This window comes from Rhinolophus hipposideros (assembly GCF_964194185.1).
Source record: "Rhinolophus hipposideros genome assembly, chromosome: 4".
NCBI classification, from domain to species: Eukaryota; Metazoa; Chordata; class Mammalia; order Chiroptera; family Rhinolophidae; genus Rhinolophus; species Rhinolophus hipposideros.
In genome coordinates this window covers 58,395,330-58,467,418 of record NC_138050.1, presented here as the reverse complement: position 1 = coordinate 58,467,418, position 72,089 = coordinate 58,395,330, and positions in this window count along the sequence as shown.

The following is a 72,089-nucleotide window of genomic DNA, read 5'->3' as shown; positions in this document are numbered from 1 at the left end:
TAGATAAAGATCAATGGGTAATTTTACTTTTTTTTCCTTTATTTTTTTCACCCCTTTAATTTATTCCAGTTCCTCATATTGTTAATAATGGTGTGCATTATGTTACGGTAGCATCATATAATTTAATTATATTATTGTTAAAACAAGACATATGTGTGACAACTATTGATTAAGTAACATGTGCTAGGCATGGGGGAGAAAAAATAGATATGGGTTCTCGCCCTCTTGTATTTTACAGTGTTGTGTATAATCAAAAGTTTAACAAAATGTCAGGAATGAAAAAAAAAAAAAAACAACTGTGTGAATGGTACTTAAGAGTGAGCAGGGAGTAGGGAATAAGATAGAAACAGTGAGTTGGTGTTCTGTGAAGTTGGGGAGGGGCCAGAGCAGATCAAACAGGGACTTGTAGGTTTCTAATCATAACTTTGACTTTCACCTAGAAACCAAAAAGAAATCTCTATAAGGTCTGAATAAAAGAATGATGGAGAATGTTTCAGAAGAAATAAACTAACAATGTTATGGTAAGGTCAATTAGGAATTCAGTCTAGCTATACAGGTAATAAGCAAAGTTCAACAAGACTGGTGCCTGAAAGAATATTGCACTTTAGGTTTACAAAAGCTAGAGTTGTCTCTACTTAGCTTTGAGGTGTTATATAACATCGCCCAACCCCACTTACCTCATGTGTAAAATGGAGATGATAATAGTATCTGCTTGATAGGTTTACTGTGAGAATTAGATAACACAGTTCACATAAAGAAATCATTGTGGAGCTTGGCACCTTATAAGCTCTCGATGAGCATTATTTTAACTAATTAGGGAGGGGCCATGGGAACATAGGGAAGGATATGGGTGGAAACAATATTTAGGGGATAAAGCCAACCAGTGATATGTAAACTATGGGAGGTAATAAGTGCTCAGATATATTTATAGCTGAAGGATAAATAGAGCTGGAAGGATTATGATTATGCTTCTTGAAAAATGATACATCGGGTGAGAATCAGTTGAGGGGGCAAAATCATGAACTTGGCTTTTGAATATGCTGAAGTTATGGAGTTATGAAGTTATGGAGGTATAGGGGAAAAGGTTGCATATAAAGGTGTGTCGGAGTTTCCTTATGACATAAAATTATAAATCAGGGAGCTATCAGGCAAAGTTTGAAGTCTTGAGTAGAGCAGGTTACCTAGGGTAAGATCTATAGAGTAAAGGTGAGAGACCTGGGACCAAACGTGAATGCATGCATTATTACGTCGTGGCAAAAGTAAAGTATAAGTGTACACAATGGTGATATTGGTGACATTGTTAACTGGGTTGACGGCAATCTAGTTGGTAGGAAAAGATTTAGGCACAATAGGAGTGAGCTGGAGAAGAGAAAAAGGAGATACCCAGTTATTTACAGTTTGAAGGAGTTTGTCTGTGAAGGGAAGGAAAGACATACAGTGGAAAAGGGAAAGGAAATTTGAGTAGTGGGATAGAGGTCCTCAGTTCAGTGGCCAAAATCCTGGGAACTAGATGTGTTTCTGAATTCAGGAGTATTTGTTTTATAAAAGGAAATGATGCAGAGCATATGCTATATCATGGATCATTCATGCAGTATACCCAAAAGGTACAGCTCTACCTCAGCCAGCCTCTCATCCACACCTGGCCCATTATAATTAAAACAAGTGTGCCTATTTGCTCCACCTCTGAAATCTCTAATTAAACTGGCCACTTCTGTACCAAAAAGTGGGAGTAGCATCACACTGTTGGACTGTTACCCCAGTCTTGCTGCTGACCACCCACTGACCACTGGTGCACAATAAAGACACTGCCCATCATGCCAATTCAGCAGGTTCTGGTGGGTGCTACATATGCCAACATCCCTGCTGCCAAAATCTACTACTTGTTACGGTTTCACATTCCTGTTGGGACAGCTACCTCTTTTGTCTCCTCTCCACAGGACGGTGACCTTGCTAGGACTCCAGGTTACTGACACCTCTATTTTTTTAAACGCAAAGTTTGAATTGGGAATTTAGGCAAATAACATGACCTAATAGGTTACTCTTTCTCATAGATACACAATCTCTAATCTTAAAGTAATGTACTGGCTGATGATTTTGTTTTTTTTTATATCAAGACTCCTATAAATCAGAAAGTAGTAAGACATCGGAAAAAAATAGAGAAATAAACAGATCCATAATCCTTAAAGATGATACGTAGGATATTAGGAATGTGCACAAAGCGCTTTAACAACCTGTGCTTGGGATCTGGGTCAGAATGAAATTTGGCAGGTGAGACAGAGCCTGGTTATGTGCTAAGATGTCAATGTGTAAGGTCTGGGATTCAGAAATGAGATGAGAATCCAATTTTAGAGAAGCATGACTAAACACTGTGGGATTTGTCTAATTTGACACCATAAAATGAACTAAATATTGGTGTACGTGGCTCCTGTGGGCAGGAAATCCATTCATACATGATCCAGAGGAACCCCATTAGCAAGTGAAAGCACCTAGAATGGCAGGAAACTCGTCCTTGAGGGGGAAGCTGCTTGGCGAGTCCTGCCTGTTTGTGCTTACATTTATTTATTATGGAGCTTGACCTTATTCACTAATTAACACCTACTGGTGATTTCAATTGGGAGTATGCACACAGATCATTAGATGAAGTAATTTTAAAGGTATTAATTAAGCTCTAAAGAGAGATTCTCAAAAAATTCAAATGAGCAAACTTTTTAATATTTCTCTGTGTGCATTGGATCACCTGCTTTCTTGTTTTGCCACCTATTTTCACAGCCCTGACATATAGCCATGCATATATTAACATAAAAGAACACATCTGTAACTCTGACATAGTGTATATTTTTTCTTCTATAAAGCATTTTTTTTTCTTTTCTGCTCAGATGATCATATCTGATTTTTTTTTTTGAAACTCAGTGTTTCTTTTAAAGTGTAAGGTTTATTTTCACACTTCTGATTGCCAGAGGAAGAGGAAAGAGAGTGTCACACATCAGACATTCGAATCTAGACATTATGCAATCACAATGACAAGGATTAATAAAGATTAATTTGGTTCCCACTTAAAAAGTCCTAGCACTTCAGCAAAACTGTTGCTGGGCATGTAAGGAAAAGAATAATTATCATCTGTTTCTAAAATATGCTTTCTTTTTATCGTAGAGCATGTTTCTGTCCATATCGGCAGCTTGTTTTTATCAAAGTTTTCTCCAGCTATAACTTTCCCAGAAGGTACAACTAGGTGATTGGACTTATGAGCCAAAGACTTACATGTTATTGGTGGGAATATATGAACATTCTTCAAATAGTTACTCTGCATGGTTTTTATTATTCATTTATTTTTGATGTTAGTTGTATTTTTAAATGGAACATGCTATTTATTTAAAGATAGTTTCATAATACTATTTCTGACTTTTTTTTAATTAAAGTTTGTTGGGGTGACAATGGTTACTAAAGTCACACAGGTTTCAAGTGTACAATTTGGTAATACATCATCTATATATCACATTGTGTGTTCACCACCCAATTAGTTCTCTTTCCATCACCATATATTTGATCCCCTTTACCCTAATCTACCACTCCCCTCCCCCTTACTTTGTTTCTCTTAAGAATTTTATCAAATAAGTTGAGGTCTCAAAGGACTACACAATTATTTTTTTTTTCATTTTTTAAATACTCAGAAGAAAAATCTATCCAAACAAATTCTCATTCCTTTCACCCAAAGTGGCCATTTCAATGAACTGTCCAACTATTTGGGACCGTTTTGTTTGGGTAAACTCAAGGTGATTTTTTTTTGAAAGCTCTAGAGTAAAGAGAATGGTAATAATGTAAGCAAACAAGGAAACATAAACTTGGCAACAGATACATTTTTTTTTCTTTTTCTTTTTTTTGCTTTCATCGTAAAGGAGTTTAATTCAGCACATGCTGGTTGAAACTGTGCCCCTCACTTGGCCTGAATGAACTTTTATTCAGCATTTCAAAAACAGGGAGGAAAGGATTATCATTATGTTCCCAATGATATATGTATTAGTTTCCCAGAGTGACCATAACAAAGTACCACAAACTGGGTGGTTTAAATAATAGAAATGGATGGTCTCACGGACTGGATGCTAGAAGTCCAAAGTCGAAGTCTCAGAAGGGTTGCTCTTTCCAAGGTTTGTGAGGAAAAATGTTTCCACGTTGCTCTCCTAGCTTCTGGTAGCTACAGGAGCTCTTTCACTTGTAGATTGCATTCTCCCTGTGTTTTTACATGATCATCCCTCCGTGAATGTTTGTCTTTGTGTCTATTTTTTCATTTGATAAAGATACCAGTCATATTGGGCTAGGGCCAATTCTAATGACCTTATTTTAATTTCATTACCTCTGTAAACATGCTATTTCTTAATAATGCTATATTCTGAGGTACTAGAGAGGAACCCAATTTAACCCATAATAATATGTTTCCTTTGATATTGTTAGATGTAGATATTTATGGAATACAATCCCAGAATCAGCGTTGACCTTCTTTTTCTTTTTCTCCCTATCTTATCTCTATTAAGTTTTCCTGCTAATATTTGATATAGAGTATTTTCAGAGGCTGAAAGTTATCTTTTTAAAAGATAATTTCCATTCCTGTTATTCTTTTCATCTTACAGAAACAAAGAAAGAATGTATAGGTTTATCTTCATTCTATAAATTTGCACTGATTATCTTCTGTATATAGAAACGTGTGAGGTCATAGTGAGTAAGAGAGATGAATGATCACCCTGTTCGTTGGCAAGGAGAACAGGGTTAGGGGGTGCTCTCTAGGGTCAGACTGCTGGGGTTTATAGTTTGCTTCTACTAGTAGCATATTTGGACAAATTATATGCCTTAGTTTTTATATCTCTAAAATTTTCATGATGAATTGAGAATAGTGATGGTGATGATTCAATAATAATAACTCTATATGTATAACACTTAGAAGAGTCTAATGTATTTTGGATCTTATTTTTTTTTTTAAATGGTGGTGGTGGGGAAGTTCATTAACAAGGCAGTCTTTTCACTGTTATTTGCTTTTTTTTTTTTTTTTTCAATTTGGATCCAAGATTATTTGTGATGTAATATTAGAGGGATGACGGAAAAAGGGCAAGTCTATGTTGGAAAGATACATTGAGGGTCATGACTAAGAATATGGAAAAGGATAGGTAGAAGGAAAAAGAAAGAAAGCCAGAGAGTAGGACAGACTATAAAATTACAGGGAGAGTGATTGGCAAGGAAAAGATTTTGGTGTAGTTATAAAATGAAAACATTTGAGTAGAGAAGAAAGGAGTGTTAAGAAAATTTGCTATTGGATATTATTTACATTCTCTTGAGCTCTGTACTGTGTTTTGATATGAGGATATAGAGATTTCTGTCCTCCTGGTTTCATCAGTCCTGTTTGATGGACATTAGGTAATGGTGGGGAGCTCCAGTTTTGTTGTTAAGTTAAATATTAATAAGAAACCGAGGGATTCAATGAAATACCACAGTAACCTAGGGCAGTATCAATGCATTATAAAGACTGGAAACTAAATGTTCGAAGAGCAAGGGCTTTCTGTTTATTCAAAAGCTCACTTACGATTTTCTGTATTATCAGCTGAGAGAATTAAATGGGCTGGCAAAGCAGCAGTCCCTTAAAAATGAGGCAGTGAAGTCTGCATACTCTGGAAGAAAAAAAATTCTGATAGCGTTGCTGAAATGAGGATTGACTATCCTTGTTGGATAACTTGGATACACCTAATGGAACAGAAGTCATATTCCTTCAGGTAAAAGTAGAAAATCTTATAGAGTGTTGTTTGTTCCAGTTACAGACTACTAGAAAGTGACATTTTCTGTTACCTAAACATCACCTAGACAGGATATATTCTTTATCTCATTAAAGATATAGTGCATGAAATGGAGTTACATAGATATTGTAAATGATGTGCTACCAATTCTTTAACACTGATATAGAGTATTATCATAGACTGAAAATGACATTTTCAAGGGACCTTTACCATTGTGACCTTTTCATCTGAAATCAACAAAGAAAAAGTATGTCTTCAGTCGGTCAATAAAATTTTATTGAATAACTATTCATTTTCATTCTACAACCTGGAACAGGGAATATCAAAGTAAATAAGATGGAGATGGTGATTTTCCTTATGAACCTTATATTTCAAGGGAGTTTACACCGTAAACGGTAAAATTATCCTTTTAGTACACCGCTCATTCATTTAGTTTTATTTTTTAGTTAAATCAGGCAACTGTGGCAGAGTGTTTCTAAGGAAAACAATTCTGAATAAACTGTGTGAATGGCCACCCATCACTATATCTGATCACTTCTATCCCAGTGTACTTATGCCTTTTTCATATTGGCCCTGTTTTCTTTCTGAATCCTCTCCAGTTCACCTTAACTTACATGCTTGGATGTCTTTATATTTTTCACAGCACTTTTAAAAGTGAATGTCTTAGAAACCTCTGATATAGTAAATCCTTATATAATATTCATAGATTAATTCATTATTCCTTCTAAAGGCATTTGCAATAAAAATCAAAAACTGCCTGGGGGTGGGGTTGGGGTGGGGGTTGGAATGCCTCTATACTTAAGACTGAGTCTCTCATCCACAATAATTTTCTCACCATGGTCTGCCCTTAGGAAGTCCCTGTCAAATCCCCTATGTCTCCAAATCTATGTGATTTGAGCCCTTGGTTTATTTTCATGAACCTTATGATTGTTTGCAATTATTTTGATTAAAATTATTGTTGAGATGGGTATAAATTCATATACCAAAAGAAACAGTATATTTGGAATAATTTTCTTAGCAAGTGAACAGATTTAGGCAAATCCTGATTTTATAACTTTCTAAGTTTTCATACTTTCCAATATTATCAGTGACTAAATGATAATTTTTTTCTAAGATGGTTTGAATTGGCCATATTTGTAACTATTTTTTTTTCCTATTAAAGTAGAAGCTACTCAATGAACTGTTACACATTAAACTTCACAAGAACCATCCTTATACCCTGTCATGGGCTTCTTAAGATTTAGTAACTTTTTCAGAGCAAAGATCAATGGTAATTTACACACCTAGTATAAAAAGCATTATAATTATCAAGGATACAGAAAACTCTTTGGGTATAGTGCTTTATTGTCGTGTTGTTTACAGACAAGGTATGATACAGATTTTCATAAACCGTTACAATAATCATTCACCACAGTGAGTGAATTGTGTTGCTATTGATAAACCATTTTCAAAGCTATTTCCAGACAAAGTACCAAAACCAAGTTTACATTAGAAAATCCACAAAAAACTTATTTTCTCCTGGGCTCAACTCTGTTTACTGGAATATGTGATTCTTATTCCTCTTGGTAGTATGATGTAGAATATTTTGAGAATGGTTTGCTATGACATTTTGAAGTTAGGGAAATAATTAATTTTATTTGCTATAGTCAAAATGATATGTATAGAAATTTTAAGTTCACATTTTAAGTAAACAGCTTCTCTGAATCATTTCTTAATGCTCTAAAACCCAAAAAATAACCAACCTTTGGGTTGGTTAAGAGTCCACATATGGTATAACCAATGTGGTATACCATATGTGCACGTGACCCACATTGGTTATACCAATACCATAGTGGTTAAGAGTCTGCTCTTTGAACTCAGGATGCCTGGTTTGGAAAACTGACTCCTCCAATTCACTAGCTATGTGACTTCAGAGAAGTTACATAACTTCTTTGTGACTCAGCTTCCTCCTTTGTAAAATATTTATGGTGATAACAGAACCTCCCATAAACAAGTTAAATATGTTAATTCCTAAAAGGTATACCTCTCAATACAAAAACCTAATATTAAATACGTATTATTATTATTATTTTATTATTATCCTTTAACCAATATGATTATAGTTTTATATTACAGAGCCGCCCGTACCAGTTGGCCTGGGTTTCTGGGTATCACGGGGGAAGGCATGGAAAATTTCAAAATAATCCACGTGAATAAGTGTAATAGACTAAATGTTGTGTCTCCCTCAAATTCATTTGTAGACATCCTAACCTCAAGGTGACAGGGGTTTTGTGGGGTGATTAGGTCAGTGGGATTATTTCCCTTATAAACGAGGTTCTATTAAAGCTCCCTAGTTCCCTTCTGCCATGTGAGATCACAGCAAAAAAAAAAAAAAAAAAAAAATCAGCTCTGAATGAGGAAGCAGGCCCTTACCAACCACCAAATCTGCTGGTGCCTTAATGTTGGCATTCTCAGCCTGTGAGAAATGTGACAGCATTAGGAGCTAGGGGTTTTCATCATATCATGTTTTCATCTCCAACTGCAGGACATCATTAGCGTTGGACTCCAGTTACTGGGTTTTGAAATTCGTCAGTGCATTTGTGCTGAGGCCACAACTCTTGTGGATACCCAACTCAAACACGGAGTATTGCAAGAATAGTAAGGCAGACACATTTCTGGGAGACAGGAGACAACCCTGACATCCAACCTTAGCTCAAGCACTTCATGAAGGCCTTACTGAAACTTCTTTAAATGGCACATGACCCACATTCCCTCCTTCTCTTCTTCATTCAGTTTCTGACCTTACTTCACTAGCCTCGCTGTTTACTCTCTCACAGGCACTTGTCCTAATAAAACCCTAGCTCAGTTAGTCCTGTCTTGACATCTACTTATTGCAAGATTCAGAATAACAGCCACTGAGTGGTTGAGTGGCAGGTAATGGGCACATTACCCAGGGCTTTAAATGTCAGCCTCCACAGTCATATTGCTTGTAGGTTTAGACTCCTGTAGAGTTGTAGTAATTATCATCTTCCCTTATTTCTGCATCACCAATTACTTCTCAGTGTGTCTTCCACATGTGAACTAAGTTGTATAGAGTCTCTGAAAGAGTGTAATTGTGCATTACTTAAATGCTCTGCATTAAGCATCAGAGAACAAACAAACAACAACAAAATGCATGTAAGTAGTCTAGGCTAATCTATTAAATAACAGAGTATGGGGCATGAATATATATTCTAGTTTATCCTATAGTTTTAAACTTTTTAAAGCTCTTTCTATTCAGTAATGGAATCCATAATTATTTTGCATCAATTGACTTAATTTATTAGTAAAACTAACATCTGTTTTTATTAATCTACATGGTCTTGCTATTTCTTAGAAAGAAATTAAATTAGAAAAAAATGCATATCTTCTAACTGCTATTGGACATATAATAAATATAACAAACATAATTAAGTCCAGAAACATGTTTTTGCTTTTTCTCCTCAGACCAGCTTGTCCCACAGTTTTCTACTTGCAAGTGATGCCTCCATTCAACAAACAAGAGCCTTTGGCTTCCTCTTTGACCCCTCTCATTTACTCACTTACCAAAGTCAAACATCAGCAAAAACTGAGTACCGTATCTTCAGATACATACAGTCAGACAAATTCTTAACACCTATATCACTGCCAAACTGGACTCAATTCCCTAATTTCTCCCTTTAGTATTCTAGCTGGTCTGTTTCCAGGCTTCTTATCACAGTCTACTTTTCAAACAATCGCCAGAATAATCCTGAAAATAAAGGCCATTCCTTGGCTAGGACTGGTTTCCTAGCTTTCTTGGGCTGGTTCCTGCCTTCTTTGGAATAAATCTGCAGTCCTTATCAGGACGCCTGGGTTCCACAGTTTGTGCTTGCTTCTGTCTCAGAATTGGCATTTGCTTGCATCTCTTTCTGGCATGCTGTTTCCTACATATCAACGTGATATTTCCCAAATCTTTTTGGTTTCTGCTCAAATGTTACTTTATACCACTGGATCTAAATTTATATTTTCTTTCAGGCACAATCTTCTTATTCTGATTTTTTTGTTTTTCCAATTGTTTCACTCCCTGACAATTTCACCCAATACAGTTTAAGACTCATGAAGGAATATATTTTGTCTGTTTTATTCCTTGCTTTAACCTCAGTTCCTGGAGAGAATACCCTTATACTTAAGTGCTGAATAATTCTTTGTTGAGTAATTAAATAAATGAAAAATGTAAATGTGTTCTGAATCTATCACATAAAAATATTTGATTTATTAAATGGTAGAATCAGTAATGATATGATTTTTAATTACCATTTAATTTAAATGGTTTAGTTTTAATTGTGTTTAATGCATAATAGACCATCTGTTTATGTCAGATTTTGCAAGTCCAATATCAAATCTATATAATGATTTCTATGTACACAATATCGGCGAGGCTCAACAAATGTTGAGTGACTTCAACAAAAATGGGTCATAATAATGAACAACTGTGACTTTGTACTCGGTGTAGATTCCTTTCTTTGTTGGGACATATTTTAGACACTCCTCTGCTTCAGGGAAAGGAATATATCTGGTTCAATTCTCCTTCCCACTCCTATTTTCATAATTCCTACCTTGGCTTCAGATCCAATATGGGTATTGGAACTAAGGAAGGACAGAGAATAGGGGAACAGAAACTTCTTTCTTGGGAGTTTTATGAGTGGGTTTTATGGCCTCTGGACCTATGTGGTAAGCTGGCTTCTTCTATCATTGGTGACTTTGTGGATTCTTTGGAGACGCTCATTGTTTGGAACTTCTCAAATATAGTGTCCCTGGACTTTCCTTGCAACTCCACCTGTGGTGATTTACCACCTTCTCCAGTCCCTATGAATCCAACATTAATCTCCAGCTTCTTCCTGATGTTATTCCTCCCCTTTTCAGATTGCCCTAGTAACAGAACCCTGATGACACTATGTCAGTTCTGTTCTTTGGGGACACAGTATATACTTCATCCTGACAAATTCTAGGAGTTCAGTCCAGTTCCAATACAACAGTAAGTCCCTTGGGTCCTCCACCACAGCAATTGTTCAGCTATCTTTTACCCTCTTGGTTGGTTTTGGGGAAATTAAACCCTTTTCCATCTACCTTGATCACATTTAATCTCTCCAAGTAGCCATGCTTTCCTCTCAATATGGCTTGGGATTCAGAGCAAAGTATTGTAAAACATTGTGTCTCTTTAAAATTGACTATTTCCTTTCCACACAGTGACCTGTGTTTATATCCTGTATCAGACTGAGGAATTCAAATATTATGAAATTGGTTTGCTGACATTTCCTTTGTGAATTCCACTTTCTGATCCATCACTGTTCTTTATTACACAGCATTTATTACTAATAGTTTGCCTTTATGGGAACTCAATTTTTAAAATTGATTTTACAGTTTATTTTTAGTTTGTTGTTGATAATACTTAAAAGATGTATTTTTGTCTTAAATATAAGTTGGCATAGTCCTAAATTTTACGTTTTGTGCAGGCTAATGCCCCTGGAATTCAATATTTATTAAAAAAAAAACACACAAAACTCTAGTATTAGTTAATGTTTAAATAGGAATTTAAAGAAAAGCATGATGTGTGATAATTATTATAACATATATTAGCCTGTAATAATATGACTTCATGTATATTAAATCATATACAAAATAATCATATAAATTATTTTAATAAAAACGTCTACTCTCCTCCTACATCTATTTTGTATTCTATCAAGCAATTTTCATATTTAGAAAATATTCAAGATAAAAGCTATTTGGTGCAGATGTGGAAAAAATGTCAAAGTACTCATATAATTATTTTCCTCTTGAAAATTCAATTTTAATTTTGTAGCTTAGAGGATGTTGGTTGTTATGCTTTTTTTCTCCAAGCATTTTCTTTCATTCATTTAGTTTATTCATTTGCAACTTTAACAATCAATATTTTGTAGCTTGATGGAAGCCTTCTTACTATCTTAGTGTTTCTAGCATACAGTTGCCTTCACTTTTTTAAGATTTACAGACTGATTGGATAAGATGTTGTTTATCCCTAAATATTAGGTTAAGCTATCCACTTAACTTTCAAAATTATGTTAATGTATCCCAAAATAAAATTTTAATCTTCTATTTAACTAATTTCAAACGCTAAGTAACTATCAAGAATTTACGACTTTCTTCTTAATTTCCCATTGTCAGCACTCTCAGGATATTTTAAGGAATTTTTGTGATATCTAATTGGCATCCTTAGTCCCATCTTTGTTTCAATACACCCTTAATCCTATATCTGAAATAGTCTTTCTAAGCACTTCTTTGAATGCCACTCCAAATCCCTAAAACACAAACACAGGCATATCCTAATCAGTTAATGTCCATTTCCATATTTGTAGGCAGAGATATCCAAATTGTCCTGTTTGGAACTCTACGAGAAGAGAGGAGTTGAGAAGTCATGGTACTCTGACCTCCTTATTGCTACTTCCCAAAAGCAGCGTTGATTTTATTTGCTTCGTATACTGGACTACCAGTTATGATTTTATGATTCACTCTCCTCTGAATCCGTTTCTTTCCAAACAAACAAATGAGCAATCAAACACTAAATAACTCAATATTTAATACTGTTACCAAGTCCCCAGAAATATCTCCACATTCTTCATCACTTGTTTAATTCTTATCATAATAGAATGATTGAAATTCTGTATTCTTTCTTGATCACTCAAGCAAATCCTAAATGGAATTCTTGCAGCTCTTTATTTATTATTCCTACTGTTTATTTTTCATTTAATATCATTGCTATTATATATGTAGACATATATATGTGTGTGTTTGTGTGTGTATTGCTATTTATCATTTTATATAGCATTAAGCATCTCAAAGTAATTTCCAAGTCAAAATGTGGAGTGATACAATATTTTGTATCCCATTGCTTATAACGTTACCTTTACCAGGGAGGAGAATATATAGATGTGTATGGTTCAGATGATGGGTATTTTAGAATAATGGTATAAAAGAGAGGAAAAAAAAGATCCTTCACTGAATCGATTTTTATTGATTTTAACAAGAAGTAATTTTTGAAAATGAATTTAATCAAAGTATAAGTCAGACAGAAAAAGTCAAGAACCATATAACTTCATTCATGTGGGATATAAATCTGAAAGCAACAAAGGAACAAGACAAAAAAATAAAGAAACAAAAACCCATAGACACAGACAACAGTTTAGTGGTTACCGGAGGGTAAGGGGGCACAGGAGTCGTAGAAAATGATAAAGGGGATCAAATATATGGTGATGAAAGGAGAACTGATTCTGGGGGGTACACACACAATATGATATATAGATAATGTATTGCAGAATTGTACACTTCAAACCTATGTAATTTTACTAAGCATCATCACCCCAATAAATTTCAATTAAAAAAAGTTAAAAAAGAAAAAAAAATAGACTCTTCAAACAAGAATGACCTCTAGTAACACAGTAAAGTATATATATAATGTGATGGTTCAGTGTGAGGTCGGAGGGATAGTGGATGGGGGGAGGGGGGTTCACAGTATGAGGGATATAAATGATGAACGTCTAAGTATTACCTTGTTTTGTACACCTGAAACTAATAAATAAATTAATTAATAAAAAAAAGAAATCATTATTAAATATAATTAATGATAAAATAAAATTATTGCTAGAAACAAAAAAAAAAAAAAAAAAAAAAGTAACCAAGTAAGGTATATTTTAAAATTATTTGTTCATATTACCTCTTCAGGGAAACTTCTCTAGAGTCACATTGGACTAGGGTATTTCCCTTGCAATGGTTCCTATTTCATCCTGTGCATAAATTCATCAAAAAAGTATCATTCTGTATTAAAATTCCCTTGTTTACTAGAACATACACTCCTTGAGAAAGAAATCTTACTTTTTACCAAATTGGCTCCCAGCATTTCATACAGTGCTGTATGGCATGCAGTATGGATATTGGTTAAATGAATGACCATGAACTAAACTGGAATTTTAAACTTGGAGTTTCTGTGTAAATATTATGCAAATTTAAAGCATCTTCATCCCGAAAGAAATGAAAATCCCTAAAAGAAATCACAAGAACGCAACATTTCTAGTTTTTTGTTCATATTATACAATATTCACGTTTTCTCTACACTATGTCATCTTATATAATCATTGTACTAAGGAATAAAAGATTGTAGCAAATTATTATTAAGAATCACATGCATTCATTTGGAACACTATAAACTGATATTTTCACTTTTACTTTTATATTTCCTAGTATAACAGCATGTTTATATTTAAAATAGTAAAGATAAATTGAATTGTTGTAGGTTTTCTCAAATATATTTCCAATAATGCTTTTAACATTTGCCATTGTTAGACATATAAGTAAAACCAGACTATGTCAATTACACTTCAGAACATCTCTCTATTTGGTATATGCCTCCTGTCATTTTGTATGTCCGTTATTTAGGATATTTGGTGAAATATTATAAATGTTTTATACTCATTAGAATAGTTTCTTATAAAATGATTAAAATACTTGTATTATCAATTATGGGGAAATATATCTATATATGTCAAAATTGAATATGTGAATTTTTGTTTATTACTTTTTTCTATTTAATATATATTTTCAAAACACTTCTCCAAACAATTATATTAAGATCAAGTTGCTTGGTGGTAAAGATAGATTTGATTCTTCTTGTAATCTTTCAACCTTCTGACAAACAAGGGTCAACAAATGTTTAAAAAAATAACAAGTTAAATTAACAAGTTCAGGTTTTTTTTTTTTTTTTTTTTTTTTAAAGCAACTTGAAGAGACTGCAGGGGAACTTTGGAACCACACACTTTGAGGCTTCTTGGTGTCTCAAATGCAGTGTTTACTTTTTTCTTGGCATGAAAATATTTGGAGTCATTATTATTGACAGTTTTCTGCTTGCAGTAGATAGAGGTAATGAGTTTTGGATGGCCAAACTGACACTGTTAACAATTTGCGACAATATATGATCAATTGGCAGCTATGAAATAATGTTCACTGGATAACACAGATGGTTTTCCTTCTTTTACTTTCTATGAGCAGTTTGGCTTATCCAATGCTATTATATCATAAAGTGACGCCCAGTATGTCTTAGTCTGAGAGCTTGACTTCCAGTGGGCATCATGATTGTCCTTAGTAATAAAATATTCAATTTGTTTTCATGTGATTTACTAAGAGAACTAAATATAACTATTAATCAAAAGAGGTATGAATCAGGCTAATTTGCTAAAACTTGAATTTAAATATTACATTAAATAAAATACGGAACTCTGAACAAAACTAAAATTTTAAGAAATAAAAATATGAATAACAAAGAAATCTAACAAAGGAAATCAAATATCAAATCAATTTATGTTCTGAAAAATAATTCTTAAAGAAAAATATTGAAAGCGCAGGATTTTTATGTTTCCAAAAGATGATGTTTTTACCATAATGTGGACTACTAAGTTTGAATTGAGAAATTAAATAATTGCTTTGTTCTGATTTTTATCATATATTTCAAATTTAATTTTAAATAACACTTTGTTCTTTTTATCATTTGAGTATTATTGATTAAGCAACATTTTCCTCTATACATTGTTCCTTTTTTTTTTTTTTTTTTTAAGAAATAAGAGCACTTAGTGGTCCGGGATCTTAAGGGAAAAGATGATGGGAATGGCTTGGGAGATGATCCTTTTAAGAAAAAAATTTTTTTCTTCCATATCTTTTTTCTAAATTTAAGGTTTTGTGTAATTGAACTATTACAAAAATAAATTATGTACTTATATTGAATAACAAAAAATACTGCAATTATAACTTAAATCCATAGAAATGTCTGCCATTCAAATAGACCCTTCATTACTAGAAATTTCACAGATTAAAAATGTTTTCCCTACTGCTGGAAAAATGGGTAAGGGGTTCTTTTCTGAAATTAGTATTCATATGGAGATAAATTAAAACCTACCATGTTATAATCACTTTTGATGACCCACTTGCTGTGTTATTCTGTACTCTATGAGGTGTCATAAAAAATACAGTGAATTTTTAAATTTAAAAAATGTATTACAGTAAAAGACACATTGCCATTAATCCCCCTCAAAACATGCCCCCCTTGCTTCGAATACATTTATCTCATCATTCTTGCCACTTTCTGAAGCAGTTCTGGAAGTCCTCTTTCGTGTCTTTAGTTGTGCTGTTGTGGTTGCCTCAGTGTCCTAGATCAATTTAAAATGGTCATTTTGACTTTGGAGAAGATCCAGAAGTCTCACGGGGCCAGATCCAGTGAATAAGGTGGATGAGAACACACCATAATGTTTTTATTTGACAGAAATTGCCGTACTAGAAGCTATATGTGATATGGAGCGTTGTCACGATGGAGGATAAAGTAAAAACACTCAGGAAACAGGAGTTCCAGAACTGCTTCAGAAAGTGGCAAGAATGATGGGATAAATGTGTTTGAAGTGAGGGGTGGTATTTTGAGGGGTATATTCACAATGTGTCTTTTAGTGTAATATTAAGAAAAAAATCACCATATATTTTGATCATACTTCAAACTTGCTGCCTCTACCTGTTGAGGAAGCAGGAACTCAAACACTTAGAATTATAAGGTCACAGGTTAGTTAGCTTCGGCTGCTATAACAAAGTGCCACAAATTGGGTGGCTTAAACAACAGAAACATATTCTCTTACGGTTCTAGACGCCAGAAGTCTCAGATCAAGGTTTTGAAAGCGTTGAAAAGTTCCTTCTCAGGTCTGTTAGGGAGACTGCCCATGCATCTCTGTCAGCTTCTGGTGATTTGCGGGCACTCTTTGGCTCTCCCTGCCATCTGTTGCATTACCCTAATATCTGCCCTCATTTTCACAGGGCATTCTCCCTTTGTTCTTGACTATCTCCAAATGTCTTCTTTTGTAAGGATACCAGTCATACTGCATTAGTAGGCTCATCCTACTCTGGTGTGACCTCATCTTAAGGAATTATATCTTTAAGACCCTATTTCGAAATAAGATCAGGTTCTGAGGTGTAGGAGTTAGGACATCAACACATAAATTTTGGGGGGGACGCAATTCAACCCATAATGAACACAATTTCATTAATTCATAGATTAGGTAGTCAAAGCTAGAGGACTTAGTTTTCAGATTCAAAGTGGGCAACTGCTTACATGACATTCCTTACATACCCTTTCCAATACAGCAGGTGACCTCCAAAATTTTTAAAAAATGGCACAACACTCCCTGTCATTTTCACTAAAAGCAGCTTGGCAGCTGAATGATTAAATAAAACTAAAATTTGTTTAATTTGCAAGTTTGCAAGTACAGATTAATATGTAATATTGGAATTGTTTTCTTCAGTATTTCCCCAGGATAGAATATATTTTAATAGACATTGCAAATTCCTATGGCAAATACAACCTAAAACCTATCAAGCTCACTTCAAAATATCTATTCATCTACCTTAGGGAAACTTTTCTTCATCACTCTCACTATTTAATTTTAAAATGTATTCATTTTTCTTTCTTTTGAAAGATAGTTCTCAAACTTCTTCTTTAAAAACAACATTTCTTCAAGCTGCTTTTATTCCTTAGATTCAGAATAGTATACCCAACATGTTTAGGGGGAAAAAATGATGGTTGAAAGTGCAATGAAAAGGAGAGTTATACTCAATGTCAAAATATGGGTCTCGAATTTATGTTTTTGAGGGGTCATTAAATTTAAATTACTACTCATCCACCCATACCTTTTGGAATTTGTTTTGGAACTTAAAATAGCAACTATTTTGAGCAATTACTACATATATAAAAACAGTAAATTATTTATAAATCGAATTTGGATTTCTTCCCCTCTAATTTCTGAATAACTCAACTACTGCGTGGTCTTATAATTGGAGTAATACTCATATACATATTAATGTAAGGATAAAAATTTAAAGATGTACATAACAATTAAATATAAATAATTATGCTGGTATGATACTGAGCCCATTAATTGTTCATTTTTCCTTAAACATAATTTTAGAGAGTATTCTTAGAAATGTTTTCAAGCACATTTGAAAGATAGAAACTAGCAATGCTTTGAACCAAATTTTAAAAGTGTAATGATGTATACTTGAGATTTAAAATACATATATGGGTATTGACATTATTTTAGAGAGAAAAAAATTAACAGCCAATAATTACTGCTGCAATTGGATAATTGTTCAGGCAATTGAGCAATTCCAGTTGCAATTGGACACTTTCCACTTATCCCTGAGTTGTAATTAACCAATTTTAGGTATAATTATTTGTACCTGGGCTTTTAGCCTCTTAAATGATTCTACCTCATGCTTCAAAAACATGTTCCTATGTTTATTATTTCTTATTTGGACTACCACTGATTTTTCTGAATATATAAGGCAATACCATCAAAGAGAGTTCCATTAATGTTAGCTATTTTAGACTGGAAATGAAATCCCTGAGCCCACGAAAGCTGTTAGTATACACAAAATTGCTTTAAAAGCATTGACTAAATTGAAAAATTAACTTCATCAAACAACAAGCTATTTTAGTCAAAACAATATTTTGACAGAATTGACTTCTTGACCAATTATTTAGCTGAATTGAGAGTTTGTTTTATTTAATTTGCCTGTCAATTTAATGAAAACTCTCTGAGAATCTAAGAAAGTTACTGCCAAAACTATTCTTGTAGGTAAGTAAAATAAATAACAAATATATATTCCAACATTATGCTGTGTAAAACACATAAGTGATATAATACACCTTTTAAATATGGTGCTATATCTAAACCTAATATTTTGACCATTTATGTTTTTCATAGTAAAATATTCTACTGATGCTTGCTTGATTTTCTATCTCAATGCCTTCATCACCATTACCATGTTTAGATAATTTGATTATATTTATATGCATATAGAATGTGTAAGTTTTCCAGGCAAATATTCCACCTTATTTACCCACACATCCCAAGTGTGTCACATACTTCCCAGCACATATTTGGTGCTAAATAAATATTTGACGATAATCACACTACAAGACAGGGACCAATAATGCTATTTTATTTAACCTCCCTTTAAAAATAGACTTTTTTTGGTCTCATGTGTTTGTCTGCTTTTAACTAAAACTATGGCTTTTAAAAGTAGAACAGACACACAAATAATTAATAGAAGGGCAATGAAGGATACTAGATCTGAGATATAGTGTTAATCAACCCTAAGAGTCTAAGTTCTCCTTGGGAGGTAAATTGAATATTGTAGTAGGGAACCTTTAGATGGTCTGAGTGAGGGCTTGCTTACCAGGCAGAGCTGGAGAAGCCACTTGAGGCAGCTAGGGGTAAAGTATGCTTTCTGTCCTCCCCCTTAGTCCTTAACCCACTCTCCCATGCTTCCCTTTGGCTGAATCCAGCTGGCAAGGACACCTGAGAAATGAATCTTAGGAGGGACAAAGGGTGCAGGATAAGATGGAGAAGAGGAAAAGTCAGAAATCAATTTGAGATTTACAATGGGAAACAAACAGCAGAGTATTCATTGTGACTTTATGTAATGTAGATTTTTCTCCTATATTCATCAACTTTAGAAAACCAAGGCTTCCTCCCACTACGAAAGACGAGCTCATTAGCTAGTAATTCACTAGAACCTTTCCCCACAAACCCTTCACATTTTCTTGATTCTTTCATGATTTTTTTCTCCATCCTAGAGCTTCCTTTAATATCTTATGTCTTATATGTTTATCTGTGTATCTTGATTTAACAGTTTTAAAGAGAACAATTTACTTTTCGTCTTGAAAGGGAATGAAATAGTACTTCCGCTAATGTTACCAGCACGCTGGGTCCTTGCAATATGCCGGTACAGAAATTAAAGATGATCAATAAACACCAGTATAGATAAAGAGAAAACTTTATTAAGCTTGTGTGCAAGGAAAGCAACATCTTGAAAGGGCTTAAACAGGCAGTTTCCCAAGGGAGGCTGGGGCAGGGTTTTTAAAGGGAGCTAGGCAGTAAGAGAACTATGTTTAGAGACATAGAGGTGGAGGTTTCTTGGTACTTGTGTATTGTGGCTACACCTTTCATCATGTGTCATGTGTCTCATCAGCGTGTTAAATTTCTACCCTTGGGCGTAATTTTTAGCATTAAAATTAAGAAAGGCAGGCACCTCTGAGCCTGACTGTGCATGTGGAGCCAAAGGGAAAGTTTTTTGGCCCTTGGAAGCAAATCCTTACAGTTAGGGACCCTGGCTTTTTTAATGCTGATTGGTCTCCCTAAGGCATGTGTCCATGGGGCAACTCGAAGTATTAGCACCTGGTTCCTGTCTGTTCAACCTGACTGACTTAACAGCAGGAAGTTGCCTTCCTGTCTCACTGAGTCTCCCTTTCCTCCTCTCTAAAAATATTAGATAATTTTTATTTTGTGAAAAGATCATTTTACGTGTGAAAAATAAATCCTATTATTCAATAACTTTAAGTATGTGTTCTATGCTGTCTGTTGACATTTTATTAACTTGAAAAACTCACAGAATTTATATGACTGAAAATGTTCTACTATTTTTTATAGCACCAAGTAATGTGGGTTCAGCCTTATGGAAATAAATATATCACGTAAGCTCACGCCTCTATTTGAAGTATATAAGTACTAAGGGCACTAAGATTTGTTTCTCATTTTAGTTTAATTTTGTTTTTTCTGGATTATATGTTATTGTGATAGGCTGAATAATGGTCCCCCAAAGATGTCTGTGTTCTGATCCTTGGAACCTGTGATCGTTACCATTTATGGCAAGAGGGATTTTTCACATGTGATTAAGTTAAGGAACTTGAGATGGGGAGATTGTCCTGGATTATCTCATTGGGTTTAAAAGTAATCACAAGGGTTCTAGTGAGAGAGAAAAAAGAAGGAAGGTCAAGGGTGATGAGGGGAGACAATATGAGAATAAAAGCAGAGAATGTAGTAAGCAGTCAGTAGCCAAGGCTGTAGCCTCAAGAAGCTGGAAGAGAAAGGAACAAATTCTATCCTGGATCCTCCACAACCTCCCAGCACTGCAGATAGCTTTATTTTAGCCCCGTAATATTTATGCCCTCCAGAATGATAAGAGAATACATTTGTGTTGTTTTAAGGACCTAAATTTGTGGCAATTTGTTATAGTAGCAACAGGGTTGGGGGGAGAGGGTCAAAAGCAATGATTAATATTTATTTTATCTCACGTCTACCTATAATTTACTTTTTCCTAGAGTACAACTCATTGAATAGTATCTTCCATGAGTGTTACGCAGATGAGAAACCTTCAGAATTCAGAATTCCAAAAATATATTTTGCACCTGTGTTTGATTATTATTTAAGTGGTTAAAAATTAAAAAATAATAATAAAAAACTGAAGTACAAATTATTTGAATACATAATGTGATATATCTGTCCAGTAATATTGTAGGCAAACTGTCTGGAGCTACCTATTTTGATCAAATAAATAATCTATTCAAAAACGATGTCGGAGGGATAGTGGATGGGGGGATGGGGGAGGGGAGTCCACAGTGTGAGGGATATAAATGATGAACGTCTAAGTATTACCTTATCTTGTGCACCTGAAACTAATAAAAAACAAAACAAAACAAAACAAAAACAAGAACAGCAACAACAACAAACCCTCTGAAAAGCAAGCAAGATTTGATAGGATAGCAAAGAATCCATAATCCAGATTATATGTGATTCCAAGAACCCAGAAAAAATAAGAAACTGAAGCTATTTTTGTTCTGCCAAAAGCAGAGAACTTGATATTCATTAAACTGTGGGGTCAACATACAGGATAAATGAGGAGTACATTGATTGTGTTAAAATGTTGCACAGTTTAAAAGAGTAAGAAGACCACACATTAATGTGGAAGTCTTTGACAAACCAAATATTAATCAAGAAAGAAAGAGAAAAAGATGCATAATGTGTGCTCCATCACACATTGTAATGTAATGATATTTTTCATCATTACCTTTTTCATATAATGATGAAAAATAAGTAAAACTAAACAATAGTCACACATACACAAGCGATAACATTTTTAAGAAAAGCCAGAAAATGAATGCCAAAAATGACTACCTCAGTAAGAAATGAGAGGATTTGGGGCTAGGGCTGAGTATGTGGGATAGGTGGGATTTTTCAGGTGCTGATAAAACTCTATTTCTAGCTTAAGTGATTACTGGGGTGTTGCTTCATAATCAGTCCTTAGACCTTACTCATGTATTAAACACTCCATGCTGTGTGTCATATATAACTCACAAGTAAATACAACACACACACACACACACACACACACACACACACACACACACACGAGTTATCCTAATATGAGGTTGTTAACTAGTCTAAAGGAAATTTTAATATAACCCCTTTTAAATAACCCCTCTTCCCAGACACACTCAGTTTAAAGGGACTCCCACAGGTCAAATTAGAAAATGTAATTTATTTATTTTCCAGCATCCCTTATAGCTATGTGTGGACAATGAATGAATCCTTGCCAATGAGGTGGGTTGTATTCTTAAAGGAAAGGATTCCATTCCATTTCATTTCCCCATATAATAATAGTATTATTTAAATTCTATCCCCTATGTTCTTTCATAATATTGGTAGAGTCAGCTTCAGTATCATTCCTTGCCCCCCGTTTATTTATTTGTTTATGTTTATATTTACAGTAGTATAGGCTCATGAATCTATTCTTTCTGTTATTGTTATTGGAAGAATGGTGTACTCCCAAAATTCATGTATTGAAGTTCTAACCGCTCAGTATTTCAGAATGTGAATTTTTGGAGCTAGGGCCTTTCAAGAGGTAATTAAGTAAAATGATTCCTATGAGTAGGCTCTAATCAAATATCACTGGTGTCCTGATCAGAAGAGGAGCTTAGGGCATAGACACAAATGGAGGGAAGATCATGTTAAGACACAGGGAGAAACAAGCGATCTACAAGCCAGAGAGGCCTCAGAAAAAAAAACAAAAACTTTGATGTATTGATCTGGGACTTCTAGCTTCCATAACTATGAAGAAATAAATTTCTGTTGTTTAAGCCACTTACTTTATGGCACTTTGTTATGGCAGCCCTAGTAAATTAATATAGTTATAATCTGCAACTATCATTATTATTTTTTTTGATAGTGATTGATGATGATTTTTCTTTGAGATACAAAGACTGGGGAAGGAGATCAGTAAGTGAGGGCAATTGGAGAGATATTAAGGTATTAAGGCGTGACACAAGTGTCAAAGGATTTGAGAGTTTCTTAAAAGTGGGGGAAATTATTTTGATTGGTTGTCTACTTTGTCGATTGCTTCTTTTGCTGTGGAGAATCTTTTTAGTTTGACATGTTTCTTTTGTAAAAACTTGGCTTTCTAAATAATAAAATAAACCAGTTACCCAATTTGGGTCAATTCAATTTAAGGTCTTTATTTATTTAGATTATGGATTATGAATTTAGAACTCCAAACTATGATAGACTAATACTCCGCTGCCCCCCCCCATAATGTCTAAATTGTAATCCTCAGAACCTGTGAATATGTTATCTTATATCACAAAAAATATTTTTAAGATGTTATTAAAGTAAGAGTTTTGAGATCTGGAGAATTGTCTGGATTATTCTTGTGGGTACCATGTAATCACAAGGATCCCTACAAGGGATGGAGGGGGGCATGAGAATTAGAGAAGATATAACAACAGAAGCACAGATTGGAGTGATGGAAGGTCATTAGCTAAGGAAGGTGGGCAGCCTCTGGAAGCTAGAAAAGGCAAGGGCAAGAATTTCCCTAAAGTGTCCAGAAGGAACACAGCCCTGCCAATCCACTTTAAACTCCTAACCTCTGTAACTATAAGATAATAAAGTTTTGTTGGTTTAAGCCACCAAACTTTAGGTTCTTCGTTATGGCAGAGATAGGAAATTCATTCATAGGCATATAAACTGTTAGAACTCCAGGATGCTTATGGGGGCACACTGAGAAAACAACATAAATTCTGGTGTGAGACTGTCTGAGGTCATAGCAAGGATCTCCCATTTTCAGTTGCCTGACTTTTGGTGTGTTGCTTAATCTCTCTTTTGACTTCAATATGTTTCGTCAGTAATATGAGGATAGAGTTTTTATCATAAAAATATCATAAAATAGAAGCAATATTATAGGGACTTGTGATGTTTAAATGATTTAATGTATTTCAACCTTTTAGACTAGGACAAAGTACAAAATAAAAAAAAAAGAAAAAAAAATTAGTAGAGCCAGCAATTGGAATGAAAGAAAACACAAATCAGTTGAAATATCATATCTTTTGAAGTTGGTCTAAGGAACTAATAATTAGAAAAGAAACATGAGGAAGTAGATTTATAGAGATTCTTGCTTCTGCTTTTTGTCATTATATCTCCCCTAACTATAGAAGTCACTTCAGTATTAAAACAATATGGAAAAAAGATGACATTCTTTACTTCTGAAACATTAGACAAAATTTAATAGGCTTCTTTCATAGACATCAGAGAATTTCCTTCTAGCAGTATTTCATAGTATACAATAAATATTTTCAGCAAACAGGATTTTTTTTGTTCTAAAGAAAATTCATATATCAATTTGAAGAAATACTCATAAGAAATACGTTTCAAAAAAATAAAAATTTGAATGCTTTATCCATCATTTGATTTTAATGAATAAGGTAATAGAGAAATAATGTGGGTTGCCAATGAATCCAAGCCTTGAAGATGGTCTATTTTAAGTTATGAAAGAATCAGAATTCATAAAGGATTCTTAATATCTAATTATAACCTGAATACGGCTCTGAATCTAAAGATGAGCTAGAGTTTGCAAGGGAGCGTTTGCGACCACCTGCTTCCTACAAGTCGCTCCCTAACACAACTTAAAGTAGATTATTGAAAAAGGAGGAGGAGGAGAAGGAACAAGAGAAGGAAGAGGAGAGGAAAGACAGAGGAAAATAAAAAAATAAGAATAAGAAGTTCTGCTTAAAAAAAGCATTCCATTTGATTTCTTTCCCTTTTTTGATTCTTGGTATAAGACTTACTCTAGATATCAGTTATTTATACATATTGAATTTCTTATATTGTAATCTCTCTGAATGTTTTCTTTATTATTAAGGGCAAAAGCACATTTTCTAATGGTTTGACTTTAGCTCTGTCTGTATTATTTAAACAAAATCTAATTGAAAAAATATCTGATATTGGTCCACATAAAACTTTGATAGGGTCTGTAAAGATAGGCATTGACTGGCATATTAGTAAAATCAGAGACTACCCAAAATGAACTTAAATACAAAACCAAATAATTGAATTTTGAACTAATTGTTTTACTAATCTGAAAAAAACAGGGCTTGGAAAAAATGTGATTTGCTACGTAAATGTAATATTTCCTCATTATTTCTTTCGACAAAGGAATATATTTATATATTATATTTATATAATAAACATGCAGAAAACATTTGCAAATTGATTTTCTATATATTATAATAATATAGTGTTTTGTTTCTGTAATTCTACATGGAAAACAAAAACTTCCATAGGCAGATTTTTCAAAATGCTTAAAAGCTGTTTGATTCCACATTTTGTATTATGAGTTATTTTTCTAAAATATAAACTTATACGGTATTACAGTTATTGTGACACAATTTCCTACCATATTTTCATGAATTCTAAAACTTATAAACACTTGACATTTAATGAAGATGTGTTTTTCTGTTCCTATAAGAGTATAAGGATAGTAATATATTTCACATTGATGTACAGCTCAAAGACATATTGCTCACTGACAGGGATAAGGTCACTTGTCAAAAAACTGTCTGAAAATTGATATGTAACTCATGAAAAAGTAAAACCATTTAAAAATCTTAGCTGTGTCGTGGAGATATTGACCTTTCTTATCTACCTCTTTACATATATATATATATATATATATATATATATATATATATATAATCGTCTTTTCTCAAACTATGTGTACCATTTGAAAAGGCAATCTGTCATTATGACGGCTACATTGTTTTTTATTCTTACTATAAATGCATTTTAATTTTCAGTTCTAATATTTGAGATATTAAATAAACTTCAGCAAAGTAAATAAACTTTAATCTGGAATTTTTTTTCTGAGAAAGAAATGTACCTTTAGTAATAGACAATAGAAAAAATTTAGAAATTTCATTTATTTTTGAAATCATGCAAAGGAGAATATTGATAATAAAGTAAATTTTCTAAAAACATATGTAATGAAAATTTAGGTTAAAAGACAGATTGAAAAACAGTACGTACAGAATGTTTTAATAATAATTTTCAAATAAAATTTTTATTTTTATATGTATTTACACATATTTAGACACTACAAAGAAAAACAGCTAGGATATGAAAAATAGAAAGAGATAATTCTTATAATCATTATCTCTGAGTTTTGATATATTTGTTATTTTTTCCACATTTGTTTTAATATGTGTACTAAGTTTTCTGTGGTAAACAGTGTGATATTTAAAATTATAAAATAACAGGCCAATACAAATTTTAAACTATCCTACATTTAGATTATAAAATGTTATTTTTGACATTTAATAATTTTTGCACTTATACTTTAAATTGTTTTTTATTTATCTACATCTCCTTGAGTTGTATATTGAACAAGGCAAAGGTAATTGATCTGAGAATTCAAATTCCTAATTGGTATGTTAAGTCCATTGTATTTGGGTGACCTTAAATGATTCTTAAATTTATAGAGATTGGAGTTAAAGCCAGAGATCTCTCTCCAAATTCTCAATGCCTGTGTATTTGTTTAGTATATTTTTAGAACCATTTTTATGAATATAAATAATATGGGTTCATTGTAGATTATATATATGAATATATATATATACAATGAATATATATATATATATATATATATATGTATGTATGTATGTATGTGTGTGTATATATATATATGTAAATGTGGAGAAGAAAAGACAGTCATGATCTCATTACTTATAGATAACTACTGATAATACTCTTTTTGAACTTTCTTCCTTAGTACAGATATATTTTTTCAGAATAAAGTGGGCTTATAAGGGCAGGATTTTTCTTTTTGTTTTTGTTTTTTGCTTTGTTTTGTTTTTTCCAGACATACCTCCAGCACCTACAAACACATCTGACACATTATAGATGGCCAGCAAAATTTGTTGAATTAATGAAATGAAGTTGTGCATGTTCCTTATTTCCCTCAAATTACATTCTAAAGGATTTCCCCAATATTTTCAAATATTCTTCACAACCAGTATTTTTAAGGGAACATACAATTCTCCACTCCTTTCATTCTATATGACAAAGAAAACCGTTATCAATAGTTTAGTGTGCTTCTCATTCACTATGCTTTCGGATGAAAATTCCAGATATTCCTCTAAGATACCCACCGCAATAGAGTCAATTTATTGGTTCATGTATGTGGAAAACCAAGTGCCATAGTTTGGTTTAGTGCATGGTTTTGTCAGGGCCCATCTCTACTGGTTGCAATGTTTGACCCTAGGCTGACCCCCTTCACTATAGAATAAACGCAGCACCATGAACAGGCCTCTGCATGATGGCTACCAGAGCAAGGCAGTGCTCCACCTGCCATCAACACAATTTCAGTCTCTACTTTGAGAATGGAGAGGCCCTGCTTGCACAGAGCTTAACTCTCAGAATTTAGAAGCTGCCTTCCTAGACAGTGTATTCTTTGTTCCAGGAATGTCTTGCCTAGGAAGATGATAAATCTAAACAAATCAATAATATCATTGTTTGCTGACAGATTACTCAAACTGTCCTTTCACGAATTATATATATATACACACATATATGCAATATATATGCAGTATATATGTATATATATATGTATATATACATATATATATTCAAACAGCCTCTTTCTCAGGACAATAAATCAGTTAACTTAGTAAGCAACACACTTATCAAAACATCGTTTATTATCAGGGTTTGTTTCAAGATACTCACCTCACTCTGTGCACTAATCTTAAACTAATATATCATACACTTCATGTTATCCTACTCAGATCTCAAGATTGTAAGGCCTGATTTAAGCTACTCAAACCCAGAGCACGAAACCCTATTCTGATTTAGCTATTCTGAAACTATAAGACTCCGTGAATGTGTTTTTTTCCTTGGTATTGTAAGAATGAACTTAGATTTCCTGGTCAACAGATACTGTAGTGGTCTTTTTGAAAAATCAGCACCTGACAATTTTGATTAAACCTTGGCCAAGAATGCAGTGCACAGATTGACCTACCTTTCTGTCCAGACCTAAATTTGTCATTCTGGCAATGACCATGGTATTACTCTCAACAACCATTTTTTTTTTATTATTTTTTTAACTCTCATATCAGTTATTCCCGCAATCTTATAGTGAAATCTAGGTGAAGGTTGAAAAGAAACATCTGGTGCTAGAACGAATCTAGCTGAACATTCTTAGAAATCACAAAACACAGGAATGTCAAACGTAAATGCATTTTACTGAAATGCTTTTCTAACCCATTTAAAAATAATATCGGAGTGTTTAAATCAAACACTATATTGGTTGATTGATTTATACACAGTCATCAAAATATTATAGTGAAAAAAAGTTTTCCAATAGTCTTTTCTTCAAACCGGAAACTCATCTATTTGCCAGAAAATAAATTGCATTCTATCCTTGAAAGCACTGAATCCATTTGATATATAAAATCCATTAGGTTTGACTAGAGGCCAAACTTAGCAGAGTGTTTTCACTCATCCTTGATGTTTAAGCTGGTGCATATATGACCTAGTATATAATCCATGGTTTTAGAATTGCTGTAAAATGTGTTATGAAGCAAGAAATAAACCTTAATATTTGTATATCCAAATTTGATAGTGTTCTAAATTCATTTTGAAGCATGTAACATTTTTTCTAAATGCCATTTCACATTTTACTGCAATAATCATACAACCATTCGGTTGCTATATATCAAAGAGTAAAAAAAAAATAAAAATGTCAAAACTTCGATTTAACTCCCTTGACATACTCTTCTTGGAAACATCTTGAGAATATGTCTATTTGTTTATGTACTCGTGATGGATTGATCACACTGTTTGATCTTCTCTTTGCCTTTAAATATGAGAGAAAAATATATAGATGCAGAAATTGTTGGAATAACATTCAATTTAACAGTAGACATTTATTTAAAATATATCGTCTTGTATCACTGGGAAAAGACCCAGCCTCTGCCCTCAATGAACTCACATTAATCTTTGGGGGAAAAAAAAAATCCCAGAATGTTCTAATATGAGATAAATAATAAAGAAATATACAGGGTACCTTTTTAGATGGCACAAAAGGGTGTTTAATCTGGAAGAAAAATAAAATATTAAAATGTGGAAGCAGAAACAAATTTTAGACACTCTCCAACAAAACTACTGTAATACTATATTGCATAAAGAGAAAGGGAATAAAGCAAGTGAGGTATTTGCCTGAGATGATCAAATTAGTTCATTGGAGATAGTGAATAGTGGCAAAAATCCAGGTGTCATTACACCTGGCCAATGACTTTTCCATTTACTTTCACCCCTATGTGAACATATTAGGTTGGATTCTTTATAAATCTTTGCCTTCTGTCTTCAACATTGTCTTCTGCAAGCATTTAGTTTGTTAAGATGTCATTTATTTCCTTTGTCCATGGGATGTTGTGAAGAGAATTCAACATACCTGATTCCTAAGTGAGGTTCACTCCTGTCATGCCCAGAAGGAACATTAAGACAGAAAGAATCACAAAATTTTAAGATATTTATATCTGTCACTCTAGGGTGAGATGCTTTCCTCACATATGGAGGGGAGAAGAACATCCATTTAAATGAGGGTGAATTTATTATTTTAATAAATCACTAGCTGTATGGTCTCTTTCTCTCTTATCAGGAGCAAAAACATCTAAAAGAAAAAAGACAAAAAGCAACCTGCATCAATAGTCAGCAAAAATAATTTTAACCATGCCTTTTTTTATGTCGTACAAAATATCATTAATTTCAAATACAGTGTTTTGGCAATTATGTCAAAAGAATTATGTTTTACCAATCCAACTACACTGAGAAGCTCTGCTTACACTTGAAGTTCTATGCACCATCAAATGAACTTTACATATGTATTACAGAAGAAGACTGCTAATGTTAACTAAATTTTAAAGTAAAAGATGACAAATAATTGGAAAACTATGCTAAGACTATCTACTCAAAATCTTCCTAGAACAGTATTATCACTAATACAAATTTGTGGAATTTCTTTTAACTCACATATGCCAATTATGAAAGTCATTTAAAGAAAGATGTAAGTTTATAAATGACCAGAAATGGCACACATTATGGAAAATGTTTGTAAAATGAGAATCACAATTTGAACATTTAATATACTTTCTGAATGATATATATGTGTGTGTGTGTGTGTGTGTGTGTGTGTGCGCGCACAAAAGGTGTGACAATTAATTTTGTCAACTTGTTGCAATGCTGTTGCTAACCTTTTTTGATATCAGAGGGATTATTCATTATGAAGTTGTACCAACTGGATAAATAGTTAACCAAGTTTACTATTCGGAAGTGCTGAAAATGCTACATAAAAAAGTTAGATGACCTGAACTTTTCTCCAATTCATGGATGTTGTATGACGACAATGCACCAGCTCACACGGCACTGTCTGTGAGGGAGTTTTTAGCCAGTAAACAAATAACTGTATTAGAACACCCTCCCTACTCACCTGTTCTGGCCCCCAATGACTCCTTTCTTTAGCCGAAGATAAAGGAAATATTGAAAGGAAGACATTTTGATGACATTCAGGATATCAAGGACAATACAATGACAGCTCTGATGGCCATTCCAGAAAAAAAGTTCCAAAATTGCTTTGAAAGGTGGACTAGGTACTAGCATGTGTGCATATCTTCCGAAGGGGAATATCTTAAAGGTGACCATAGTGATATTCAGCAATGAGGTATATATAGCACTCTTTCTAGGATGAGTGCAAGAACTTGTCAGACCTCGTGTGTATGTGTGTGTTTTGAAGTATCATTGTAAAAAAAAAAAAATATATATATATATATATATATATATATATATGTGTGTGTGTGTGTGTGTGTATGTATATATGTTTTGTTATGAGTAGAAAAAGCATGTGTTACTATGTAGTGTATAGTACACACACAAACATGAAAATGAACACAAGTGCATTCACATTTATTTAGAAAGTATATGTTTTGTGCATATGAGGACTCTGTACATCTACAAAATATATTGATTGAGTTGGTATACTAATTACTAATTACAGGAGATGGTAAATTATTCACATTAAAATAAAACAATTATAATTCAAATTCAATTTGATAAATATATATTTTTGTTTCATGATAATTTTGTGCTGTATTATTTAGTACAAATATTTCCCCTTCATCTATTGCAAAAATAATATGAAAAGTGACTAAGATAGATGACTTCCTGATAAGAATCAGATGCCATTGGACATTTATTAACTGAACCTTCATCATCATCATCATCATCACCATGACTATAGATTTAACAAAGATTTCTTGATCTCTTGTCATGAACTAGGCAAGATTCTAGCAATGGGTATACAGTAGTGAATAAAATAGCTTCTTTACCTAAAACAACTGATAATAAATGCATAGCTCAACTAAATTTTTAACATGGGGAAGGTGTTATATAGATGCTAGCATTTCAGAAACTGTAAACTTGAAGTTCTTATGATGAAGCCCAAATCAAGGCTTCAAACAAAGATCTTTTGGCCCTGACTTGATTACATGAAAAACTACTTACTATATGGTTAAGTAAAGAAATAAATAGCCATGTGATGCTGGAGATGCTGTTTTTTAGGTCAATTATCCCTAATTGTCCTAGCAGCGAGTCTAAAAATAGAAAAATGTTATAGTTGAAGTAGAGTTTTTCATAGACAAAAACGCAAAGACTAATTTAAAAGTAAATGTACTACTAAAATAAATTACACTGTAGTTTTGCAATATGTTACCATTGGGAAAAACAGGGTAAAGCATACATAGGTTTTCATCGTATTATTTCTATAACTAGGTGAATCGAAAATTATCTCAAAACGAATAGTTTAATTTAAAAACTTAGTAAGACTTACGGTCTTCAATTCTGCATGTAAGAGTGTGGAAATTGCCACTATATCCTAACAAGTAAAAAGCTGGACACACTGAAAAATCAACAGCTCTTTTTGGATCTGTAAGAGATTTGAGGATACAAGGCAAACACTGGCCCTCAAGATTGGAGAGATAGGCAAGTTCAGGGAGCCATGGCTTACCTGAACAGAGGTGCATAAGGTGAAACTGCCATGGGAATCAGGGCTGGGGTGAACTCCACTTGAAAAATTGTTGGAGGCTCAGCATGGACAAGTCTTAGAGTCAAAAATTCCGAGGGGACCCAGTCATCGGGTCCCCACAATATTGTGAAGTTTTCTTCCAAGAACATGACCAATTCCCCTAGTAAATATCAGAGAAAAATCCCCTCTGGCTTCTAACTGCAGGAGAGAAAACTAAACCATTATGAAATATATCACAGCATTCTTCTTCACTGGACCTGCCCTCGGTGGAAACTACTTTACTAGAGCTTAACCTGATAGGGTATTCAACATCACATCGGAAATCCTAGATAATGAATTAGGACAACAAAAGGTAGTAAAAGATATACAGGTAGAGAAGGAAGAAATAAGACTATCTTTGTCTGCAGAAGACATGATCAACTATGCAGAAAATCCAAAATAATTGACAAAAAACCTCCTGGAACTAATAAATAATTATAGCAAGTTTGCAGGATACAATGTTAATATACAAAAGTAATTTGCTTTTCTATAAAAGTGTAATGAACAAATATAATTTGAAAATAAAATGCAATAGCATTTATATTAATAACCCCTCAAGAAAAATTAGTATCTAGGTATAAATCTAATAAAATATTTACAAGGTTGATTTGAGGAAAACAACAAAATTCTGATAAACAAATTAAAACATATTAAATAGAGAGATATTTCATATTCATGGAAAGGAAGACAAAATTTTGTCAAGATATCAGTCCTTCCCAAGTTAACCTATAGATTCAGTACAATCCCAATCAGAACCTCAGCAAGTTAATTTATGAATATTGACAAACTGATTCTAAAGTCTATAAAGAATGGCAAAAGACCCAGAATAAGCAACACAACATTGAAGGAGAAGAACAAAGTTGGAAGACTGATGCTACCTTATTTCAAGATGTACTATGGATATAAAGCTATGGTAAACAAGATAGTGTAGTATTGGTAAAAGAATAAGCAAATAGATCCATGGGATAGAATTAAGAGCACAGAAATAGACCCACATAAATATAGTCAATTGAACTTTGACGAGGAAGCAAAGGTATTATAATGGAGTAAAGGCAGTTTTTCTAACAAATGATGCTGGAACAATTGGATATCCATCTGCAAGGAAATGAATCTAGACATGGACTTCATACACTTCAAAAAATTAACTGAAAATGGATTGTAGACCTAAATGTAAAATGCAAAACTATAAAATCCTAGAAGATAGCACAGGAAAAAACCTAGATGACCTTAACTATGGTGATAACATTTTAGATATACCAAAAAAATAATGCCTGCTCCATGAAAGATATAGTTCATAATCAAGAGTTTATTAAAATTAAAAAGGTCTGTCCAGTGACAGAAAATGCCAAAAGAATGAAAAAAGTAGCCATAGACTAGGAGAACATATTTGCAAAAGACACACCTGTAAAGGTTTGGTACTCAAAACATACAAATAAATTCTAAAAGTCAACAACAAGAAAGCAAACAGTCCAATTAAAAAATGGACCAAAGACCTTAATGGATAACTCAACAAAGAAGATATACAGATGGAAGTTAAACATATGGAAAGATGCTCCACATCACATATCATTAATAAAATACAAATTAAAACAACAAATACCATGACACACCTATTAGAGTGACTAAAATCTGGAACATTGATGACACCAAATGCTGGTGATGATGTAGAGTAACAGGAATTCTCATTCTTTGCTAGTGGGAATGCAAAATGGTACAGCCATTCTGAAAGACAATTTGGCATTTTCTTACCAAACTAAACATACTCTTACCATCTAATCCAGCAATCACTCTCCTTTAAAGCTATCCGAAGAAGTTCAAAACTTATGTCCACACAAAGAACTGCACACAGATATTTATAGCAGTATTATTCATAATTTCAAAAGCTTGGAGTGAACTAAAATATCCTTCAGTTGGAGAGTGGATAAATAAACTATAGTACATCCAGATGGTGGAATATTCATCAGTGCTAAAAAGAAATGAACTGTCATGCCATAAAAAGACATTGAGGAAATTTAAACGCATATTACTAAAGGAAACTAGCCAATCTGAAAAACCTACACACTGTAGAACACTATTAGGTTGTTGCAAAAGTAATTGCTGTTTAAAAGGCTAAAATAATTGCAAAAACTGCAATTACTTTTGCACCATCTTAACATATGCCATTCTGGAAAACAAGAAATTATGGAGACAGTAAAAAAAAAAAAATTATATATATATATAATAATTTTAATAAAATTTTATATTATTTAAAATTTATATAAATAATTTTAAATAATTTTAATAAAATATAAAATTATAATATATATAATTTTATATTTTTATATAAATTTTTATATAATATATAAAATATAAATATTTTATATAATATATTTATATATAAAATATAAATATATTTTATATAAATTTTTATATAATATATAAAATATAAATATTTTATATTTTTATATTTTTTATATTTTATATTTATTTATGTATGTATATATTTTATAATATATATTATATATATTATAATATATATATATATATATGTAATCAGTTATTGCCAGAGTTCAGGGGGCATGATCATCTGGTATGATCTTTAGAAAATAGAGTTTATCAAAGGTCATTCCTCCTAGAGAACTAAGTCTCACGTGTGTAAATGTGTTGGCCTGTTTTTGTTCAAGTTCATTGATTCCTTGCCCACCCCCATCTTTACATCCTTTTCTCTTCCCTTTACATTAGCTGGGGAATTCAGTTAATGAAAGGCACTGTTGAAAAATTAAAGTAAGAAAAAAAGAGAACACGGAATCCCTGCCCTTTGCTACTTGCTTTGGTGTCATGTCACAGGTTTGCGGTCAGGTCCACTGTGATTCCATCTTCCATGTTCCAAACTTCCACTGGTGATGGTAGCTTCTGTTCTCCAGGAAGATCACCTGCTCCTTTTGTTTAGTAACATTTTAGAGCAGTCAATGAACTCAGGGTTATTTCACATGCCCATGATTGTTCTTTTGTTTTTTCTTTCTTAGTAGAACCCTGACTGATAGAATAGGGCAGCAAAGGCCAATGAAGTGAAGAAAACCAGTAATGAAAGAGGAATCTTTAAGAAAGTATCCTTGGGAAAGTTCACAGAAATCACAATGTCTAGTATTTCAAAAGAAGCCCTTTTCTTTTTCTGTATTTCCACAATGATCTATATTGTAGCTTTTATTATATACTCTACCTTGCTTTCTTCATGTTTTGTTTTCCCAAAACTAAGATCTTTCACCCTATTTTTTTCTTCCGTATATTGCAAGATGCCTATTTAATTTAAGTTTCTCAATAAATATTTGTTGAAAAAGTTAGTATAATTTTAATTTCTCAGAACTGAAATATTCTAGTTAAGTTTTTTGTGGAAATGATAATTTTGCAAGGCAAGTTGTTTAAATGCTCCATGGGCCTCCTAATTTATAATCTGTATAAATTACCTAATAGTTCTATAAATTAAATTTATATAAATCAAGATGTTTACCTAAAGAGCTAATAATATTTTATACAAAAAAATCCCTGCCATTTCATAAGAGATGCACTTTTAATCAATTTTTACTTTTAATATTTAAAAAAATGTTTCCTAGTTCTGAATATATGCAACTTATTTCTTCAAGTGTTTAAGCATTGCATTAAGTAAGCTATAAGTAAGCTGTAAGTAATGAAAATTCTGCTTTTTAAACAATTGTGTTTTAGTTCATTTTTCCTATATGATTATATCAATCAACTATCTAATTGTTTTTCTCCAAATCATTTGACAGTGTCATAAAATGAAAGTTTTTATACATACATGTATTTTTTTTCTATGTTTCTACCAATAGGCAAGTAATAATAAATATTTAATTCCAGATTTAATTCTGGAAATCTCCTTTATTTCTCGGTGGGGTTGTTTGAAATATATGAGTTTATCATCTCTAAATAAGTTTTACTTAAACTTACTAGGGAAATCATATATGAAAGAATGTTGAATAATCTTAGAATAAAAATATGGAAGATCATTACATTTCTCTAAAATAGCTTGCTTACACTGCCTTGCTAAGCTTCTTCTGATTCACTGCCCATGCTACCAATTCATTAAATACTATTAGTATAAAGAAGTCATTAAAGATAATCAGAAAGGGCTTTTTATATGTGTATTAAGAAGGGAAACATTTTGGATTAGATCTTTTTATTCCTTAACTATGTTGTTTTGAAGCAATGATTCAGAGGGAATATTCAACCTCCTATAGATATATCAGTAAACTCCTGAGACATTAAAGCTCAAAATATTCCTATTTTTTTCACTTCTAATTTCAATCACATCATAAAAATATGAAATGGACAATGGGATGGATGAGAGTTTGGCTTACAAAGCCTTCCAAATTGGCTTTATTACTATACACTCAATAAAAAGACTTAAATTAATAAAAATGTGAGAACAAGTGTCAGTATTTGTTTTTGCTGAGTTGAGAAGTAATTCTTCCCATTTATTTTTAAACATATCCAAAATTTAATTTGGGAAGAGCTACCACAGTTGGCATCTGTTAATCATTTCAGAGTTAAATATGACAAGTGAAGGCAAGAAGAAGATTTTCAGGGGAAATTAATTTCGTTTGGATTCCTTGGAAAGGGGATGATTGGAAAGAAAAGCCTCACTTGAAATAATTAAAGACAACATTTCTTATTAAAAGGCCTTAGCAGACGTTTGGAAAATTTCTCAAAAAGGTTTAAGGTTAAAAATAGCCAAACGTTTTTAAAATGTGATAAGAGAAAGATTTTCATAATTTGAAATCATATTGAAAATATTAGCATGGTTTTCTCCTTGGCACAAAAATTCAGATACAGTTTTAGCTGACCGCCTATTGGATATTTGGCATTTCCGAGGCAATCTATTATGTGTAATGTGTAAGCAATGGCAAATGGTAAGTATCATTACCAGGTGGTTATTTGCAATGCAAATTTTAAACACTAACTCATAGCTGGTTGGCTCTGGCAGTTGCCAAACAGCTGGTTTTAAACCCTAAACCCATAGGATAGTCAACGGTATAACTCCACAATGGTATAACTCCTCTAAACATATTAATTTTTTTCCCAATGTCATTTATCATGATTATCCGCAGCACCCAGTAGCCCAATGTAGTGTAGATACCATACAATTGAATTAGAAAGGCATATTCCTTTTTCTTGAAAGATAATTTTCAAAAGAAAACATGTCATATGCAAATTTATTGAGAATGCATTTAATAAATTTACTATTTAAAAATTAATGTTGTCTATATTTTCCATACAAATGCTCCACTATTACTATTGAGCTGGCATTTGACCCCTATAATTCTCCTGGAAGTACCCTCAAACATTACCAATAACCTACTCACAAAAATATTTTCTCCAGTTAGCTCTCATCCTTCTCAATCTATCAGCATATAGTGGTATTGACCATCCTTTCTTTATTGAAATGTGTTTCTTCCTATCTCCTATGATACTGAATTATTCTCAAGTCTGAATTTTTGATTATATGTATCTACTGACAATGTGTTCTCCTTAATCTCTTTGAGATTCTTCCCTAAGTTGTCCTTTGGATCTGCTTACCTAAATTAATTTGTTCAGCACTCCTGTCCATTCCTACTATCAATACAAACTATCAATACAAACTTTGTAGGTGAATAACAAATACTTATCTCCATCACTTAGCCTCTCAATATTTCTTCAACTCAAATTCAATTTGGGTTAAAATAAAACACATTATTTTCTCCAAACCTATTTAATGTCTTCCAGATTACCCCATCTCTGCCTTGGCACCAATACTTGGTCAAGTATGCAAAGACTGAGTTTTAGAGGTCCCTCACTTTCATTTATTTGTCACCCAGTCTATTGCTCTATTTTCAAAAGTCCTTCTCTTAACACTCTATTCCCTGTCACTACCTTCTATGTTTTCCTGAGCTGTTTGTTACATATGCCTCAATAACCTTCCATTCAGTATCCCTATGTCAAAATTCTTACCATCCTACTTCTATAATGCCATGTCAATGCTATAGGTGGATTTAATTGTTCTTTATTTAGTCTATCACATATTTCTAACTCTTTATCAAAATCACCAGCAATTTTAGCTGTCATAGCAGTTTATTAATATATGTATACATACATATATACATATTTTTCCTTAGTAGATTTAAAAAAAAAAACTGCATCCTCATTGTAAAATTTTATGTCCTACATGGTATAAATGCATTGCAAAAGGAAACCATTGGCAAGGTAAAAATTGGGTATGTTAGAGGGAAATAATTGAGAAAAAAAAGGATGACAAAAATAGATGGGAATGTATGAAAGCCAATGCACAGATTTTTATGAGTCAAGTTCTTATGAGTTTAGAGAAGATTGTCATCTTGAATCAGCTTTAGTTAAGAAACTTACATAGCATATTTTTATCAACAGATGGTGCATAAGTTTAATAAGTAAATAATACAATGTACAATAAGACCTTGACTTACTAGAAAACAACAATGAATTAAGTCTGATGGGTCATTTTTTAGAGACAAGCTTGGAAGCTATAACTACAGGGATTTGATGTCACTCTGAGATGAAAATTCTAGCATTGCCATTTTGTTGTTTTGTCACTTTGGGAAAGTTCTTGGACCCTCGAACTTCACTTCTAGCATATATTCAATAGGAACAATAATAATAACACATCTTTGAATGTGTTTTGCTTGTTTCTTTTAAAATAAATTACATTATTTAGCACAACTGTAGCATAAAGTAAGCACATTGTGAATGGTAGTTTGTTATTAGATTGTCAAGAAATTAGTTCTCTGTTAGTACCAATTAAAATAATCCATGCCCCTCCTCTATTAAATAGTCCATAATACTTTACTGGAAACTCACATTTAAAATGTTTTTTTTTTTTGATTTGTTTGTTTACCAAACGATTGTGAGCTTATAGTGATAGAAAGTGTGCCATTAACTTTTTGTTCATCCTGGCAACTTCATCAAGCACAGAGTTTGATATGTAGTTAGCGGTAGAATTTCAAGAAACTAACATAAAGTATTCCCAAATTCCAGATTTTTAAACAGTCTATATTAGTTTTTTCAGAGTTTCACTTAAATTCCAATCAGTACTCCATGACCAAACCAACCATTAGGATGTCATTGAATGTAATATACAATTAGCATTCCAACATTTAAATAAACATTACTGTAGTTTTTTTATTGATATATTATAAAAGGGGGGGTATAAATTTGAAAGTATATTTGATCAGATATACTTTGCTGGTTAAAAATAGTCTTTAAAGTCAGTTGACACATGCGTGCTATTCCCAACTTCATGCTGGATTTTTAAGGCAATGTCTTAGAGTTTTGAGGTAAAAGCTATGAGGGTAGCTTTTCAGGGATTCTCCATCTCTCCTAGTATATCTGCAGGTGTTAGAGCATTCCTACATCCTCCAGCACATCTCTATTTCTGTTTTTAAAAAATCACCACTCCATCTAGAGTTTAAAACTGACTCTTTGGGTACTATAAATATTTGTGAAGTCTCGCAGTCTTTGTAAAGTGTAAAATAATATGTATATATGTATATATACATATACAATATGTATAATATATGTATATATGTATATATGTATATGTATATATGTTATATATATTATAATATATGTATATTATATACGTATACATACACAATACATGTATATATGTATACATACACAATACATATATAATATATGTATACAAATATAATGTATATATACATTATATATACATTACATATGTTTAATATATTATATATACATTATATGTGTAATTTATACGTATATTATACATATTATTATACATATGTATAATATGTATAATATATGTGCATATATATTATTATACGTTTGTATAATATGTATAATATATGTATGATACATATACAATAATATGTATAGTATGTATATATACGTATACATATGTATGTATGTACATATGTGTGTACCTAATATGTATATATGTTTACATATATGTGTATATATGTATATATGTATATATTATAAAATAATGAAATTCTAATGTGTGGATTTTCACATCTGATATCTAATATTAATAAATGTACATATCTTATTTGATTTTCTTGTGATGTCAACTTTTGGGATTTAAAAATAATGTTATCAGCAATTAATCAGTTTAGGGTGATATATTAAAAAGGAAATTATGTTACCTAAGTAAATCCCACAGAAATGTCAGTTGATCTACCTTCACTGATTTTCAGTTACACTCATTTGAAAATAACTCTGCCTTCTTTACAAAGACCTCTATGTCTGATTATAAGGTTTCCAGGCAGGAATTCCTGCCCATTCCCAAGAATTTTTTTTGCTTTCCCTTTCCGGAATCATGAGATATAAACTGTTTTCTGTTCTCCACAATGAATTATTTCCACAAAGTGATGGCCGGTACTACCAACCTCCTGGGGTCAAGGAGCCGATTTTCCTGATTTCCTACCAACTTTTCTTGGTAGGGATTCGGGAATGGGAAAGTGAAAAAATTCCTGAGAATGGGTGGGAATTCCCACCTGGAAACCCTATGTCTGAATATCCATTATTTTATGTTATGTTGGTACATTTTAGTTGCAGTCTAAAGAGACTATCTCAGTATGCACCATCCCAGGCTTTTTCTTTTCTATTTCTATTTCTCAAAAAAACCCACAGAATTTCATTTTTAATTTTTTCCAAATTATGGAATAAAAACACAGTTTTTATACATGAAAGGGCTGAACATATTTGTAGTTGCTTAAAATTAGCAAATATCACCTGTGATGTCTTATTGTGTGCTGAGCACAACTAATGGGAACTTTCCTCTTCTCTACTCATTGTTTTCCAATAACTGACTTTCAGCATTCTAAGGTTAAAATACTTTCAGATTGTTAAATCAATCAATCTATCCCAAATGATTTGTAAAACACACCCTACTACTGAAGACATCACCATCAAGAGGCATCTTTATTTTCTTACAGAGATATTTCCAATCTCTCTTCCAGATGCCTTTGGAGTGGCAGCCAGAAGTAGCTATGAAAAAGAAATATTTGAAAAATATGTAGCAGCACTGATGAGGCTAACAACATTTGAAGGAATAAAGAACTTTAGAAATTCTCATCCAAATACATGTTATAAATTATACATTAATTAACTGCCAAAACTTCAGCTATGATGCTTACTATCTAAGATCTACAAAATTAATTATCTTGCCCCAGTATTTTTACAAAAGACCTCATGCCTTCATTTTTTTTATTTGTTTTTTATTTAAAAATAAAATATACCGAAGTCTTCAGGATGTCCCTGAGGTGATGATATTCTTAGGTTTATTATATAATGATTGTTCTTTTAAATAAAGATAAACTATTAAACACCAATGTCTTAATGATTGAATGATTGATGCAACTTTATTTTAAATGAAAAAATGAATTTATAATTTAAATAGATAATGATTGCACTCTTTAATTTTTGCCTACTTCATTTTTCTTCCACTGGCATTGCATACATATGCACACATACACACACACACACACACACACACACACACACACACACACACATAACCTTTAAAAAACCATCTGAAATTTTAGAAGCAAAGGCAGGTAGAATTATGTAGTCAACCTGATAAAATGTTAGATTTCTTAGCTTGCTGTGGACTTTTTTATATTAAAAAGATACAAAATCTCAAGCCAGGTACCGTCAAAATGATTCTCATATGTTGACAGTCACACTTTTTAAAATCAATATAAATCTCAGCAAATAAATGTCAGCACTCTATATGCATAGAACCTGAAATTTGTATCTTATAGAGAAGAAAGTGATATGAAACAATGATTTATACTGCTAGATATGAAATTCTTTGGTGGAAAAAGGAGGTGCATTCAGTGGAAAATAGAAGAGTTATTCATTTCACTGTTGCCAGGAAAGATTGAGAGGGCATTTTTTTCTTTATCTTTATTATTTTGTTTAATCATACTACATCAATCCGTTTACCTGTCCTCTGAAGGTAATGATGGTATTGCTACGTTATTCACACACACACACACACACAAAATCCGCTACATAATTTTTCCGATTGTAAAGACAATCTATTTATTACATTTGATATGTTGTGTGAAAACTTATATTATAAGCAGTGCTTATCAGAAAAAGAAAAATGACAGTTTACCAATTTTATAAACATATTTCTTAGTTGATTAATTAGTATACTTTTCTTAAAATAAACTTTCCTATACTCTATGTGCCTCCTTAGCAGAAGCATGTCTAATTAAATTATCTTAGTTTCCCTTTATTTCAAAACACATTTAAAACTGAGAAAAATCCCAAATAATTTGAAATATTTGCTAGCCATATTGAATTTATGCAACCTTTTAAAATATGGTGTTGCTGTTTTTATTAAGTCTGAACAGAAATTATATATATGTATAAATTCATACACACAGCACATAAAAACACAAACTCATTGTGTTTTTAACTATATAAACTCTTAATTACCAATCCTAAAATAAGGATATTTGATTTTTATAACCTAAAAAAAATCCTCAATTATATCCAGATTTCACTCTATGAGATGAATTAATTCCTCTGAGCCATATATCCATTTTCCAGGAACATTTAATATATATGGAAAGGAATTTCTCACACTATTTAGGCAATTATCTGTCTTTCCTTCACAGGGGATATAATGGAAAGTTTTTTTCTGACTAGCTAAGTATAATATAATCTACCCAAAATGTAGAGGAATATTCCAGAAAGTGACTCCAGAGAATAAGTTGGTAGATTAAATATTCTAGTGCTCTATTTTACATACTTTTCAAAAATTCTTAGGTACAAACGTTACCACAGAAAATTCTCAAGTCAGATGAAATTTAATGGGTCTTGATGAAAGTGCAGAAACATTCAGAGAATCAAGTGGACATTAGGACACTTTGTTGATCTTTGGGTCGTGCTGACTAACTTTGTGGTATAGAAGAGTGCTATAAGTGTAAGCAGGAAGAAGAAGTGCTAAATGCCATGTTTTCATCTCTCCACTGTCTATTGTTCAAAGATTCCTTGTTTTTCTTTGCTGGGAACAATCAACAGGATGAGTGTTTGATCGCCTTACCTTGGTTTGTGCACACTTTTAACATTTTCCACCCAAAGTAAGAATATAGGAAGGTACAGACTGTTTTGATGCAATGCATTATATCTGTATCCATTGTTTCATTGTCCAACATTAAAAATAACTTTCAGCTACACACTCTAAGAAGATAACTGTATACCAAAGGTGTCCCTGCTCCAATTTCTACCTCTCCGCTTTGTTTGTTTGTTTGTTTTTGCCAAAGATCACTTTTCTCTGTCACTTAGTGAAGCAAGTAACACCAAGCCCTAAAGAAGTTATTCTCAACATGGGGTGATTTTGCCCTCAGCTCCATGGGACATTTACAATATCTGGACACGTTTGGCTGTCCTAACTGGGAATGGGTGCTACTGGTGTCAATAGGTAGAGACAAAAGATGATGTGAAACATCCTGTAAGGCAGTAGACAGACTCCCCTACAACAAACAACTAAATGGCCCAAATTATCTATATCTCCATAGTGCAAGTTTGGGATACCCAGGATAGAAAATGTAAAGAGATTGCAAATGAAGGTAACATGGGGAGGGAAAAAGAAAAAAAAAGAAAAAGAAAAGAAAAAAAAGGGGGAAAAAGCAAGGGAAGGAAGAACAATCACCAGTCATTTGATGAAGACATGATCAAGCGTGTGTGTATGTGTGTGTGTGTGTGTGTGTGTGTGTGCGTGTGTGTGTGCAATAACCAATTTTCAATAGTGGAAGATGATGAGTAATAGAGCCAGTCAGATGAAAATTCTCTCTTCCTCTGTCTTTGACTCTGAGTCTCTCTCCTCCTCAGAGCTAGCATGACAGCACAGCCATAGGTGTTAGTATGAGCAAACTAGTCTGGCAATTTCAGTGGAATCCCTATTCTTCCCTCTTCCACTTCTTTGTTGTACGATACAAAATATGTTCCTTTAAGTGTTTGAGACCCAGTTTATGTTTGTGTAAATGAACCTTAGTATTGCTTTACTTGCATCACAGAAGTAGCTATGGGGCTGGATGAAATGCTATGAAAATATTTTACAAATCTCTAATATACCATTTAAAGGCAAGTCATTATTAATCTTGAGTATTGAATAATTGTTATTACTATCATTGGGCCATGTCAACCCATGGCTGTACTAGGAAACTCAAACAGGTAAGTTAGGTGTCAGAGAGATGAGCATTAGATAAAACAGATAGTTGTTCTAGCAAGTAATTAGTAAAGAGGATCAGAGAACCTTGCAGAAAATAATAGATGGAAGCCCAAGGAGTCAAGCAGTTCAGATAATGTTGTAATGGCAATAGGTGATGGTTCCTTTGTTATGAAGACTGAAGTCCAGGAGAAAGCCTGGATGTACAGAATCCTTTGAAGAAGGACAGCATGTTTCAATATTGAGTATAAGTATGTGCAAGACCCAGAAAGAAGGCAGAGACTCAGACTAAAGAAAATAATCCTTGGAATGAATTGCTAGAACTGAAATATTAAGATGGTCATTTCCAATTGAGATTAAAAAAAAAATGTCTAGTTACTCCTTATTTCAAGCTACTAAATATTTCCACTGTGAATCTAAAATTTATAGGAGCCTATTAACAGTCTAAAGTAAATAATAGCAGTTTTTAAGTGTCAAACTAAATTTACAGGCAAACTTTCTATTTTCTATAACAATGGCTGTTTGTAAGACATTACAGAGAGAACTCTAACACACACACACACACACACACACATACACACACGGCATTATGTGTTGTCACTATCCCATTTGCTTCGGCAAGGAGAAAGCAAGATGGTCATTTAAAAATATGGTTTAATTTTAAAAACACATATTATTTAAAAACAATGCTCAGGAAATGGGTGGGATCAATTATATAAAGTGGTGAATGTATGCAAAATTTCTTCATTTCAATTCAAATAATTTTCACTTTAACTTCAGTTATCTATGTTTAGTGTCAGTGACAGGCTAGAGGAATGGACAGAGTTCTTTTTTAAAAAATGCATTTTATATACCATCTTTTAAAAAAAAAGTAACTGAATTTTTTTTGAATAGTCGTTAAGTCAGAAAGTCAAATTATCTCTTTAGGTAAAATAATCCAAAGTAAAACATTCAGTATTTCTAGGCAAATAAATTCTGTCCTCACAGTAGAGTACTAGAGAAATTTTGGTCACTTCTTTTATAAAATGACTTCAAAGTGTATGGGCATATTTATCAGCAAAGGAGAAGGAAAGAGGAATTTATTTATTGAAACTCTACTAGACTAGACCTAAGCCCCAGAGATGTGAACCTCACATAAAACCTCACATAAAAATCAGACTCAAGTGCTTAATAAAAGTTGTAAATAAAGTAATTCAGAGAAGTTAGGAAAAAGACAATGATTTATACTTTGAAAACCAGGCTTAGCCCAGTATCAAGAATATACATTTAAAAACTTTTCATTCAATTGAAATTAATATATATATATATATGTAAATATGTATACATATATATTATATATATATATATATATATATGTTAAATTTTCTAGAGAGACAATTTTTTGAGTTCTTGCCTGAGCTCTCATGGGAAAAATAAATAAGTAATTTAATAGACCATGAACACATATTACTAACACAGTAAATACATGTTTAAGCCCCATTTCTGGATTGCAAGTAGGAGCCAATAATTTTGTTCTGTATCTAGTACCCAAAGCATAAAAGATATCTTTAGGGTATCTCCTTGGATATATTTTGTCAATAAAGAACAATTCTCAGAGAGGAAAAATGATTACATATTCTATTTTGCCTTGTATGGTAGGTTTTACTGAAATTTAAGACAGATGGTTTTATGATTTAATGTACTCGCTTTGTTTCTTAATCTGATGATAATTTCAATTTAAGGTAAAATGGAAAATATATACCTTAGACCAATGATCTCACTGGATGGAAATGTGAAATCTCCTCTTGTGGGCAGTGTTCAATATCATTGCATAAATGATTATCTTTGGTATTTATCTCAGCTGGTTAGGGCAATATGCAATAAAGTTTAGACCATAGACCATGATACAGGGTTAAAAGAAGTGCAGTATTAATCTCCAAAAGGAATATTTATCTTCGTTATTTTTCTTCCATGAACTTTTTACCTATTTTTTAACTAGTACTTTTATAGGCAAAAGTAGACCAAATACAATGGATTGTTATCTATGAAGATGATCAAACAGTATTCATTTAATGAATGATAGATTGCTGTTTAAACTCCAGTACATGACTAAAGATAATATCAGAGAGAACTAAACTTTTTAAAAATAAAATAATGCTATGAACTAGATGGTACGCAGAAAAAATTTGTACCATAAACTGAATGTATCATTTGACTAGGGCTTCTAGGTGGAGGATCTAAAAGTTAGGACAAATAGTCATTAGTATCTATTTCAGAGTTCTCCTGGCAATGTAATCCAATTGAAGAGTCTTCAAGGGTAAGGCTTACTAACCACTACCACCACCCCCATCACCGCCCCCTGCACACACAGAGATTATGTCTGGGTTTATGCTGTTCTGGAAGAGGTGAAGAGGGTCTAAAAGAGAGCATGTTTTGCAAAACTGAAGATATTTACTATATCCTCCTGTATTGTAAAAGTTGACTGACCACTGATAAAGATTTGAAGATTTCTATAAGAGACTTTCCCTCCTTCTACATGATTGTACATTGTACACTACCCTGCTTTCCCACCAAAAACAAACACAGACTCTCCTATTTCTTTTTCCTCTTTGCTTCCAAAAACTAATAACTTAAATGAGAGACTTGAAAATCAGAAGAAATAAATAACTCAAAAATGGTTGCTAACGTTTTGTCAAGGGATAAGGTAGTCTGTAGTAGACCAATGTTTCCACTGAGAACAACGAAATAGATAATTCACAAAAATCGCAGTTCCTCCCTGCCACTCTTTGTTATCTCTGTAGAATTTTTCTCATAAATGTTTCTATTATAGGAATACTAGAATATATCCTTTATGAATATTGGTGAGCCCCATATTTTATTTGATTGAAATTAAAGTCTTTCAAAAAATAGATAAGAAAGGACAATACAAGTAAATTTTTGGATTTGCAAGATTATACTTACCATATGGATAATTAAGAGCTTTGAAATTGATCAAAAGTCTTAAACTTAGAAAGTGTGTACTTTGAATTTTATTTAAATAAATAGGGTTTTTTTTGTTGTTATTTTTCTTAGAATGTCTTATGCTGCAGGTGAAAGTCAAAATGCCTGGATGATATTTTTAGGCTATTGCAATAGGGAGATCATTAATGAGAAACTTCTCAAATAAATGGTAGAGTGACTGGGGGATTAGTGGAACGGGAAAAAGAGACTCATCTATGAGTCAATGGAACTTATGTGGAAAAATGGAGACAGTTGTATCTAATTTATCATGAAAGGAGTGTTGGATATTTATATCAGAATATACAGGAGCAGTATGATCTTTGAGGGAAATATAGGTAAGAGTTCACAACCATTGCAGATTTTCTAGACCATAGGACTTAGATGTTAGGTTGGTGCAAAACTAATTGTGGTTTAAAAGGTTAAAAATAATTGCAAAAATCTCAATTACTGTTGCATCAACCTAATATAATTCATTATCACATTGCAGATGATGGGATGTAAAGAAATAGAGTAAATGCATAATAAATATATGCATGAATAATTCATAAATAATGAATCTATCAATCATTTTGTATCTTGTTATATTATAAAATTTTGGCATCATGAACCTTGATCACATTAGTTAACATACAACTTTGATAATAAGAATTTGATAATGAAGATAATAAATAACTACTAACATCCAAATGCATTTTCATTTATTTGTGGCCAGAGCCAGTGTTCATGGCACATAATTAACTAATTAAATGATTTTCTTTTTTGGAGTGCTACAGAAAGATCGATTATACATATAGGAATTATTCTTAGATTTTTACATTAATACAGTATACTTATATATGACAAAGCCTAAAACATTTTGCAAGTATGTGAAATATTTCCAAGAAATAATGGATATAATTCAGCATTATAAACATTGTGGAAATGGGACGAGTACTTGGTATGATATTAGGTGTGTTTGTTTCTCAGTTTAGAGAAATTTAGGCAGCTGATTCTATTTTCAAATATGGGTACAATTGCTCCCATGCTTTTTGACAATGGGATTTTGCAGCTCCTCCCATGAAAGATGGAGTGTATGTCTCTTCTCCTTCTATTTGGCCTGCACAAATGACTAGCTTTACCCACAGAACATGACACATTTTGCAAGTATGTGAAGTGTCATGTTCTGTGGGTAAAGCTGGGCTATGCAAATTCTGAGCCCAGGTATCAAGAAGCTTTGCAGTTTTTCACTCTCCCTATCTTGAAACAAGATGCTGAGACTGCCGCTGTAAGAAACTTGGTTAGCCTCCTGGAGGATGAGAGACCACATGGAAGAGATTTGAAGACTGCCAGGAAATTGCCTACGTTGACTGCCAGATGTGTGAGAAAGGAACATTGGCTTCTAGCCCAGTCACCTTGCAACTGTTTGAGTAAGACCAGGTGAAAGTAGGACAAGAAACACAGAAATTGGTTGTATGTTGAGAAGTTACAAGTCATTGCCATTTTAAGCTATTAATAATGGACTGTGTTTTTATACAACAATGGCTAAGTAAGGCATCTAAATCTAGCAGATTTACTTTAGTCAAAATTGGTCCAACTGAAAACAGTACTTCTACAATCATTAAATATTATGTATTGATAGTATTGATAATTTGGCTTGCTATATTTGATTGATGTGCCATAATTTTGCACTTTCTAGAACATGAATTTTCATTGCATACATACCTCCCTTGGAAAAAAATTATACATACATATATTTTTGAGAAGTGTATATACACACACACACACACACACACGTATATGTATATATGTATATATACATATATACATATATATAAATTATATATACATATATATGTATGTGCGTACACATATATATGCATATATATGTATATTTGTGTATACATACATATATACATATATATATATATGTATATATGTATACACACACACACACAGTGTGTGTGTGTGTGTATGTTACTAGGGAGTGCCAAAAAAATGTATGCAAGTGGACACTTTGGTCAATGTTGCTCAAGAAGTTTGCCATAATCAGAAATGTCTGGGCTCTGATGGTAACCACTTGGAGCACCTCTGCTATTGCAGAAACCAAATGTGAGTTGTATTAATCTCTTGTTATTGCTATATATTGAGTATTACAATTAATACAGGTTTTTTCCTTTCTGAAAATGTGTATATATTTCTTTGGCACCCTTTGTATATGAGGTTTGACAATTAAATTTGAGAACTAGTTACAACAATGTTGCTAACCATTTTTGATATCAGAGGGATTATTCATTATGAATTTGTACCAACTGGACAAACAGTTAACCAAGTTTACTATTTAGAAGTGCTGAAAAGGCTGCATAAAAAGTTAGACGACCTGAACTTTTTGCCAACAATTCATGACTCTTGCATCACGACAATGCACCAGCTAACATTGTACTGTCTATGAGTTTTTAACCAGTAAACAAATAACTACATTGCAACACTCTCCCTACTCACCTGATCTGGCTCCCAATGACTTCTTTCTTTAGCCGAAGACAAAGGAAATATTGAAAGGAAGACATTTTGATGACATTCAGGACATCAAGGGCAATACAATGATAGCTCTGAATGCCATTCCAGAAAGAGTTCCAAAATTGCTTTGAAGGGTAGACTAGGCAGTGGTGTTGTTGCATAGCTTCCCAAGGGGAGTACTTCAAAGGTGACCATAGTGATATTCAGCAATGAGGTATGTAGCACTTTTTCTAGGATGAGTTTGAGAACTTAATTGTCTGACCTTCGTATATATGACTTAAAAATTCTGGAGCATTGTGTAATTGGATGCAGAAAAAGTGGTTTTTTGTTTGTTTGTTTTTATGTTCGAAAGGCTACAAAAAATAGTTATATTTGAAATAAAAGTATATAGTGAAATGCTCTCAGCCTTACTTTTTGGTAAAGAAGAAGCTTTTTGGAATTCAAATTTTTGTTTCTGTCTGACTGGAAGCTTTCTGACCAAAGGGCACTGGGCATTTGTGTTGGAATGGTAATGAAGGAAGCACTGTGAAGCAAGAGCTTTCATCAGATACACTTGAGTAGTTCCCATGCCTTCACCTAAGGCCATAATTTAGCCAAAGACATTTCTGTAGTTTATTAAATTGTTTTTTTTTTTGACCAGCTCAGAGTCAATAAGCTTGAATGTTAGATAATTGCCAAGGCAACCAGAGAAAAGTTACTATTCACTGTAAAGCTAGTAGAGGAAGAAATCTTTAGTTAACAAATCCAGTCATTCTCAGGCTCAATCATTATCAGGATGACCTGAAATTACTTCATTCACATGGAGTCAAAGTGAAATGTCAAATATATTTAATTTTTTGTTGTTGTTGTTTTTGTTGTTTTAGTTTTGGATGTACAAAACAATATCATGATTAGACATTTACATACCTTCCCAAGAAGACTTGTACCTATCTGATACTATATATAGCTATTATAATTCCATTGATTGTATTCCCTATTCTGTGCTGTACTTTGCATTCCATAGGGGGAAAAAGAAAAAAAATAATATATATATTATTATATATATATATATATATTATAAATATATATATTATTATTTTATTTTAGTAACATATATTAGAAACATATATATTATTTTATATTAGTTTCAGGTGAACAATGCAGAGGTTAGGTATTTATATAATTTATGATGTGATCCTCCTGGTAAATCTAGTACTCATCTGACACCATACATAGGTTTTACATTATTGACTATATTCCCTATATTGTATTTCACATTTCCGTGGTTATTTTGTAACTAGCAATTTGTACTTCCTAATTTCTTTACCTTTCTCAACCATCCCTCTCAACCCCTTACCATCTAGCAACGATCAGTTTACTCTCTGTAAATAGGAGTTATTTCTGTTTTGTTTGTTTATCCTGTTCTTTAGATTCCAGATATAAGTGAGATGACACAGTACTCATCTTTCTCAGTCTCACTTATTTCACTTAGAGTCATATCCTCTACATCCATCCATGTTGTTGCATGCAAATAGTAAGATTTCATTCTTTTTATAACAGAGTAATACTCCATTGTATAAATGTACCACAATTTTATTATCCAATCCTCTATTGATGGGCATTTCAGTTGTTCCCATATCTTGGCTATTGTTTATAGAGCTGCAGTAAACATAGAGGTTGATATACTTTTTTGAGTTATTGTTTTGGATTTCATTGGATAAATACCCAGGAATGGAATTGCTGGGTCATAAGGTTTAATTTTTTGAGGAACCTCTGCAATATTTTCCACAGTGGCTATACCAATTTGCAGTCTGACCAACAGTGCATGAGGGTTCCCTTTTCTCCACGTCCTCACCAACACTTGTTGCTTGATTTATTGATGATGATAGCCATTCTGACTTGAGTGAGGTGATATCTCATTGTGGTTTTTATTTGAATTTATCTGATGATGAGTGATGTTGAGCATCGTTTAATCTGTCTATTGGCCATCTATATGTCTTGTTTGCAGAAATGTCTATTCATGTCCTCTGCCCATTTTTTAATTGCATTGTTTGTTTTTTTCTGGTGTTGAGTCATATGAGATTTTTATAAATTTTGAATATCAACCTCTCATCAGATGTATCACTGGCAAATGTCTTCTCCCACTCAGTAAGATGTCTTTTCATTTTGTTGATGGTTTCCTTTGATGAATACAAACTTTTTTGATAGATGTAGCCCATTTGTTTATTCTTTCTTTTGTTTCCCTTGTCCAATGAGATATATCGGTGAAAATATTACCAAGGGCAATTTCTTAGAGTTTTCTTCTTTATTTTCTTAAAGGAGTTTTATGGTTTCAAGTCTTAACATTTAAGTCTTTAATCTATTTTGAGTTTATTCTTATATGTGGCATAAGAACACAGTCCAATTTCATTCTTTTGCATGTATCTGTCCTGTTTTCTCAGCACTATTTATTGGATAGACTGTCTTTACCACAGTATGAATTGTTGCTTCCTTTGTCATAGATTTTTATGACAAATAGGGATGGATTTATTTCTGGGCCCTCTACTCTGTTTCATTGATCTATGTGTCTCTGTTTATGCCAATACCGTGCTGTTTTTATTACTATGGCCTTGTAGTATAATTTGATATCAGATAGTGTGATACCTCCAGCTTTGTTCTTCTTTCTCAGGATTGCTGTGGCTATTCGTGGTCTTTTATGGTTCCTTATAGATTGTAGTAGTATTTGTTCTAGTTCTGTGAAAATTTTCATTGGTATCTTAATAGGGATTGCATCGAATCTATAGATTGCTTTGAAAGTATGGACAGTTTAATTATATTAATTTTCCTATCTATGAGCATGGGATATGCTTCTATTTATTTGTATCTTCTTTAATTTCTCTTTTCCATGTCTTAACAGTTTTCTGAATAAGGGTCTTTTACTTCCTTGGTTAAATTTATTTCTAAGTAATTGATGCTATTGTAAATGGGATTGTTTTTCATGCAATTATAAATGGGATTGTTTTCTTAATTTCTCTTTCTTATAGTTCATTATCAGTATATATAAATGCAACTGGTTTCTGAATATTAATTTTGTATCCTGCTAATTTCCTAAGTTTATTCATTAGTTCTAATAGTTTCTCAGTGCAATCTTTGTGATTTTTGATATATAGTATGATATCATCTGTAGATAATGACCATTTTACTTTTTAGTTTTCCATTTAGATGCCTTTTATTTGTTTTTTGTTTTTTTTCTTTTTTGATTGCTGTGGCTAGAACTTCTAGAACTGTTGAATACAAGTAATAAAAGTGGGCATCCTTGTCTTTTTCTTGATCTTAGGGAGAATGATTTTAGATTGACATATAGTTGCTCATAGTATTTTCTTATTATCCCATTTATTTATTTACTTTGTATTTCTGTGGTGTCCATTGTCACGTCTCCTCTTTCATTTCTGATGTTATTTATTTGAGCACATTCTCATTTTTCGTTTTGTTTTGTTTTTCCTTGATGAGTCTGGTTAAAAGTCTGTCAATTTTGTTTATCTTTAAAAAATAAACAAACAAACAAAAACATAGCTTTGGGATCACTGATTTTTTTTTTTTTCGTGTGTTTGGTTTATTTCCACACTGATCTTTATTATTTCCTTCCTTTTACTCACTTTGGGCTTTGTTTGCTGTTCTTTTTTTCAGATATCTTAGGTGTAAAACTATACTGTTTAACTGACATTTTTCTTATTTCTTGACGTAGGCCTGCATTGTTATGAATTTCCCTCTTAGGACTGCTTTTGCTGTGTCCCATAATTTTGGGGTCATTGTGTTTTCATTTTTGTTTGTTTCAAGATATCTTTTAATTTCCTCCTTGATCTCATTTTTGATCTATTCATTATTTAGTACCATATTATTCAGCAACCATGTGTTCATATGTGTGTTTTTTTTTCTTGTAATAAATTTCTAGTTTCATACCATTGTAATCAGATAAGACACTTAATATGATTTCATTCTTCTAAATTTTTTTGAGAGTTTTTGTGGCTTAATGTGTCATTTGAGGCTGCTCTTTCCTTGTTGATTTTCTATCTGGAAAATGTGTACATTGGTGTCAGTGTGATGTTACAGTCCACAACTATGATTGCGTTACTGTTGATCTATGCCTTTATGTTTTTCAATGTTTGTTTTATATATTTAGGTCCTCCTATGTTGGGTGTATAAATGTTTACTAGGGTTATATCCTCTTGTTGGATTGTTCCCTTTATTATTATGTAATGTCCATCTTTGTCTCTTATTATAGTCTGCATTTTAAAGTCTATTTTGTCCAATATGAGTATTGCTACCCCAGCTTTTTTCTCATTTTATTTGTGTGAAATATCTTTTTCCATCGCTTTACTTTCAGTCTCTGTGAGTCTTTCGATCTGAAGTGGGTCTCTTGTAGAGAGCATATGCATGGGTCTTGTTTCTTATCCATTTTGCTACCCTATGTCTATTAATTTGGAGCATTTAATCCATTTACATTTAAAGTGGTTATTGATAGATACATAGTCATTGCCATTTTATTATTCGTATTTTTTATCTTCATTTGTTTTCTTCTTTCTTCTGCTTAAAGGAGATCTTTTAACATTTTTTGTAATATAGCCTTGGTGATAATGAATTCCATTAGCTTTTTCTTGTCTGGCAGCTCTTTATATCTCCTTCCATTTTAAGTGATAGGCTTGCTGGGTAGATTAGTCTTCATTGTAGGCCCCTGTTTTTCATCACTTTGAATATTTCCTACCTCTCCCTTCCGGCCTGCAAAGTTTCTGTTGGGAATTCAGCTGATAGTCTATGGCAGCTCCCTTGTAAGTAACTAGTTGTCTTTCTCTTGTTGGTTTTAGGATTCTCTCATTGTCTTTAAACTTTGCTGTTTTAATTATGATGTGTCTTGCTATGGGCCTGTTTAGGTTCATCTTGTTCGGGACTCTCTGTGCTTCCTGGACTTGTATGTCTATTTTCTTCATTGGGTTAGGGAAGTTTTCAGTTATTTCTTCAAACAGGTTCTTGCTCCCTTCCTCCCTCTGTTCTTCTTCTGGTACTCCTACAATGCAAATGTTGTTACACTTGATTTTGTCCCACGGCTGTCTTAAACTGTCTTTGTGGGTTTTGTTTGTTTGTTTGTTTTCTTTTTGTTCTTTAGATTGTGTGTTTTCTGGTACCTTATTTTCTAAATTGCTGATTCTCTCCTTTGCTTCATCTAATCTGCTATTGATTCCTTTTAGTGTGTTTTTCATTTCCATTATTGTATTTTTTATTTCTGGCTGGTTCTTTTTTTATGGTTTCTGTGTCCTTTATGCTTACTATCTCTTTGTTGAAATTCTCACTAAGTTTCTTAACCATTCTTATAACCAAAATTTTAAACTCTATGTCTGGTAGGTTAGTTGCCTCATTTCATTTAATTCCATTTCTGGAGGTTTCTCCTTTTCTTTTATTTGGGACATGTTTCTTTGTTTCCTTATTCTGGCTGCCTCTCTGTGTTTGCTTCTATGTGTTAGGTAGATCTCCTATGTCTCTCAGTCTTTGCTGGGTTGCCTAATGTAGTACGTGTCCTACATGGTCCAATGGCACAATCTCACTAATCTCCTGTGTGTGTGTGTTCCAAGAGTGTCCTTTGTGTGTGTTATATGTAATTCTCCTGTTAGAGTTGAGCCTAGATAGCTTTTGGAACATCAGTGGGTGTGACTGCCTCCCAGGCTGACTGACTATGAGTACTGGCTATGCCCACAGTGTATGAGCTGCTGTGTGGGGGCTGACCCTCTGAATAGGGTTTGTCACCACAGGTTCTTATTCCTGTTGAGTCCACCCTTTGGGTGTACTGCTTGTGGGGCTAACCAGGTAGTGCTCTAGTGTGGTCTGAAGCTGGTCATGGGTGTGTTGTCTCTGGTGTTTCTTGTGAGGGATTCTCTTGCAAGACTATTTCAGCATTGCTTATGATTGGCCTGGGGCTTCCCAGTGGGAGCTACACAGCTGTATGTGGTTGGTTGCTGCCTGTGCTGGACCTGGAGGCATGTGGGGGTGGTCTCACAGTGAACTGAGGCCCACTGCCACCAATATCGGGCCTGGAGCAGCTTAGCAAAAGATCCAGGAACCCCTATGCCTGTTGCCACCTGTTCACTGCCCATAAGGTTCAGCTATTGAAAGAGCCTCCTTAGGTGCACCCGCCAGGCTTGTTGACCCAGTGTTGAGAGTGCCCTTGGCAATTTAGCACTAATTGGGCAGGGCGGGGTTCCAAAGATTTACAGGGTGTGGGTGGTAGTTTTTACAAAGTTAATAGAGTTTCAGTTCTTGCATCTGTGCTGGGCCTGCAACCACTTAGCAAATACACATGCTCTCAGCTCAGACTCTCAGTCCCTGAGAGCCACCCAAGAGGGGTTAACATGCAGGGTATAGCTCACTGCTCACCATAAGTTGCCTTGGCCACTGTGAGCCATTTACTGCCAATAGGGCTTCTGCAGCTCATAGAGCAAGGCAAGCTGCTCAGCAGTGGAGAGTGTCCCTGCTGATGTAGCACCAGCTTTGTGGGCTGGGGAGCCAAGGTGTCACCAAGGTGGTGTGTATGTGGGGATTTTACCAGACCAGCAAAGTCTCAGATTTGGCCCTATGGAGGAGGGTTCAACACATGAAAGTTGGCAAACTCCTGTAGGTTATACGTAAGGCAGGCTTCACACAGGGACTTGTGGAATGGCTTGTTCCCCTAGTCCTAGCTTTGAAGCCACACAGCCCAGTCTTCCCCTGTATGTCTCTGGCAACTCTTGAGATGCCACCCTTCCACTGGAGACCAAGTGAGTATTTTCAAGTCAGTGAGTCTGCTTATGGTCCCTTTAATAGGGCATCTGAGTTTCCAGATGCCTTCCATCTCACCAGGACAGACAGACAGGGTCCTCATCGATCTTCACTACCAGGTGTTGTGGGAATTCCTTTTCCTGGCACAGGACCACACAGATGGGGAGCCTGACATGGAGCTGAGAACTTTCCCTCCTTTGGGGGTACCTTTGCCAAGGAGGTAACACTCCCAGTGTTCAACCTCTATTAGTGGCATTGGGGTTAGCCCTTTCCACGTCTCCACACCTCTTGTCAATCTTGATGTAGCCCTTTCCTCAGATCCCCAGTTATAGGGGTTTGGTTCAACTAGTCTTCAGATGATTCTTGAGGCTGATTGTTTTATAATTGATTTATAATTTTAGTGTGATCCTGGGAGGCAGTAGGCATAACTTTTACCTAATCTGCCATCTTGTACTTTCTCATTAACAATTTGTGTTTAATGTTTTTAATCTGCTGTTTACCATGTAAAGTTTATCTCATTATAATTGAAAATACTTTCAAGAACCAGAGGAAAAATACTAGTTTCCCTTTCATTGGTGAGCCTCTAGGAGAGCATACCACATTTGTATGTAAAAAAGTCTGTAGTCTAAAAATCTCAGTTATGTTGTTTCCCCTGGGTGGCCTGCATGAAGGTAAAAAAAAAAAAAATATATATATATATATATATATATATATATATAGTCATAGTTTGGTTTTTTTTGCTTGATAAAAGTAAAGAATGCTTAGAATGTTCACTTAAAAAGAAACAAATTGGACTCTTAAATTTCTGAATAAGATTCTAATTCTAGACATTCTTAGTGTCTAGCTTGCATCTTGTGAAATTTTGAAAAGTGGCTATGTTTTTGAAACTTCAATCAACATGAATATCAAGTTTTAATTTCCCAAATATGCTTTGATGTAATTTCTTACAGAAATTACAGAAGTTACAGAAATGTGTATTTACTGCTTCCTGCAGTAAATGAATTGCCTTGTTCAAAGTTTATAACAAAGTTAGTTGGTTGTGATGGTCACTTAGGATATGGATACTAACCTTTCGGATGGAAATGTTTGTGACAAGATTTGTATAAACCATTTTTCCCCAATTTTTAAGTTTACATAATTAGCATAGAGCAAAATATTAATTAGTACTAGGTCATAAATTTATATTTAGAGGATTCTGTGGTAGTTACTGTGTTTTATTGAGTTGTCAACGTAATTTCAGTTTTATTTTATTTTTAAAACTTGTTTTTACAAGTTTCTATTGTACCCTTTTTGAGATAAGGATGCGTTCTGAAGATTTGATCATTTTAAGCATGTAAGGATCTGCTTTCCCTTTCATAAAATATTGATATTTTTACTGCAGAAAGTTGACTTTGAATAAAACAAAGATGAGAACATTTCTAGATTATTTTTAATTTTACATACAGCAATTGCAACACATTTTAGTTATTTGAGCAATATATTTTATTATCAGAAGAAATATAGAAATATATATTTTTTTTCCAGAAAAAGACAGCAGGATCACATAGGAAAGAAAAGTTTCTGTCATAATTAGATGACACCATTTTAGTTGTTGAGACCTTCCTTGCCAGACTATAAGCTTGAGTGTCTTAGGCTACAGAATTGTTTTATTTTCTAGCTTCACAACAAACTTTCAATTAAAAATTCAATTTGATTTAAAAGTTATGTATGGAATGCACTGGCTTCTACAGGAAGCTACCAAAATATGTCAGATAATGCTGTGGATTTTACAACCCAAAGCTCATGAGAAAAATGAAGAAAATTTACCACTTAGTTTCTGAAATATATATTCCCCAATTAATGTACCATTTATTTATTTTTAAATATGCAATATGTACCTATAATTACATCAAGCTTACTATTTATTACACTCAGTATATAAAAAAGCACAAAGAACACAAACATAGTGTAACTTCAAAAATTATTGCCAATTTATTTATCATTCGACACTTCAAAAGATGTATTAATACTGATTCACTGTGGACATCGGTTACAGAATTAGTGATGTATAGAATATTAATTTTATTTTCCACATAATTGACATTGATGGTGATTTATTACCCAAAATATTCTCTGAAAAAAAAAACTGCTTTAAAATGTTTAACTATTGGGAATGAGAGCAGTCACATAAAAATAAATATTTGTAGCAAATATGCATTTTTTCTAGTTTCATGAAACAGCATTATATATTCATTGATCCATAGATGTAGTACATCTTCCCCTTTTTGTAGTTATGTTATCATTGCACAATGGTCTAAAAATGCTGTTTTTGAAACTTATGAATTTATGATGTAAATGCATTCCAATATAGTTCAAAGAGCATGCAGTATGTTAAAATATATGCATCTAAGTTATAGCTATATGTATATATTTATGTCTATGTATATATCTATAGCTATCCCTTGTAAAATTGCATCACATGATTCAGTGTCACTGTGCAAAATTTTGGGAAACTGGGGAAAGCAGAAAACAAGTTCAAATTATTCCCATATCCTTATACTCTACTCAAATATAATCAATCCCAGGAATCATATCCTAAAGACTTAACGCTATGCATTTCCCTCACCCACCACCACACAACTCCTTCAACCCATCCATCCTCTAACCCCAGGCTGTAACTTGGCTCTCAACTTTATGCAACATAGCATCCCAGAGGCATTCAGCTATGTTAAATCTACACCTCTCTATTCTGAACTACCCTTAGCATTTAATCAATATCTCATTAAGGCCATTTATTCTCATCTTCCTTTCATTGAAAGTTAGTATAGAATTATCTAGCTGCCAGGGTGTAAGCTTAAAACCTTGACATCTAATTATTTGTACCACAAAACCTGGAATGGAGTTTTTAAAACAATGTGATCATTATAATTTTTGTTTCATACTTTGAATGCAATACCTCATTTGATCCACACAAAACACACACACATATATATATATAGGTTCTATCAATATATTCTCATTGCTTGGGAGAACTAAAGCATCAAGAAATGCTATGCTTTGTGCCAAGCTAGCAGAAAGCTAGATTTGAACACAAGTCTAACTTTTAGTCAATATTCTTGCTATAATCCCATTAATGAAAATCCTACCTGGAAGATCTATATATGTAAATAAGTTTCAAATAATATTTATTTTTAAATGTAAAGAATAAGTTTTTTAATACTGTCTTAACTTATTGCCTAGATATAGCTGACCAGTCTTACTTGATATGGATTATCTAACTTCAGTATCAATCTTTTATGCAAAACTTTTGTTAACTCTAAAAATTAAAGTAAAAAAAAAAGTCATTCTTAAAGGACAATGCTTCTATACCATTGTACTACATTCTAATTAGATTATGATTAATTATCGTGAGTATGACTCAGAATTTGGTGGGGAAAACAAGTTCAATTCAATAAATAATTGATAAAAAAGTTATTTATCCGTGCCTGTGGACAAATATTCAGTCTTAAATCAATAATATTGGTGATATAAATTAGCAGAAATTTCCAAAATAATATGCCAAATCCCTGAAACTGTCAATAACATCCCAAACAGGTCCCAGTTGTGTTATTACGGGGATAATAGCAAAAGCAGATGGATTCTAGAAAGCTACAATTTGGATGTTGCCGTGGCCTTAAGAAATTGTCAAATTGTCCCTATGAGGCTACAGATAGAATCAAAACAGAATTTGTGTAAGAATCAGAATGTTTTGTATGTTTTCTTGTATGAGGATTGAAGTTCAAGTCTTCCATTGTGACGAGGACACTATTACCGTATTACAACACATTTGTAACATGCTGTGATTTTTTATTTAAAAACATGCCTTTTATCTGTTGGAAATGAGCATTTTTTGACTGCTGAAGTAAAAAGAGGATTAGATACTGGTTATTACAGGTATAACCATAGATGAAACAACAGTGTCTTCTACTAACCATGTTATAAGTAAGCGGAGGTGGACATCAACAGAATGTGTTGAGTCATTGCAGAAAGCCTGCACAGACAAACTATTCTTTCCAAAGAGGTTGGTAAAGTAAAGGGGTTGTATGAAATACCCATTGCATATCACCTTCCAATGTCTTTGCCTGACTATCTGTCCTCAGGTGGATAGTTCAGTCATTCCTGGTAGAATGAAGCCCAGTTACTAAGAGCAGAGAGCTCAACAATGCAACCATATGTTTGGTTTATTTCTTCCTATCTTGGTCTCTCTGGTCCCTATAACCTTCTGGGATACCTTTCCATATAAGCAACCTGTATATAAATCATGCCCTGATAGCAGGGCTGAGTCAAGTGGCATCAAGAAATTTTAGAGATTTTTTGGTTCAACTTTATAATATTTTGGGGGTATGGCAATAATGTTTAAAAATGTTTTATGAGATTCGCATAAACTTGGTTACAATTATCAGAAACGCAGTAAGTAGCATACCTACAAAGCAAAGAACAAGTTCTAGAGGGAGTGATCAGTAGGAAGATTATATTTGATGAGCATTTGCTAGTTGAACATTTGTCTATACATGTGCTGTAACACCTGTGTGAACACACTAGTCTTTAATGAACAGTTTGTGCTTTGGTTGTTTACTGCCCATGCCCTCTGAAATAACTTGAAAGCCATTCCTAGTAATGGGCGAGAAAAAAAAAATCCATAGCAGGAGGTGCCCAGATAAAACACTGATGAAGTCTCCTGGGCAGGTAGGGTGCTATGGAGGACCCTTGACTTTAAGATAAAAAAGGAAAGGAGGCAACAAACAAATGAACACACATATTAAAAACAAATGAGACTAACATGCCTTCCCAGGATCAAAGCTAAAACTAATATAATAATAAGTAATAATCATAATAATAATAATATTGAGTTTATCATAATAGTTATATATTATATAATAATATATTACATAAAATTATTGTATAAATACTATAAATGCATTATAATTATTTTATTTATATAATTATATATTACAAAATATAAATACTATAAGCATAAAATATTACAAAAAATTAGTCATAAAATAAATTATCATATAAAATAATAATATAAGCATAAATACATAATATATACAACATAAGTATTTTAAATAAATGTTTTTATTTATCTCTTGGTATTGAAATGACCCTGCTCTCTGCAGAAAGCTTCATCAGGTGAGTAATGTATTTATAAACTCTTGGTGCACATGCGGGCTGCAGCAGCTGTCTTGCTATCAAAACCAAATTTAGATGTTAAGTCCCACCTATTTTGGGGATTGGCCGCAACACCAGGATATTCTTGGTGCTTCACCTTCTCCAAAAGTTAATGATTACTTCACAGAAGAGGTGCTCCAAAATGACTATTTAACAATTTGCTAGTTAATTTCAATTAATAAAAACAAAGCTTTCAATCCAATAGGTATTTAAACTTATATTAAAAAAAAAAAAAGAGAGAAGCTGAACTAATTTTAGCTTCAAGAGTATTGACTTTTTGATTTTGATTCTTATACTGCCATTTAGAATAATTCAAATTGTGGATGAATCTTTACCGAAACTTCTAGGTAAAATTTAGATTTGGTGAAATGCAGGCAGTGCCAAAAATATGTATACACATGACTTGTATTCATCTTTTGTTAGCATTATATATTGAGTGTTACAATTTTAATGCAGTTTTTTTCCTTTCTTAAAATGTGTATACTTTTTTTTGGCACCCTCTGTATATAAAAACGTCAAAATGGAAACAGCTTACGGATAAGTTTTATTTTACAAATCCATTTGTTAAATAAAGGTACTCAGATACTAGGACAATATATTAACTATGAAGATATGTGGACTGAAATACTCTTACATTTTAATTAAACATGTAAAGAAACAAGAAACAAAAACAAGAAAAGAGAAAAAAAAAAGGCTGTTGAAAAGCTTACTATCTATACACAGTTTATTACCAAATGGAGAACACATAGCAGGTGGGTTCTGAGTAGTAATACTGATTTCAAGGTTCTCATCACTAAGATAATATCGATGGTAATTCTTTGTTCAAGTAGCTCAGGGAATAGTGTCTGTTCTAATCCAGTCCAGATGTTCTATCTTCCAAGTAGTTTTAGTTTAATGTAGTCTCATCCAGGGTTTTCACATCTTCCTTTAGGGACTTGGTCGCTGAAACAATTCATATGATTCCAGCACACATCAGTTGATGATCAGAAATAATTTTCGGATTTTGGTAACTCAATATCTCTGATCTTCATAACTAATGTGCTTCAGCACCTTCTTCCAGGGCCCCCACCCCTTTTATTATTCCTGGGTGTTCCCAAATTCTCTCCCAGGTGTTCTAAAAAGGTGCTGACTATGCTCTTCTTGAGACTCCTCCTTGCCTCTGAGCCCCTCTTGACCGCTCCACCCCAACAAAACTTCAAGGGACAGTGGAAGTGCACTGGGCTTATACCACAGAGCCTTCCTGTGCTGATCAAGACCATCCCAAATTCCATTCCATCTGCCCTATGCAGATTGTTTCAACTGTCATTGAAACAGTGATTCTCAACTGGTGAATCAAATAATCAAACATATACCGCCAGCCATATAAAAAAGGAACTATGAATCCTGGGGGGAATGTATAATATAACTCTCTCTCTCTCTCTCTCTCTCTCTCTCTCTCTCTCTCTCTCTCTCTCTCTCTCTCTCACTCTTCTACACAGACTGTGCACAGTGTTTTATATGCATATATATGCATATATATGTACATATATGTATATGTATGTATATATAATACTCATAATATATAAATTACATAACATGTAATACACAATACACATATACATCTATATATGTATTATGTATATATCATAATATATATTATATATGTATATATCAAATATACTTATGTAACATATATATATATTTGAAATATTCATTTACACAAATATTCCATAGTCTATAGTTTTACACACACCTATTTTATGGTTTTCAGATAGTCAAGCATAAATGAGATGTTTAGAATTTATTCAATAAAAATTTATCAAATTACTACTACATTACCGTGTGAGGAAAATAATTTTGGAATCTATACGTCATCCTATGGAATCTAAAGAAAAGACTATGTGAATGAACTAATCAGAGACAGTTTTGGGGACGCAGAGAAAAAACCGAGAGTGGTTAGATGGGTGTGTGGGAGGGGGTTGGGGATAAGGGGAAAGGTGAAGGGATTTGGAAGCAGCTGGTAACCACAAGATGGCCTCAGGGTTTTTTTGAAAATTAATTTGGGGAAGGTATTCTATAATGTTGTAAAGATTTTGTTGGGTATCCGATGGACATGCGTCCTATTTGGGAGACCACCTCAGGGATACTGTGGATACCTGATCATGGCATTGTACACCAGAAGCTAAACATTAATGAATGCCAACTATAATTTTATATATATAATGTGATGGTTCAGTGTGAGGTCGGAGGGATAGTGGATGGGGGGAGGGGGGTTCACAGTATGAGGGATATAAATGATGAACGTCTAAGTATTACCTTGTTTTGTACACCTGAAACTAATAAATAAATTAATTAATTAAAAAAAAAAAACACACACACACAAAATATATGTGTGTGTGTGTGTGTGTGTGTAATGCATATATTTTAAATAAAATGTATGAATTTTAAATTAAAAATACTGCCATGAGAATGCAGTAGAATATAATGACTTATTTTCTGTTATTTTCTATGTTGCTATGTTTTATAATTTTAAAGATTAAAAAAAAGACCAAATTAAAATCTAGATCTCATCATGATCTCAGTGATTGGGCCAACATCTATAAAACTTTCATCACCAACAAAGTCCATAATAATTTTAACCTTAAGTAAAATGCATAATAACATGATGTACAAATGGTATTGAAAACGGGCATAAACATAGTCTTTTAAATTTTAATTCAATTCAAATAAATAAGTAGGCTTTGGGGCTGTATCAAAGATTGTGGATTCTGCCTGACATGGAAACCTTCCACTAATACTGTTGTGAATTCCCTAGACCTGTAAGTTGTCATGTAGGGTTGAAAGGGCAGGTGCTGTTTTGAGAGAAGCTTCTTCTTAATCCAATTTAATGTCAGTCAGGTCAACCTCCCTTTAATTTTCTGCTACATTATACATCCCCTCAGGATTCATAGTTCCTTTTTTATAATGCTGGCGGTATATGTTTGATTATTTAAATTAGTAGTCAAGGGTATGCTTTCGTTTCTGTGCTGATATGCAAATTATGTAAAACTGTGTTCCCAAAACCTTTTGTGTGCATCTTAATTTTTTTTGTGGGTTTCCAGACGTTCATAATGGATAGCTAAAATGTGTTCTCAGTTGCAGGGCAACATGTGACAAGTTTTTAAACTATAAATATATTCATCTACTTTGTTGTTTTACCTGTCTATGCTATTAAAAATTATGCTAGTTCTTAAAACAAATGTCTCATAAAGTGAGTGGATCTTCTTAGTCATTTAGTGGTTAGAATATCCAGTGGGTGACTTTGGAAGGCATGTTTTAAACAAGTTTCTTAACCCAGTTTCCTTTGCTTCCCTTTCTAAAATAAATCTGAATTTTAAAATAAAAAGTGTATGATGACTTCAATTTACTGTGGCACATTTTATAGTGGGTGTTCATTTGTTCTCATTTTGTTTTCTCCTGTGAGCTGCTGCTGCAAAATTAGGTAATATTATTTTATCTTATTTGACATATTTTTCATCCAAATATTTTATAGTCCATAGTTTTACAAACATCTATTCTATAGTTTAGGATGGTCAAGATGAATAAGACAGTTAACATTTATTCAATAAGACTTAAGGTAATGGATACTATGTTACTATGTGAGAAAAAAAAATTAGAATATGTATGTCTACCTTTAGCAAAGCCAGAAAATTTAGCACAGTCAGGGAGGTAACATTTGACTGGGTCTTTTGGGGAGACAAAAGATATCTATATGTGGTAATTAGAAAGAGGTCATTTAGAAAAAAAGGAAGTGGAAAAAATACATAAAATTGGAGATTGAAATGTAGTTTATGTTCAAGAAATAGGTAGTGGATTTAATGAACAAAGTGCTTACTTTCTAGTGGAAAACAAATGCCTAAAAAGATGACTCTCTATTGAGTTTCTAATATGCGCAGGTAATTTCATATAAATTTCTTATTCAGGCATGGTAATGACCTTAGGTAGAGTCATTGTGATTTCACAGATAATAAAATTCAGAATAAGGCATGTGAATTAAGTGGTCTGAAATCACAAAGCAAATAAGTGGAGCCAAGACTGAATCAAAAATGTGTGAGTTCTGAATCTGTGTTTGTTGTGTTTTTTTTGTTTGTTTGTTTTTGTTTTTGTTTTTTATTTCGGTTGGTTTTTAGCTAGAGTCTAGCCACTAGAGCCTGCTACTTTATTAAGATAAGGTCATCAGGTATGCAGGGCCCAAGGGTTGGAGATATTTGGAAATCAGGAAAATTATCCACTTCACACTTCCCAACCCCACTCATTCTTGGGGGAGGGGCAACTTTGCCTACTATTTCACAGGACCAGTTTTAAATTTATCCACCACTTCTATAATATTTCTTTATATCACCCAATCATCCTACAGGCTTTAGTTTTGAATATTTGCAACACATCTCATATTATTTTAATCCTATCCCTTTTTGAATTAAATGGATCCCAAATGTTTATCCTTTTCTAAGGTGTTCCCTTGTGCCTCCCAGGACAAGTGCATTATTAACCCCAATTAACTTATAACAATCAGTGTATTATTTTATATTAGAATCTTATCTCACAAAATCACTGGTTCTAAACTCTGCACATTTGAAGCATATGCAGAGCTTTCAAAAATATGAGCTCTCTACCTCTCACCAAATTTCTTTTTAAACTAATATTGTGTAGGCCCATGATCTGTCATGCAACTGTGATGAGAATATGGCTGTGAAGGAGAGGGAAAAACTCGAGAGAAATGATTATGTATAGAGGCAATAAAAGAAACAGAAGATCATAATGCCAAGAAAGTCAGGAAGAGACTTTTCAAGAAGATAATATAGAACAAATTTTTATATTTTAGGAAAGATAATTTCAGACCAAAGGAATTTTCTTATGGCAAGTTGTTGATGATTACTGTTCACCAAGAGGACCATTCATATATGGACTGGTGGAAGCCAACTTGAAAGGGATTAAAGAATGAATAACACGCATGGTATTGGACAGTGGTGTAGACATAGTGTTAGTGTGGCTGTTATTGTTTTTTTATATTTAGAAAAATAAAGAGATAAACAAAAATATCGGAAGCTAATTTGATCTTCCTAGTAGATAAAAATTTACTCTGGTTTAATTTGTTTATGTTAGCGTGGTAACTGTTGAACAGGTATACAGAAAGTGATTATGGAACTTGGGAGAGTTGAATATTTTACATTGCTGTAGAAGGCTCCCTATAGAATTAAAGTTGTTTCTTTTTGAAATAGTGTCTTTTTTTTGGATTCTGTGAAAGAAATACCTCTTTACTCTCTCTCTCCATATATATATGTATATAAATATATATATATGAAATATATATGAAACATATATGAAATATATATATATATATATATATATATATATATATATATATATATATATATATATACTAGTTGTATATAGAGAGGGAACTATAGAAATACAAAAATATGAGGTCTAACAATTAAATTCCCAAACTCATGCTAGAAATAGTGCTACATACCTCATTGCTGAATATCACTACAATCATCTTTGAAGCACTCCCTTGGGAAGCTATGCACCAATGCCAGCACATAGTCTACCCTTCAAAGCAGTTTTTGGAACTGTTTCTGGAATGGCCATCAGAGATATTATCGTATTACGCCTTGATGTCCTGAATGTCATCAAAATCTTCCTTTCAATATTTTCTTTATCTTCGGGTAAAGAAAGACGTCATTTGGGGTCAGATCAGGTGAGTAGGGAGGGTGTCCCAATACAGTTATTTGTTTACTGTCTAAAAACTCCTTCACAGACAGTGCCATGTGAGCTGGTGCATTGTCATGATAGAAGAGCCATGAATTGTTGGCGAAAGTTCAGGTTGTTTGGTTTAACTTTTTCATGCAGCCTTTGAGCACTTCCAAATAGTAAACTTGGTTAACTGTCCAGTTGATACAAATTCATAATGAATAATCCCTCTAATATCAAAAAAAGGTTAACAACATTATTGCAACAAATTCACGAACTTAATTGTCAGACCTCGTATATGCATACATATGTGTGTCTATCTATATATCTATGTTTTTTGTTTGTAACTATCTGTTTTTTGTTTCTCCATTTAAAAAAAATATTTTCTCACACTTTCTCATCTCTTTATGTGACCATACAATATTACAATTAATTATAAAGTGAAAATTTCAATTGTAGATGCATTATTTGACACACAATATCAACACATTGTAACTGTATTTTAATTTCATAGACTCAATTGATCTATTATTTTAGCACTGTGCACTTAACGCTTTTTCTGATATTTCAGTTTTACTAATTAGAATGCATAATATACACAGTATTAGAAGCATTATCTCTTTTGAAGACATTTAATTTCTGTCCAGAAATTAATTCCTTTTTTAAGGAAATCTGTATGTTCTTGTTTATTCCAAGCTATCCCAGCAATACTTTGTTCTTTCTAACAATGTCACATAATGACAAGATTAATTAATTTATTTATCAAGTTCTGTGAAAACAGCAGATTTTGTGACTGTCTGCATAGTCCCTGGCTCTTAATCATGAGATTGTTCATTCAGTAGCAGCTGAGACTGCTGATGAATAGCTCTACACAGTTTTAGAATTATTTTCTAGTAAGATGACGTTCTGCTTTCTAAATGTAAACTAGATAGTATGTAACCATGACAGCATTTTGGAAGTCATGATAAGGGAATATAACATATGGAAAATTGTTTTCACCTGCAGTGATGAGATAAAATAAATGATTTCATTAACAGAGCACAAACAAGATTTAGTACAGTTTGATGTCGAAAATTGTGATTTATAATATGCAACCTCAAATGCGATGAATGGAGCCATGCCCTAGGGGCTCATATTCAGGGTGCGATATTTAACATCAAGGTATATTGGAAGTAGCAGGTGAAGAGGAGAAAACTCAGCAAGATGAAAGAGGTGGATATGGAAAACATGGCTCAGCTATTTTCCTCCACTATATAAACTTAACATACTCATATTATGGTTAAAAAACAAACAAACAAAAAAACAAGAACACTTAAAAAAATAAGGAAAGAAAGCTTTAAAGCACCCTTCTGTGGCTTGGATAACATTTAAATTATTCTTTGAGCCCTCTGGGATAAATATATATAAGTCCCTCTTTTTAATGTGGTGTTACGTTGTGGTGGAGAGAAAAATCAAAACTATCGTATGTTAGTATCGGCAGCAACATTGAGGGTTGTAGACTCATGAACTTTTTCAGAAAGAAAGAAAATTAATTAGTACAACTTCATGATATTCTAGTCAACCTAGAAAGATGGTTAGACATATTTAGCAGAGAGCAGATATGATACCAACAATATTTGCCCAAGAGAAAGTCCTATGAGGAACATAAAAACCTATACTTTCTAAGTCTCTAAGACTTGATCTAGCCCCTGTCTATATCTCTTCCTTCCTTCCACTTTACCTCTTGTCCACTAAGATTTTCAAACACAAAAGCCTCCAGGACTGGAACTTCTGCTATCTCTGCCTGGAGAGTACTTCCCTCAGATCTCTGCGTGACAAGCCAATTAGGTCTCTACAGAGAAAGTTTTTCTGACCAACCTCTCATTCCCTACCATCTGCACACTCTAATAATATTACCTTGTTTTATTTTCCTTATCAAGCTTACAAATCTCTGAGATAATCATCAAATTGGCTTCTTAGTTTATTGCCTATTTCTTCCTACAAAAGTGAAAGTCCTATGAGCATGGGGGCATCATACATGTTGTCCCACCTTTATTGCCCATGCCTAGAATAACACCTGATTTGTAGCAGATACTCCATAAAAGTGTGATGGATGAATATACATAAAAACAAATTCACTACAAAAAATTAATCATGCCTTTGCTTTTGTTCTAATTTCAGGTATCTTAAAATAAATAAAGTAAGTTGTTTTTCAAAGTAACACAAAACCATAATTTACTACACCTGGAGATATCATAAATAATATTATGTTCTTACTAGGAGCAAAAATAAATTTCATCATAGGTTGTAATTAGTGATTATATGATATCAAAGATACTAAATGCATGAAAATATGATTTTTAAAATTAATTGTATATCACAGGTTAAAGCTCAGTGAACAATAGTCACTAAGATATTATATTATACATCATTCCAGTATTCAAGGTTTGAATTCAAGAGTGAGGATGACGTAGATGTGTAAACCTGTTCTTACCTTTTGGTGAAAGACACTCCTCTTAAACAGAAAAAATGATGATAAAGACAGCAATTTCCTAAGAATGTTTTTCAAGAGCTATTCTACCCATCCATTCAGTCAGAAGATGGGAAGGCAGAATAATGTTTAGATTCTTTCTACAAAGGCCTCCTACAGAGACACAAAAGTAGTGGAAGTAGTGGAAGTCATGATATTTCCTCTCTGCACCAACTGTGCCTGATTCAAGTGAGCCCCAAACTCTCTTCCCAGCTGCAGAAGCCATTTTCTTTATTTTGAAAGTTAATTCCACTCACAGCTGGAACTCAAAGCAAGAAGTCAACATTGCACATAGGGAAAAGCAAAAACAAAAACAAACAACAACAACGACGACAAAAAAACCTTCCTTGAATTTGATCTTGTAGTTGTTACCGTGACAAGAACTAATATTCCTCGAGCCTAAAGAAACCTCATTATTTTGGTTCAGATTACAGGCTTTTCAAGCAGTGATCTGAGGAATGATACTCTGAGTTAAGTCATGCATCAGGATTGTCTATCTAGGGTAGAGTCCCACTGTGCCAGAGAGTGGTTTGTCACTTTATAAATATGCCACACCCTTCATGGCATAAAGGATAAAATATGGTGAGATCTCACCATCATCAGAAGCTTACAAGATGAATTATTGTGATTCCTTCAACCACTTGAGGGTTTCTTTCACCTTTAAGGCACCTGCTAAAGACCACAGATGTGGATGTAGGTTAAGCAAATATTTGTTTCAGTAGTTTCGTGAATTACATAGTTAACACTCCTAGAATATATGAGAGAGAAAGGAAATAGTGAATATAAATAATATTCTAAAATTAATGTTCTCTAAAATCCTCAAAGGCTAATTTCAATTGATTGCTTTTTCAGAGGAAGCCATTCTGTTTGCTTCCAATTATATTTCTCAAAAACTCTGATAAATTTGTTCGTGTAGTAAATATGCATCAAACAGTCTCCAAGCAATGTCTAATTCTTCTCTTTCAACTTTAAAGGAGAGAATTAGGATTATATATTATTATTATTACAAAGGGCGCCAAAAAAAGTATACACATTTTAAAAAAGGAAAAAACTGTATTAAAATTGTAATAGTCAATATATACTGATAACAAAAGATAAATACAAGTCATGTGTATACATTTTTTCACACCCCCGGTATTTTTAATATTTTAGAATTTCATCTCGTCTCTCTATCATATTAATAAAGTTTAGCAGGTGTATGGCTTTACTCTTTTTACTATAAAAAATAATCACAATCTTAGTGGTGTAAAACAACACAAATATGTTAATTGACAGTTATTGAGATCAGAGTCTAATATAAGTTTAATGGGTTTAAAATTGAGGTGTTAGCAGGGCTAGTTCTTTTTGGAGGCTTCAGTAGAGACTATTTCCCTTGTCTCTTGCAGCTCTGGAAGCTGCCACATTCCTTGCCATATGGCTTCATCATTCCAATTTCTGCCTCCTTTGTCACATTGCCTTCTTATCTCTGACCTACTACTTCCCTCTTTGACTCTGTCAGGTCCATCCAGGACAATCCAGAATAGTGCCTACATCTCAAGTTTTTTAACTTAATAAAATCTGCAAGACTCTTTTACCAGGTATGGTGACATAGCCACAGGTTCTGGGCATTAGGATGTGGACATCTTTGGGTGGAGCCTTTTTGCATCTTCCATAGTATGTAAACTATAAACATAAAATAGATTTTACCAAATAAATCAGCAATGCTGAGAAGATCAGGCTGCAAGCATCAACTATCACTCTGAAAATATATTACTGGGATAAAGTAATACCCAATTTCGTCAGTACATCTGTCATCGTTACATACATGGTATTTTGGCAGTAATTTGGATAATGATAATCAAAATCCAAAATGCTGATAAGAATGCTAAATATTAAATGATATCAATTATAATCCTAAATATAAAGAATATATTTTATTTCTTTGTGAGTCATTTGAGAGTTAGATTCTTAAAACTTTTGAAAAGTATTGTCATGTTACTATTTCATTAATTTTCAAAATTTAGTCTTTATAGTCTTCCTATAGAAAGTTATACTCCAAAATGAAGTGAGTTATTATGGAAAGAAAATATTAAATCAAATATTAAATATTAAATAGTTGATACAATTATATTGTTGACATTTGTAAAGAGAATTC